The sequence below is a fragment of the Bidens hawaiensis genome, unplaced genomic scaffold (assembly GCF_021521415.1).
Source record: "Bidens hawaiensis isolate Kalapana, Puna unplaced genomic scaffold, B.hawaiensis_p1.1 tig00055297_1, whole genome shotgun sequence".
NCBI classification, from domain to species: Eukaryota; Viridiplantae; Streptophyta; class Magnoliopsida; order Asterales; family Asteraceae; genus Bidens; species Bidens hawaiensis.
Genome location: NW_027499996.1, coordinates 13 through 72,101, shown reverse-complemented (window position 1 = coordinate 72,101; position 72,089 = coordinate 13). Strand labels below are relative to the sequence as shown.

The following is a 72,089-nucleotide window of genomic DNA, read 5'->3' as shown; positions in this document are numbered from 1 at the left end:
AAATTTTATAGGTTTGCAACATATATAATCAATTAAATTCGTGCTCATTATTTATTTCTTTATATTACAGGTTTCTAGTAGACAATATACCAATAAGAGAAGTAATTCATAACCAAGCATCGTCGTCTGTTTATCCATCAAAGCCAATGTCATTATACACGACCATATGGGACGGTTCAAAGTGGGCCACACACGGTGGAAAATACCCCGTTAACTATAGATACGCACCATTTGTCGCATCACTAGGAGAACTTAAAGCGGAAGGTTGTTTGATGCCTAAAACAAACTCAACTTCTATAGGCTCATGCTCAAAGAGTCCAACTTTTTTGTCCTCGGACCCTGTTGAAGGAGACGAGTATATAAAGCTAACGAGCCAACAAATCGTTGGTCTAAAGTGGGCTCGATCTAAACATATGTTTTACTCTTATTGTAAAGATACTTCAAGATACAAAGTTCTTCCATCAGAATGCAAAGCTTAGTTAGAAGCTGGAACACAATTGTTTGGTCATGTATGTTTATTATTGTTTCATATATAGTTTGGTCATATATAAAGCATATATACAACTATTGTAACTACAAGTATACCATACATTGGATTGTTATATTGTTACATGTTATTTCTTTATTTTCAAATTATATGTCTAATAATTAACAAAAACAAGGGAATATATATATTTTGGAACGAGTCGAAATGAACCGTAATAACTCTAGTTTGAATAGGCATTGAGTTTTTTAAAAAACTTTAGGGTTATGCTAACGTACCTTACATATTTTACTTGATGCACCCATTTCAACTTATCATATCATTGACATTATCGCTTTTCACACTAACAAAGAATAACCCTTGTTTTCGGTTCAATTTGCAGTTTCACAAAGTCTGATTTTGATTCAAGCCGAGCAACCCAAATAAACCGAATAACAAACAATGTATGAGTTTTTCATGTATCCTATCCAATTAGAGTTTTAGCCAAACTCAATTCAATAACAAACATTAGTAAAAAAGTTGCAATTTCATATAATAGTAACCAACTTTAAAAAGTGTTACAATTAAGTCACTCAATTTTCATATTTTATTAAATTAAAACTTTTAACATGTTTTCATAACCTTTTTCTTTCTTTTTTTCACATAGGAAATCTTTTTCTTTTTTTGATGTTGACGTTGAGCGCCGACGTGGATTTTATTTTTTATCTTCAAATTTTAATATAATTAACGTTTTTAATTTTTTTTATCCTCCATTTCTTTGTTTATGCACACAAAAATCGGTGAGACTCAATTTGAAGATTTATTGACCCGATTTGGGGAAAATATGCATTTGTGACCTAACTAAAACACTTTTAAAACTTACTTATTATTCTATGAGATATTCGCTAAAAATATAAAGAAAGTTATAAAGATTAAAATATAAAAACTTATTCAAGTTCAACCGGAAGCCAAATTACTCAATTCTCAATGAAGTTTTAATTACAACCGACTAAAATCCCAAAGCAATTAACCCAACCGGAATAGGCCTATATACGTACCAAACAACACGAAATAGGACAAATATCTGTATACATGTTAGTTCGTTTGAAAAATTGAACATGTTCGTGTTCAGTCATTTAAAATCTATACGAACAGTTCACGTACATAAACAATCATAATTGAACAAGGATAAACACACATAAATGAACTTACGTAAACAAACACAAACGAACATTTATAAAACCTATAAAGGGTGATATAATTTATAAAACGCAAATAATATTTAATAAATTTATATTAATATATAACGAATGTTTACGAACATAAATGAATGCACGAAACATGTGTTCACGTCCGTTCTCTTATTAAATAAACAAACAAACTTTTAACCAAACGGTTCACGAGCAGTTCACTGAACGTTTTGTTCGTTTACACGCCTAGACCTAGAGGTGCACAAAAAAGCTGAACCCGGAACCAGACCCGAAATAAAAACCCGGAACCAGTTTTTTTAATACCCGGGTTTTTAATACCCGAATCCTACCCGTAGGGTACATATAAGGTATGCATTCCTGTACTAAAACCTGAACCGAACCCGATTTGTGCCCGGTAATACCCGAAAACCCGAACCGGTTCCATACCCGAATCGAGTTTTTCCAATATCTGAAACCGGGTACCCGATGTATACCCGAAAAATACCCTTAAAAAGTGCAACCTTTTAAAAAATCCAATCTATACCCGAAAAATACCCGGAAAAAAGCCTGAAAAAACCCATAAATAAGGTTTTTTCAATATCCGAAAATAGGGTATTCAAATATCCGGTTCTATACCCGACCCGAACCCGATGCATAGGGTATGGTTTTTAGAGGCAATATACGGACCCGAACCCGAACCGACCCGGTTTTTAACAAACTCGATTTTCCAATATCCGGTCATACCCGAACCCGGGTATTTAAGAAACCCAATTTATGCAATTCTACCTAGACCTGACTAATCCGAAAACCGATCCGAAATACACTTTTAACCAACCCAATCTAACCTAACTATCTATATAATTGCCTACCATAAAATCCTGTGTGTCGCTCTCACGTTACTCCCCCATTCTTTTAGAGCCACCAGATTGCTTGATTTCTAATTAGAGAGCTCTCATTGATTTAGCCCGGTTTACACCCGTTTAAGCCTTATATGGGTCATAACATCCCAAATGGATACCATACCTGCAAACCATAAAAAAAAACCTAACTCCTGCCTCCGTGCTCATCGCCTCCCCAATCTAATACCTGCAACCTTTACACTGTGTTCCCGAGTCTCATTTAACGAGAGGATGGGAAGGAAGGGGAATTATGACAGGAAAGAAAGGCAGGGGAAGGAAAATGTGTGATTTTATTTCGTGTTCCCGAGTTTAATGAAAAGGAAAGAAAAGGAAGGAAAATTAAACATTTTAGGTGTTCCCGAGTTAAGAGGAAAAGAAAATAAAGATTCATTTTCCTATTATACCCTTTAAGTAAATTATTACATGAGTTAAATATAAGGGTAGTTTAGGAATTGATAAATGTTATAATTAGACACAAATATTTTCTCTCATAATCTCTCCAATTTGGGAGGATGATAATATGCTTAAATTTTCTAGCATTTTCCCTCATTTCCCCTCCCCTTCCTTTCTTAAAAAATCTCTGGAACATCATTTTTTTATATTTTCCTCTTTTTTCCCTCCCCTCCCCTTGTTAAATGAGACTTGAGAACACAATGTTAATCTTTCAAAATAATCAAACATTCCAGCTAACCCTAATATTTCATAGCAGCCATTGTTCCTCTCTAGGCAATTCTTCATCAACATACAACCTCATCACAAACCAAGGTATGGCTCGTATAAATCTACCCTTATCAAACTTGATTTGTATGTTCTTATCAATTATTTGAAACCGATAATCATAACCATGGATAGTGACAAAGCTGATTTAACCTGATGTTGATTATTGATTAGTTTCCATATCATAAAGCAGCTAATTTTCCACTTCTTAAAAAGCCCAAGGATAATGACAAAGCTGTTAATGATATAAACTTTATAATTCCTTTTTATTTCATATAATTATGTTTCCAATCATGAAATTATGTTTTCAATTGAGCAAAGGAAGCATGCAAATCAACAAACACTAATACTACTACTACTACTTGCAAATGTGGGTACTAAGGTCCAAGAGTTTAGAAGACAGTGAGGAGATAATTTTTTAAAAACAAATTAAGTTTTTATCACAACTTAACTAATTTAATTGCACTTAATTTATTTAGGCAATGGTTATTCACACACCCTACATAAAATTCTATAAGAATGATACTTGCATCTAAACATTCAATAAAAACATGTGGTGAGTTACATCTTACTATATAATTATAACAAAAACAAACAGAACTAATATACCCCCATTTGTATTAGTAATCATATAATATGTGTTATAAATTACAATATAAAAGCTACAAAGTTTAAATAAAGTGGCTTGCTAATAAATACATGCCTAAAATGTGTTTGAAGTTAATGAATTCTTTCTTTCATTCTTCTTGTCAGAAGCAACATGTACTGTAAATGGGCATAACTGATGAATCTGAGCTCTACCTGTGAGTGAGCCCTTAAATGTTTGCAATATATTAACACGGGTAAACTATAATGAATATGGTGGTTTTAAATTGTTATTAAAACCAGTAAACTTCTCAAATTGGTTAGTGGTAGCTAAATGGACCGGCTTGGTAACGGGTTAAAGTGAGCAACTTTTTTACTTGAAAATGCGGGTGAATATGGAAACAATACTTTTGGAAGCTGGTTTCTAACATTTATCATTCATTCGGTTCTTATCTGGCACATGATAACGTTAAATATTATTATTTATTTATTTTATACTAGCTTTTGAACCCGTGTATTACACGAGATTTGTCAAATGAAAAAAATAAATATGATCCGTTATTTCAATTGCGATTCTCAAAATACTTATAAATTAATTTAATGGAAAAAACAAACGGGTTTAACGAAAAGTACTAAAATAGCATGATTTTTCTGGAAACGTCAAGTGTTGATTTGCAAGAAATTTAGAATAGGTACTAAATTTAGTTAGTTGGTCAAATTTCAGGTATGAAAATGATACTTAATTCAATAATGAATAAAATCCACACACTATGTTATAACCCACTTGACAAATTGGTTTTGATCCATGACCCATGGATAGATAAAATGAATGAGATGAAAGATTAGGAATTAGAAAAAATGTAGGTTTGACACCTAGGCTTCAACATTTTCTTTTATTAGTATAGTAAGATAAGATGGTTGATGGAGTACATGTTGTTCTTCCTGGGACGTGGATGACACTTTTTGTAATGTTTGTAGCAAGAAAGTTCACTAACCTATTAAGGTGAGTTATACATTAAATTTGTAACTAATTTGAAGCATACTTATAATTATATTTGTGGTGTGTCCAAGATGATATTAGAGATAAATCTATTTTTATATTCAATGTTTTACCTGAAAAAGAAATTATAGCTTTGATATAGAAACTAGAGCAACAAAAGCTATAGTGTGTAATGTATATATATTTTAGGCTTTAGCCATATAATGCTTCAAAAAATATTGCACATTGTGTTGCCATTTGAGCATGTTCTTTAGCATTATATCAACAACAAGTAAAATGGCTGCAATTTAAAGTCAAAAGTCAAAGGTGATAAAAAAAAACTCTTTAACTGATTTCCCTTGATAAAACTTTGATAACTCACTCCTACAATTAAATAAAAAAAAACAAAACAAAATCGTACTTGAAGAGGTAGGTCCCAGCAGAGCCCAGTTGGACCCGCAAGACTCACCTTGAAGAGGGACGTTTGAGCAAGGACCAACTGGTTCCGCAGGACCCACCATGCTCAGAGATGAAGACCTTACGCGCAGTACGCCAGCTGTTCACGCAGGGAAAGCCTCCCAATGGTGAAGTACCCCGCCTGTCCCCGCAGCTGCGGATACAAGCCATCAGGGAAGGCTACCCGCACTAATAGCAAGGCTACACGCACAAGGCACTAAATAATTCAGTGTCACCTGAAGGAATGAGCAAGGCGGGAATACTCCCGCCCAAATGAGCCAGTCCGTATGCTTCTGGAAGATCTTTTGTACTATACCTGCCAAGGTATGGACAAAATAGACAAGATCTGACCAAAGCAGCCCATGAACCAATCACAGGGTGACAGCTCACCGACAAACAGTACGAGGAGCATGCTCTAGTACTGTTTGTCACTATTAGCCACTGCCTACTCATCAACCCTTGTCGTGGCACGCACATAGCCTGCAGTTGTTGGAAAAGGAATAGTACACAGCTGGCCTGGTCACTATCAGCCGCTGCCTACCCACCAACCAGCATGGCGCGTGCGTAGCCCTTAGTTGGTAGAACAGGAATATTATACAGCTGGCTGTACCTGCTTGGAAACCTACATTCGGCTATAAATACTCCAACACCTTGGAACGGTAGGATCATCTGGTATTTTACCTTAACTAGCTATTTCTCTCAATATACACTTATATTCAGAGCAATCTAGTCTGATTCTCACGCCGGAGGGTGGTCACAAGGAGGAACCCCCCCTTCTCAGTGACGAGCTCACGATGTCTGTTTTGCAGGTCATCTGAAGAACATCCTTCTTTGCCGGACCTAACCCTCGTGGGAAACATTACTTAACCCCCAGATTATCCATAATCTACTCGGGGTCGATTAGTGTTTCTTCATTGGCGCCATCCGTGCATAAAAGCTAGAACTAATTCAGTTTTTTCAAAACTTCTGAAAAAATGGTTAACGTTACTCCGGTCCCAAGGCCAGTAAGTGACAAAGAAACCCCGGTAACCACAACCCCAGCTACTGGGGGGAACACCGGCGGTTACACAAATTTTACGAACACTACCCCGGTTACCCAACCCGGGGCAAGTGCAATAAACAATATTTCACTGGGTTCACTGATGCCCAGTTGGAGAAACAGACGAGGCTCATATTCAGTTCTTTCTGATCGAATATGTGTTGCAAACTTTTATGATCGGTGAAGATGGTGCACTTTGTACCGTAGAGATAATGTCTCCAGATTTTAAGTGCGAAGATAACTGCTCCCAGTTCTAAGTCATGAGTAGTGTAATTTTTCTCGTGTATTTTTAACTGTCGAGAAGCATAGGCTATAACCTTATTATTTTGCATCAACACGCATCCTAACCCTCTCCGGGATGCGTCACAATACACGACAAAACCATCGTCTCCGTCGGGGAGACTTAAGATCGGCGCTTGGCACAATCTTTGTTTTAGCGTTTGAAACGCCGTTTCCTGCTCTTCACCCCATTCATACTTTCGATCCTTTTGGGTCAGAAGGGTTAAAGGTTGGGCGATGCTGGAAAAGTTCTCTATAAATCGACGATAATATCCAGCTAAGCCTAAGAATTGGCGGATTTCCTTTGGCGATTTAGGCGCTTGCCAATTCTTAACTGCTTCAACCTTACTTGGATCAACGTGTATTCCTTGATGGTTTATAACGTGACCAAGGAATTGCACTTCTTGTAACCAGAAGTTACACTTGGAGAATTTTGCATACAACTTCTCCTGATTTAGAAGCTCTAAAATTAATCTTAAGTGTTGCTCGTGCTCTTCTTTACTCTTCGAGTATATCAAAATATCGTCAATAAACACGATGACGAATTTATCGAGGTAGGGTTTACAGACTCGATTCATGAGATCCATGAACACTGCTGGCGCATTTGTTAGCCCGAAAGGCATAACTAAGAACTCGTAATGGCCGTAGCGAGTCCGGAATGCGGTTTTTGGGATATCCTCCTCCTGAATTCTAACCTGATGGTATCCCGATCTAAGATCAATTTTTGAGAAATAGCTCGCACCTTGCAGTTGGTCGAACAGGTTATCAATTCGGGGGAGAGGATACCTATTTTTGATTGTCAACTTGTTCAGCTCCCTGTAATCAATGCACATTCTAAGACTTCCGTCCTTCTTTTTCACGAATAGTACCGGTGCACCCCACGGGGAATAACTGGGACGTATAAATCCTTTATCCAACAATTCCTGCAACTGGTTGGATAATTCTTGCATCTCGGATGGTGCAAGTCGGTAGGGCGCCTTAGCAACAGGGCCAGCTTGAGGTAATAATTCGATCCTGAATTCGACCTGTCGGGTTGGCGGTAATCCAGGAAGTTCCTCTGGGAAAACTTGTGGAAATTCGCGTACCACTGGGATATCGTCCACCCGTTTTTCCTCAGGATCCGTGGCCGTCAAGCTCGCTAGATACGCCACGCATCCCTGGCGTATATATTTTAACACCATGAGGTGGGATATAAACGGTATCATATTGCCCGACTTCTCACCCTGCACTAATACCTCTTCGTCATCCGACACCCGGATCTTGACGATTTTCTTTTCACAGTTTATTTCTACCTTGTTACGTGCTAACCAATCCATTCCCACTATCACGTCAAAACTACCCAATTCTACCGGTAACAAGTCAATCAGAAAGGATTGTTCGTTCAGGATAAAAGGGCAATTCCGAACTATCTGATTAACTATCATGGTTTTACCGTTAGCGACTTCTACGGTGTAGGGTTCTATGGTTTCACCAATTGGAAGGTTTGCTATCGACAGGAATTTAACGGAAACAAAACTTCTATCGGCGCCTGTATCAAATAATACAGAAGCGTAATGATCAGAGACGAGGAATGTACCTGTCACTACGCTGGGGTCCTGGCGTGCTTCGTTCGCCCCCATCACGAATGCTCAGCCTCGCGCCGGATTGGACGACGATGCCTGACCCGTGGGTTGCCTCCCGTTTCCTCCCTGGTTCAGTTTCGGACAGTGTCTTTTGAAGTGATCCGTGCTGCCGCATTCATAGCAAGCACGGCTGGTGGTCACCATTTGGTTTCCTTGCGGGTTTTGCTGTCGGACTGGTTGGGTCTTAAATGGCTGCGCACGGATAGGTTGCGGTTGTCGGTTCAGGTTGTTCAGATTTGTCTTACAATTCGGTGCGTAGTGTCCAATCCTGCCACACCGGTGGCACACCACCTCTTTGCACACGCCACCATGGTGGTAACCGCATTTCCCACACTTAGGAAACGCTCCCTTCTGCGGTTCTTGCCTTCCGCCTGAACTAGTCATGGCGTAGTTCTGGGCAGTGGGCCTAGCACGTTTATTTTGTTGTTTTTCCTGAGTCCTATGGTCATGTGTACCCCGCTTTCCCCCAGCGGATTCTCCCGCCACCTTCAGTGACCCGCTCCTTACGAAATCATACGTGACGATACCAGCTTGCGTCACCGCACCCTCATACGTCTGGTGTCCCCCAGAATTGACTATACTCCTTACAACTGGAGTTAGTCCCCAAATATAACGCTCAACCCTCTTCGACTCTGGGGTGACCAACCATGGTACCAATCGCGACAACTCATTAAACCGGTTCGTGTAACCCAAATGGTCTGCCCCCTGCATCTCCAGGTTCCACAATTCATTTTCTAATTTTTGCAATTCGTTTTTCGGGCAGAAATGTTCCAGTACAAGAGCCTTGAGCTCTGTCCAGGTCATGCGCTTTGTCGCCGCCTGACCCCGGGTCTGCACTATCGTGTTCCACCATGTCAAGGCATGGTCCGTGAATGTGCAGGTAGCATACTTAACAACACAATCCTCGGGGCAGTTGCTGATATTCACAACGGATTCTATTTTCTCGATCCACTTAACCAACCCATTTGGTCCTTCAGACCCGCTAAACTCTAGGGGCTTGCACAACATAAAGTCCTTGATCGAACATCCCCTGGATGCACGAATCGGTTCAGTACGGTTCGTCTCTACCGTAGGTATAGGGCCATTACTGTCTGTAACGACCACCCTAGGCGGTGCGTCATTACTCGGAATCGTGTTATCATTCTGTGGAGGATTAACATTTTGTTCCCCGTCATTATTGGTGGTCGTTTGATTGCTCGGAGGGGTTGGATTGGTCGAATTGTTAATACTGGCGGCGATGCGCGATACTATATCCGGTATCGCCGCCTCTAACTGTTGAGCAATCAAACGGCTCACGTCCACTTCCGACAATTGGGCTGAACGTTTTGGTGCCATTCTACACAACATCAAGAAAATATATTAATACAAGTTCCAATCATAAAACACAACAAACATTCCATTCATTAATAAACATTAGTACATATTACATCCATGTCAGTTCACATACTTTCCTGTCATCCTTACATAAGTTAAGTTTTCATACATAGGGCCTATGTCGGCATCATCTCGACATAACCCGCAATGGGTCAGTGCTTGAATGATACCCAAAAGTATCTATAATGATATACCCCAAAAGAGACCCCCCTAAGGGCCAGTGGTTGTATTATAACTACCCAAGGTTCACTCTATGTTAGCATCACCACTAACTGCTTACACAGAGTATCAAAAAGCGGTCCCTGTCTACTCCCATCCTAACACAACTAAACACGGTGGTATACCAAACCCACCAACACCGCCACCAACACCACCATCACAGCCAGCATAACCCGGATCCGCGTCTCTATCCGGCCGATCATCCACTGGGAGTATGAGCACTCCCTCTTCAGCTGTGCAATCGCATACTGGTGGTCCAGTATGCAGTCCCCCAAGTACATTCGCCTCTGCACACCCACTGTCAAGGCGGCGGAGTGCTCATTCACCTGCTCGGTGAGCACTCGCAGCCATGCCGCCGCATCCCTTTCCTGCCTAGGGAGGCCCCACACGGGTGGAGTCACAGGCTCGGGCTGAGAGCGGGAGGACTCGCCTCTGCGGGTAGCAGGTCTGGGTGGGGGCGAGGTAGGTGGGACATGTGGGACACTGATCCGCGCCGTGAGGCGGGGTCCGAATCCGGGCGGGACAGGGATGGCATGTGGTGCGGGCGGGGTAGGGGATCTGACAATCCTGGCTGGGGAGGACTGGCCAGAGCTCCTTCGACTAGCCTCGCTAGGCTCAGAGCTGGATGATACGCTTATGCTCCCAGAGTTCCCGGAGCTGACTTCCTCCGGGTCCTCCTCCACCGACAAACTAGGAGTCCTCGACATTCTTTCCTGCACACAAGTTAACAAACATATAGTTCTTTCCATAGTGTAAATCATAAACAACTTAATATGCACTTACTTATACAACTTGACCACATAATAATATTATCATATATTTGCACATATGTTGCCAATTTTACCTATTAAAGTCCCCCGTGACTTCCCCTGAATTCCCTCGTGCGGACAAGTCTGTTATTATGTTCCGGACCATAATAACTCACTTGTCCATCCAAGTTCATCCAGACCTTGTCACAATAAATTATTAGTTGATATTCAGATCCTATAACACTTGAGCTACTGGTTATATCTTAGGTATCTTTGAAATACATCCTAATTCTTTATAACCAATGGCTCTGATACCAAGTTCTGTAACACCCCGTAACCGTAGCGGAAACGTACACGGGATGCAACAGACACGTCTGATATCAACAACATTGCTTATAAAGAAAACACCACTACATTAATTTAAACGAATTACATTGTTCCGAGTTTCGTTACCATCTAGGCGTTATCACATAAGTTTTAACGATAGTACATTAACATATTTAATGCAAAATATAGATCCTTAATCTTCCACAAAATAGCACACATCATCAAGCACGTATCAGTCATTCCAATTTGGGTGTACCTAGAAAGCATGTAAAGAAAACGGGTCAACTACGAATAGTTGGTGAGTTTCACTAATTTAAATAAACCATAACAAATCATTATAATAATAAAAAATAAGCGATGTAATTATGCTGAGCCCACAAGTGAAAACTCTGTTAGCCCCGAAACATATCAAATAACCCCTGGGGACACTGTTAACCCAGAATACTTCCAATAACCTCTGGGGACTCTGTTAACCCAGAAACATATCAAATAACCCCTGGGGACACTGTTAAGCCAGAACACTTCCAATAACCTCTGGGGACTCCGTTAACCCAGAAACATATCAAATAACCCCTGGGGACACTGTTAACCCAGAACACTTCCAATAACCTCTGGGGACTCTGTTAACCCAGAAACACTGTTTCGGGCCTTACAATATTAGCAACTCAGACAATTACCATCTTAATACATTACCGTACGATTCCCGTACAACAAACATTATATAAAATACATTCATTTCCATGCGATCGGCATGTACTTAAACACTTTGATAAAAACATGCTTTCCGCCCCGGGAAAATATTTAAAACAGTTCAATAAAAAGGGGCTCGTGAAACTCACCTTTTGTGAGCAAAGATGTAATACTGTGCACGGCTACCTGTCCGGATCTGTAATACGATCCCTAAGTCGTTACTACACAATTTCTATTAATATAACTTAGATTCGTGTTAACCGGTACGTCTGGGGACACTGTTAACCCAGTACCGTACACGATCCGGGAACAATGTTAACCCCGAAACACTTCTCAGGACTTAGATTGTGATATCACTTAGAGTTCTTTAGTCAAAATTACCATTAGTTTGTTTTCTCGTTTTGCGTGCCTAGCACGGTTAACCGTCTTTATGTTTTCAAAAATGAGTTTGGCCACATACGACCCGAAAATAGTTGTTACTGCTATTTTAATTAAAGTGGTGAAATTAGAGCTCGGTTTAGACTCCCCGTTTGGCCGCGGGGCCCGTTACCGTCTTTAATATACCGGAAACGACTAAATCGGGTAAAATTACCCAAATCATCCGAATTATATCTGATGATTTATTTTTACTTGATTAACTTAGTTTCATGAATATAGTCCATTTTTAAGGTTTTTATACACCAGTCAGCTCGCTTAGGCGAACTTTGCCGGTTTACGCGTTTTAAGCTTTAAAAGTTTGTTTTTAAGTTCCTTTTAGCACAAATAAATATCCGTTTAGTCTCGGATCTTGAAATTTTGCACAATTCAGTTTTTAACAGTAAGGAATTTTATAAAAATATTTCCAGATTTAATTTCTATATTTAACATTTATTTAACTATTTTTAAACGTCATGTAAACACCAAATATGTCGAAAATACCAAACGACTTTAGAAAAATCACAAATTTTTCTGGGATGACTCCTGCCATCCACATAGTTCCCAGTAATTTTTCCAGAACCAAAAACTCATTTTTCATGCCATTTTCACCAAAACCGAGCTAGAAAACCCTAGAACTCGTTTTACCGAAAAGCCTACTTAGACTTCTCCAATGGACCTGAAATTTTGTGTGTGACTTTTATATGTTATAAAAAGCTTATCTGAATTTTTCCAGAATTTTTCATGATGTTTAGCTATTTTTCACCATTTTTAGCCAAAACCGAGCATTAAATTCACCAAATATTCATCCTTTATCCGAAAATTACCAAAATTTCACAGATCTCATATTTTCATGTGTAGATCATCTCTGTAAAATTTCATGACTCAAATCTAAGTCTACCACAATCTGTCCAAATCATACAAATCATACGAAAAACCGAACTACCTTGTGTTTCTAGCTTTAGATCGCAAAGATCTTGCTTTCTAGCCTTTGCTAGCAACTAGATACAACACCTACAAGTACAAAAACACCACACCAAGCAATTTATACCCACAATAAAGCCATTTCTTTCATGGTTTCGGTTAAGACATCAAAACAAAGATTTTAACCGTAAAAATTCGTTTTTGACTCTTTTAACTCCTTTCTTGGACCAAGATCCCTTGTATAACTTGTATACATCACTTGATCATGCAAGAATCGGTTTCATCTCGGGTTTTCACTCATTTTTCACTTGAAACCTCATTTTCTCAAGATTTTGGAATTAAAAAGCAAGATCAAACCATAATAACATGTTTATACCTTGTTGATCTTCTTAAAAATCAAAGGTTTTGGTTGAATGTGTAAAGGGTTGAGAGGATTTGGAGAGTTGAGATGTTAAAAAAAGAAAATGATATGGTTTGGTGTACCAAATGGACCGATCGGTCCATGTATGGTGTGGGGTGGGGCCCACATCTCAAACCTTGGCCACACATTCGGATTGTGAAATCCGGATAATATTGTGGATAATCTGGTTCAGTTCGTTTTTCGGTTAAACGTTTAATCCCGCTCAAAACGAGGCCAAAACGGTCGTTTTTTGGCTAAAAATAAAATTTGTATAAAACCGATTTAAAAACTTTAAAAACTCAAACCATGAGATTTATTGACTTAACATATCATATTGTCGGTAATTGTGCATCTTTTTCGGCTTGATCGATCGTCTCTTGCTTGGTTTGATATTAAAGGTTTCGTTTAACGTACCGACGTACCATTAAATTGAAAACTCTTTTCTGTGCTTTAATTCACTTATCCTGAAGCTTTAATACTTCGTCAACATCACTAAACATTATATATTTCGTCTATAATGAAATCCCCGATTCGTTCGGGTTTCAATAACCGTTCATCGATTAATCGTAATTCCAATACGACTAGCTGTACATTCGAGTATAATTCGTACTGGGAATCTTATATACTCGTATAAACACATTATAATTCATATATTCAGTATTAAATAACACATAAATGGTATATTCCGGCTAGGGTATACCTGAATTTGCCGAAATCGTTACATTCTCCCCCCGTTACAAAAATTTCGTCCTCGAAATTTTACGCGTCAACTACTTCCTTTTGCGGAAATAGGTGGGGGTATTTCTTCCGAAATTCGTCCTTTCGTTCCCATGTATATTCTGGGCCTCGTTGCGAGTTCCGTCTAACTTTGACCAACGAGATCTTATTGTGTCTAAGTTGCTTGATTTTCCCGTCTACTATTTCTATGGGCTCCTCTACAATGTTGAGTTTATTATTTATTTGGACACCCTCTAAAGGTAACACCGATGTCTCTTCCGACAGACACCTTTTCAAGTTCGACACGTGAAACACGTTGTGAACTGCACTCAGTTCATCAGGCAGTTCTAATCGGTATGCTACAGGACCGATTTTTGCAGTAATGTCGAATGGTCCAATGTATCTAGGGGCTAACTTCCCCGCCTTTCCAAATCTGACTACTCCTTTCCAAGGTGATACTTTCAAATACACTTTATCACCTTTCTCAAATGATAACGGTTTTCTACGGGTATCGGCATAACTCTTCTGCCGATCCCGTGCGGCCTTCAGATTGTTCTTAATTTCAAGGATTTTGCTGGTCGTTTCCTGGACCAGATCTGATCTAATAACCTGTGTGTCGCCCACTTCAGTCCAGCAGAGTGGTGATCGGCACTTCCGTCCATACAATGCTTCGTAAGGTGCTGCCTTTATACTGCTATGGTAACTGTTATTATAGGAAAATTCAACGAGTGGGAGATGTTGATCCCAATTTCCCTTAAAATGCAGTACGCATGCACGAAGCAAATCCTCCAGTGTTTGGATGGTCCTCTCAGACTGACCGTCGGTCTGAGGGTGGTAAGCTGTGCTTAGATCAATACGCGTTCCCAGCGCTTCTTGTACAGCTTGCCAAAGATTGGAGGTGAAATGGCTATCTCGATCGGAGATGATTGAGATGGGTATCCCATGACGAGACACAATTTCATTTATATAAATCTGCGCAAGTCTCTCGGTGTTATAATTATTTCTAATCGGAATAAAATGTGCCGACTTGGTTAATCGATCCACGATTACCCAAATTGCATCGTGTCCACGGGACGTCTTAGGGAGATGTGTCACAAAATCCATCGTGATTTGCTCCCATTTCCATTCGGGAATTTCCGGTTGTTGTAACATCCCCGAGGGTTTCTGGTGCTCCGCCTTAACCCTCGCACACGTCGTACACTTGCCAACGTATGTGGCTATATCCTTTTTCATACCCGGCCACCAGTAGAACTCCTTCACATCCTTGTACATCTTATCCGATCCCGGATGTATGGAATATTTCGATTTATGCGCTTCGTCCATGATTAATTCTCGGAGGTCATGGAGGGTCGGGATCCAAATCCGATTTTTGAAATAGAGAATTTCGTCCACGCGCTGTTCGAAATCCTTCTCGTTACCATAAAGTCCCTCTTTTACCAATTGTTCCTCTTTCAACGCCTCGCGTTGAGCGACTCGAACCAGGTCCGAAAGGTTCGACTGGACTGTCATTTCCAGTGCTTGCACTCGCAATGGCTTAACCCGATCCTTCCTACTCAGGGCATCGGCTACGACGTTAGCCTTGCCGGGGTGATAACGGATGTCACAGTCATAGTCGCTTAGCAACTCGACCCATCTTCGTTGCCTCATATTCAGTTCTTTCTGATCGAATATGTGTTGCAAACTTTTATGATCGGTGAAGATGGTGCACTTTGTACCGTAGAGATAATGTCTCCAGATTTTAAGTGCGAAGATAACTGCTCCCAGTTCTAAGTCATGAGTAGTGTAATTTTTCTCGTGTATTTTTAACTGTCGAGAAGCATAGGCTATAACCTTATTATTTTGCATCAACACGCATCCTAACCCTCTCCGGGATGCGTCACAATACACGACAAAACCATCGTCTCCGTCGGGGAGACTTAAGATCGGCGCTTGGCACAATCTTTGTTTTAGCGTTTGAAACGCCGTTTCCTGCTCTTCACCCCATTCATACTTTCGATCCTTTTGGGTCAGAAGGGTTAAAGGTTGGGCGATGCTGGAAAAGTTCTATATAAATCGACGATAATATCCAGCTAAGCCTAAGAATTGGAGGATTTCCTTTGGCGATTTAGGCGCTTGCCAATTCTTAACTGCTTCAACCTTACTTGGATTAACGTGTATTCCTTGATGGTTTATAACGTGACCAAGGAATTGCACTTCTTGTAACCAGAAGTTACACTTGGAGAATTTTGCATACAACTTCTCCTGATTTAGAAGCTCTAAAATTAATCTTAAGTGTTGCTCGTGCTCTTCTTTACTCTTCGAGTATATCAAAATATCGTCAATAAACACTATGACGAATTTATCGAGGTAGGGTTTACAGACTCGATTCATGAGATCCATGAACACTGCTGGCGCATTTGTTAGCCCGAAAGGCATAACTAAGAACTCGTAATGGCCGTAGCGAGTCCGGAATGCGGTTTTTGAGATATCCTCCTCCTGAATTCTAATCTGATGGTATCCCGATCTAAGATCAATTTTTGAGAAATAGCTCGCACCTTGCAGTTGGTCGAACAGGTCATCAATTCGGGGGAGAGGATACCTATTTTTGATTGTCAACTTGTTCAGCTCCCTGTAATCAATGCACATTCTAAGGCTTCCGTCCTTCTTTTTCACGAATAGTACCGGTGCACCCCACGGGGAATAACTGGGACGTATAAATCCTTTATCCAACAATTCCTGCAACTGGTTGGATAATTCTTGCATCTCGGATGGTGCAAGTCGGTAGGGCGCCTTAGCAACAGGGCCAGCTTGAGGTAATAATTTGATCCTGAATTCGACCTGTCGGGTTGGCGGTGATCCAGGAAGTTCCTCTGGGAAAACTTGTGGAAATTCGCGTACCACTGGGATATCGTCCACCCGTTTTTCCTCAGGATCCGTGGCCGTCAAGCTCGCTAGATACGCCACGCATCCCTGGCGTATATATTTTAACACCATGAGGTTGGATATAAACGGTATCATATTGCCCGACTTCTCACCCTGCACTAATACCTCTTCGTCATCCGACACCCGGATCTTGACGATTTTCTTTTCACAGTTTATTTCTACCTTGTTACGTGCTAACCAATCCATTCCCACTATCACGTCAAAACTACCCAATTCTACCGGTAACAAGTCAATCAGAAAGGATTGTTCGTTCAGGATAAAAGGGCAATTCCGAACTATCTGATTAACTATCATGGTTTTACCGTTAGCGACTTCTACGGTGTAGGGTTCTATGGTTTCACCAATTGGAAGGTTTGCTATCGACAGGAATTTAACGGAAACAAAACTTCTATCGGCGCCTGTATCAAATAATACAGAAGCGTAATGATCAGAGACGAGGAATGTACCTGTCACTACGCTGGGGTCCTGGCGTGCTTCGTTCGCCCCCATCACGAATGCTCAGCCTCGCGCCGGATTGGACGACGATGCCTGACCCGTGGGTTGCCTCCCGTTTCCTCCCTGGTTCAGTTTCGGACAGTGTCTTTTGAAGTGATCCGTGCTGCCGCATTCATAGCAAGCACGGCTGGTGGTCACCATTTGGTTTCCTTGCGGGTTTTGTTGTCGGGCTGGTTGGGTCTTAAATGGCTGCGCACGGATAGGTTGCGGTTGTCGGTTCAGGTTGTTCAGATTTGTCTTACAATTCGGTGCGTAGTGTCCAATCCTGCCACACCGGTGGCACACCACCTCTTTGCACACGCCACCATGGTGGTAACCGCATTTCCCACACTTAGGAAACGCTCCCTTCTGCGGTTCTTGCCTTCCGCCTGAACTAGTCATGGCGTAGTTCTGGGCAGTGGGCCTAGCACGTTTATTTTGTTGTTTTTCCTGAGTCCTATGGTCATGTGTACCCCGCTTTCCCCCAGCGGATTCTCCCGCCACCTTCAGTGACCCGCTCCTTACGAAATCATACGTGACGATACCAGCTTGCGTCACCGCACCCTCATACGTCTGGTGTCCCCCAGAATTGACTATACTCCTTACAACTGGAGTTAGTCCCCAAATATAACGCTCAACCCTCTTCGACTCTGGGGTGACCAACCATGGTACCAATCGCGACAACTCATTAAACCGGTTCGTGTAACCCAAATGGTCTGCCCCCTGCATCTCCAGGTTCCACAATTCATTTTCTAATTTTTGCAATTCGTTTTTCGGGCAGAAATGTTCCAGTACAAGAGCCTTGAGCTCTGTCCAGGTCATGCGCTTTGTCGCCGCCTGACCCCGGGTCTGCACTATCGTGTTCCACCATGTCAAGGCATGGTCCGTGAATGTGCAGGTAGCATACTTAACAACACAATCCTCGGGGCAGTTGCTGATATTCACAACGGATTCTATTTTCTCGATCCACTTAACCAACCCATTTGGTCCTTCAGACCCGCTAAACTCTAGGGGCTTGCACAACATAAAGTCCTTGATCGAACATCCCCTGGATGCACGAATCGGTTCAGTACGGTTCGTCTCTACCGTAGGTATAGGGCCATTACTGTCTGTAACGACCACCCTAGGCGGTGCGTCATTACTCGGAATCGTGTTATCATTCTGTGGAGGATTAACATTTTGTTCCCCGTCATTATTGGTGGTCGTTTGATTGCTCGGAGGGGTTGGATTGGTCGAATTGTTAATACTGGCGGCGATGCGCGATACTATATCCGGTATCGCCGCCTCTAACTGTTGAGCAATCAAACGGCTCACGTCCACTTCCGACAATTGGGCTGAACGTTTTGGTGCCATTCTACACAACATCAAGAAAATATATTAATACAAGTTCCAATCATAAAACACAACAAACATTCCATTCATTAATAAACATTAGTACATATTACATCCATGTCAGTTCACATACTTTCCTGTCATCCTTACATAAGTTAAGTTTTCATACATAGGGCCTATGTCGGCATCATCTCGACATAACCCGTAATGGGTCAGTGCTTGAATGATACCCAAAAGTATCTATAATGATATACCCCAAAAGAGACCCCCCTAAGGGCCAGTGGTTGTATTATAACTACCCAAGGTTCACTCTATGTTAGCATCACCACTAACTGCTTACACGGAGTATCAAAAAGCGGTCCCTGTCTACTCCCATCCTAACATAACTAAACACGGTGGTATACCAAACCCACCAACACCGCCACCAACACCACCATCACAGCCAGCATAACCCGGATCTGCGTCTCCATCCGGCCGATCATCCACTGGGAGTATGAGCACTCCCTCTTCAGCTGCGCAATCGCATACAGGTGGTCCAGTATGCAGTCCCCCAAGTACATTCGCCTCTGCACACCCACTGTCAAGGCGGCGGAGTGCTCATTCACCTGCTCGGTGAGCACTCGCAGCCATGCCGCCACATCCCTTTCCTGCCTAGGGAGGCCCCACACGTGTGGAGTCACAGGCTCGGGCTGAGAGCGGGAGGACTCGCCTCTGCGGGTAGCAGGTCTGGGTGGGGGCGAGGTAGGTGGGACATGTGGGACACTGATCCGCGCCGTGAGGCGGGGTCCGAATCCGGGCGGGACAGGGATGGCCTGTGGTGCGGGCGGGGTAGGGGATCTGACAATCCTGGCTGGGGAGGACTGGCCAGAGCTCCTACGACTAGCCTCGCTAGGCTCAGAGCTGGATGATACGCTTATGCTCCCAGAGTTCCCGGAGCTGACTTCCTCCGGGTCCTCCTCCACCGACAAACTAGGAGTCCTCGACATTCTTTCCTGCACTCAAGTTAACAAACATATAGTTCTTTCCATAGTGTAAATCATAAACAACTTAATATGCACTTACTTATACAACTTGACCACATAATAATATTATCATATATTTGCACATATGTTGCCAATTTTACCTATTAAAGTCCCCCGTGACTTCCCCTGAATTCCCTCGTGCGGACAAGTCTGTTATTATGTTCCGGACCATAATAACTCACTTGTCCATCCAAGTTCATCCAGACATTGTCATAATAAATTATTAGTTGATATTCAGATCCTATAACACTTGAGCTACTGGTTATATCTTAGGTATCTTTTAAAGACATCCTAATTCTTTATAACTAATGGCTCTGATACCAAGTTCTGTAACACCCCGTAACCGCAGCGGAAACGTACACGGGATGCAACAGACACGTCTGATATCAACAGCATTGCTTATAAAGAAAACACCACTACATTAATTTAAACGAATTACATTGTTCCGAGTTTCGTTACCATCTAGGCTTTATCACATAAGTTTTACCGATAGTACATTAACATATTTAATGCAAAATATAGATCCTTAATCTTCCACAAAATAGCACACATCATCAAGCACGTATCATTCATTCCAATTTGGGTGTACCTAGAAAGCATGTAAAGAAAACGGGTCAACTACGAATAGTTGGTGAGTTTCACTAATTTAAATAAACCATAACAAATCATTATAATAATCAAAAATAAGCGATGTAATTATGCTGAGCCACAAGTGAAAACTCTGTTAACCCCGAAACATATCAAATAACCCCTGGGGACACTGTTAACCCAGAACACTTCCAATAACCTCTGGGGACTCTGTTAACCCAGAAACACATTTAATAACCTCTGGGGACACTGTTAACCCAGAACACTTCCAATAACCTCTGGGAACTCTGTTAACCCAGAAACACATTTAATAACCTCTGGGGACACTGTTAACCCAGAAACACATTTAATAACCTCTGGGGACACTGTTAACCCAGAAATACATTTAATAACCTCTGGGGACACTGTTAACCCAGTAACACTGTTTCGGGCCTTACAATATTAGCAACTCAGACAATTACCATCGTAATACATTACCGTACGATTCCCGTACAATAAACATTATATAAATACATTCGTTTCCATGCGATCAGCATGTACTTAAACACTTTGATAGAAACATGCTTTCCGCCCCGGGAAAATATTTAAAACAGTTCAGTAAAAAGGGGCTCGTGAAACTCACCTTTTTGTGAGCAAAGATGTAATACTGTGCACGGCTACCTGTCCGGATCTGTAATACGATCCCTAAGTCGTTACTACACAATTTCTATTAATATAACTTAAATTCGTGTTAACCGGTACGTCTGGGGACACTGTTAACCCAGTACCGTACACGATCCGGGGACAATGTTAACCCCGAAACACTTCTCAGGACTTAGATTGTGATATCACTTAGAGTTCTTTAGTCAAAACTACCATTAGTTTGTTTTCTCATTTTGCGTGCCTAGCACGGTTATTCGTCTTTATGTTTTCAAAATTGAGTTTGGCCACATACGACCCGAAAATAGTTGTTATTGATATTTTAATTAAAGTGGTGAAATTAGAGCTCGGTTTAGACACCCCGTTTGGCCGCGGGGCCCGTTTCCGTCTTTAATATACCGGAAACGACTAAATCGGGTAAAATTACCCAAATCATCCGAATTATTTTCGGATGATTTATTTTTACTTGATTAACTTAGTTTCATGAAAATAGTCCATTTTTAAGGTTTTTGTACACCAGTCAGCTCGCTTAGGCGAACTTTGCCGGTTTACGCGTTTTAAGCTTCAAAAGTTTGTTTTTAAGTTCCATTTAGCACAAATAAATATCCGTTTAGTCTCGGATCTTGAAATTTTGCACAATTCAGTTTTTGACAGTAAGGAATTTTATATAAATATTTTCAGAATTAATTTTTATATTTAACATTTATTTATCTATTTTTAAACGTCATTTAAACACCAAATATGTCGAAAATACCAAACGACTTTAGAAAAATCCCAAATTTTTCTGGGATGACTCCTGCCATCCACATAGTTCCCAGTAATTTTTCCAGAACCAAAAGCTCATTTTTCATGCCATTTTCACCAAAACCAAGCTAGAAAATCCTAGAACTTGTTTTACCGAAAAGCCTACTTAGACTTCTCCAATGGACCTGAAATTTTGTGTGTGACTTTTATATGTTATAAAAAGCTTATCTGAAATTTTGCAGAATTTTTTATGATGTTTAGCTATTTTTCACCATTTTTAGCCAAAACCGAGCATTAAATTCACCAAATATTCATCCTTTATCCAAAAATTACCAAAATTTCACAGATCTCATATTTTCATGTGTAGATCATCTCTGTGAAATTTCATGACCCAACTCTAAGTCTACTACAATCTGTCCAAATCATACAAATCATACGAAAAACAGAACTACCTTGTGCTTCTAGCTTTAGATCGCAAAGATCTTGCTTTCTAGGCTTTTCTAGCAACTAGATACAACACCTACAAGCACAACAACACCACACCAAGCAAGTTATACCCACAATCAAGCCATTTCTTTCATGGTTTCGGTTAAGACATCAAAACAAAGATTTTAACCGTAAAAATTCGTTTTTGACTCTTTTAACTCCTTTCTTGGACCAAGATCCCTTGTATAACTTGTATACATCACTTGATCATGCAAAAATCGGTTTCATCTCGGGTTTTCACCCATTTTTCATTTGAAACCTCATTTTCTCAAGATTTTGGAATCAAAACTATGAATTAATCATTATAACCATGTTTTTACCTTGTGTTTCTTGCTTAAAAATCAAGGATTTAGGATGAATGTATGTAGGGTTGAGAGGATTTGGAGAGTTGGGATGTTAAAAAAAGAAAATGAAATGTTTTGGTGTGTGTATTGGACTGATCGGTCCATGTAGTGGTGTGGGGTGGGGCCCACATCTCAAACCTTGGCCACACATTCGGATTGTGTAATCCGGATAATGTTGTGGATAATCTGGTTCAGTTCGTTTTTCGATTAAACGTTTAATCCCGCTCAAAACGAGGCCAAAACGGTCGTTTTTCGGCTTTAAAATTTAAATTTATATAAAACCGATTTAAAAACTTTAAAAAATTAAACCATGACATTTATTGACTTAACACATCATATTGTCGGTAATTGTGCATCTTTTTCGGCTTGATCGATCGTCTCTTGCTTGGTTTGATGTTAAAGGTTTCGTTTATCGTACCGACGTACCAATAAATCGAAATCCTTTTTCTGTGCTATAATTCACTTATCCCGAAGCTTTAATACTTCGTACACCTTACTAAACATCATATATTTCGTCTATAATGAAATCCCCGATTCGTTCGGGTTTCAATAACCGTTCATCGATTAATCGTAATTTCAATACGACTAGCTGTACATTCGAGTATAATTCGTACTGTGAATCTTATATACTCGTATAAACACATTATAGTTCATATATTAAGTATTAAATAACATGTAAATAGTATATACCGGCTAGGGTATACCTGAATTTGCCGGAGTCGTTACACCCCGTAACCGCAGCGGAAACGTACACGGGATGCAACAGACACATCTGATATCAACAGCATTGCTTATAAAGAAAACACCACTACATTAATTTAAACGAATTACATTGTTCCGAGTTTCGTTACCATCTAGGCGTTATCACATAAGTTTTACCGATAGTACATTAACATATTTAATGCAAAATATAGATCCTTAATCTTCCACAAAATAGCACACATCATCAAGCACGTATCATTCATTCCAATTTGGGTGTACCTAGAAAGCATGTAAAGAAAACGGGTCAACTACGAATAGTTGGTGAGTTTCACTAATTTAAATAAACCATAACAAATCATTATAATAATAAAAAATAAGCGATGTAATTATGCTGAGCCCACAAGTGAAAACTCTGTTAACCCCGAAACATATCAAATAACCCCTGGGGACACTGTTAACCCAGAACACTTCCAATAACCTCTGGGGACTCTGTTAACCCAGAAACACATTTAATAACCTCTGGGGACACTGTTAACCCAGAACACTTCCAATAACCTCTGGGAACTCTGTTAACCCAGAAACACATTTAATAACCTCTGGGGACACTGTTAACCCAGAAACACATTTAATAACCTCTGGGGACACTGTTAACCCAGAAATACATTTAATAACCTCTGGGGACACTGTTAACCCAGTAACTCTGTTAACCCAGTAACATTTAATAACCCCCTTTTTTGTCAACCGGCCCATTTTTTTGAACTCTTTCCGTTTTCTCAGGCCCAACCCAACAATATAACAAAATTAACCCAAGTCTAGCCCACAAGCTCAAAATTAATAATGTAGCCCATCTAATTCTACTTTCCATCAACTGTTTTCCAACTAGTTTTTTACGCCGGCGCAACTGGTAAAACTCAGGCGTTGGTAAAACCCAAGCATTGTAAGTCTCAACTTTAAGACGATAAGTCGACATGAATTCGGTCAGTTTTGGTTATGTGCGTTATATCGGAACTAAACAAAAGGTACAAAAAATAATTTAAAAATTGAGGTGGACCAATGGGGTGGCGTCGGTCAGTAAAGCTCTGCCTTTTGGTAAAACCTGAGCGTGGTCGGTCTCCATCACGTTCGTTAAGATACCGGAACTAAAAAACAAAACAAAAATAAAAACAAAATTGGTATCCGGTCAGTTTTCATTATTGTACCGACGTACGCAAATTCGGTCGGTTTCACTTAACAACACAACTATCTGGTCCATACCAAAGTTACTGTTGAAAGACAAACCATTCTACCATACACAAAACATAAATAACATAATTAAAAAAAAACAATCATCATTTCGCGCCATGAGGGATTCAAACCCTAGTTGCTAACAAACAAAACCATGCCACCAACATCAATTTATATGCTAGCTATCAAAACCATTACTACATATACAAAAAAAAAGATATTGGTTTTTAATACTCTCAACTTTCACTCATTGGACAATAACACTCCCAACTAAGGATTTGTCTCCCACCACTCCCAACTTGTAACTTGTTTTCTTCTCACTCCCGAACTTAACGGACCCTAACTCAGTTAATTTTTTTTGCTGACGTTGCATATTTTTACAGATGTGGCATGTTACGTGGAAAATACCTTTTTAAAAACAAAAACTTAAATACAACAAATACTATACACATATATACATACACTATACACACACACGTATACATACATACATACATATATATATATATATATATATATATATATATATATATATGCAGACACAAACACCACAAATGTTTCTAACCACTGTGTACACCACCACCACCATAGACCTCACCACTCCATTCCTCTATCACCACCTTCACCACCACCGCCAGCCTCGCAATCTTCACCACCACCACCACCAATGGTTGCCATCGGAAAAACGTTGTGGCGGTGGATCTCGCCAACCTCCTTAATTTTATTATGAATCTCCATTACTTGTATTGTCCTTTGCTTCTGTGTTGTTCAAAACAAACACCGCCGACATGCTAATCTAATAAGTAATCTTCAAGTGTCACCGCCATCGCGTTTTTCGGCGAGTTCCGCCATTAACGATAGAGCATCGATTCAAGGTAATAAACATTGCATTATACTCGTTTCTTTATTCCTATCAAAAGGCCTATGATAATGTATTCAATTGTAAACAAGAGAATTGAATTTAGCAAAGTAATTTGGGTTAGTCTAGGGCTGGTGGTGATGATGAAGGCAGCGGAAGCTGACGGCGGTGGCAGAAACCGACGGTGTTGGAGACCGATGTGGTGGTGATGGAATGATGATGATATTTGTAGTATGTATGTATGTATGTAGTATTTGTTGTTTTAATTTTTTTAAATAAGGTATTTTCCACATAACATGCCACATCTGAAAAAATGTCACGTCAGCAAAAACGCGATGAACATAAATTTAAGCTTCTACTTTATATAATTTCATCACTCTAGCTCGTTGTCTCCTAAAACCTATAAATTTCAACATAAACTAAATAAGTATCGGTTCGTGTAAATTTCCTAATTAAATGCCTAAAATAGTAAAACGACCCTTCTAAATCATGTTTAAGGTTATTTTTTTTATGTTTTTAAATATGAAGATTACTAAAACCAGAAAATACCATCACGCGCTAGCTTGGGTGGCCATATAGGAGAAAACCACTTTAAGAGTATTCAAACTCAGGTAAAAAGTGGTTAATATAGAAGCGTTCATTCAGGATCTGCCAGTCAAACTAACACGATTCGAAAAAATAAAACCAGAAAATAACCAAATTGGCTGGTCCAATAATCCAATATGGTGTCCAGCTGCTTAGCCTTTTCCCTTTTTACCTAACTACCCCTACATATTAATTGTCACATAATAAATGAAAGCAAAAAATGGACCCATAATGCCATGTATGTCACAAAACTATGAATGCAACCTTTTTGTTTGACATTAAACAGCTGTGAACACCCAAATTGCAGTTAAGAGCCTAACAATTACCTTGCTTTATTCCAAACATGTCATGATCACCACCTATAATCTTATAATTTTTATTAAAAAAATATATTAAAATTGACCAAAATACAAAAAATATTATTAATAAAGTTAAATGATAGATATAAGTCACAATAGTAAGCTTGGGACATTGAGAGACACTGGTTATGTTCTCACACTTGCTTATGGTCCCACATGCATTGTAAAATTATTCTGAATGAAATACAATTTAATAGTATGTTAATTGTATAACCCCACAATGAACCACCTAAATGAATTAAGTAAAGAAAATAATAACTCCCGGTTCGTACTAAAGGGCATAGTCTAATGATATCAAAGTGTTAGATAAGACATTGACTTTCTAAGCGGTGAGAATTCAAATTTTACGAGTGACACAAATATATAAAAAGACGTTAAAATAAATTCAGTTCGTCAAAAGACCGAGAGAGGCTGAATGACCCGCAAATATTCATATATTTTGCTAGATTATGAATATTATTTCGATAGGGAAACGTTAGATACAAAAACCAACTTTAAGTATAAAGATGTTAGAGTCACGTAATAGGTACAAAAGTGATTTGCTTTTTTAATCGCGTGATGTAATATGTACGTTTAAAATTTACAAAGGTTTATATAATTCTTTTAGTTAGTTATTCTTGGTTATGTATTGAACATCCCTCTAACCACATGTTTACATAGTGTTTGGATCAAATATAAACGAAAATTGGCATGCGAATTATGTGAAGTGAAGAAGAAGAAGAAGAAGTCCACGGGGTGGTGAAACCGTAATTACGAAGAATAAACTAATTACATTAAAGCAAAATACATGTATTTGTAATCACGTTAATTTTCATGTGTAGCGTACTTGTTATTACTCATCTTGTATTTTGTTGTAGCATAATTACTCTATTCATATTAATAACGAAGTTGGCACCACGTGTTCTTTGCTCTTCACTTCGCAAGGCATTTACGTATGAATATTTAGCGATGGATTTTTTTCGTTGATGAAAATTTGTTGTAGATGTATAAAAGTTTAAGTTAAATATAATAAATTTATAAAACTTTAGTGAAATTACCATTTGTGAAATGAATTTATGGCATCATTAGTTATAACTACACATACTATGTAATATAGCTTAAAGTGGTTATTTTATTTTTTTTAATTATTTTTTTCACATGTATTTATTTTTTAAATAAGTACTAAAATAATTTAAATTCAAAAAAAGACATTAAATCTAGCCACCATTAAAACAGCCAAGCAACCTAGGAAAACATGTATATAAACCAAATCACCCTTTCCAACTATCAATGTAACATTCTAAACTCCAAGAAAATAACATTTTTGCATCAAAGGTTTCTTCTTTCATGTTTAATCATGCTTACATTTTCCCATTTGCTCCCCGTTTCGTCTCGAGGGCCGGTTTATAAACCCCCAAGCGTCGAGCGACTAACGGATCGTTTCCATTCCACACCGGTTGATGGGAAAATGACAACCTTTTTTGGAGCATCACACATTCATATGAAAAGCAACGGGTCATATGCGGATATTGTTTTAGATAAAACTTCAGGTAAAAACGATCATTATAATTGCATATTTATGGACGATATGATGTGTTCTTAACTTTGAATTGTTGATTTTCGGGTTTTGGATTTAGGTTCAGGTTTGGTTTCAAAATATAGGTACAATCATGGATTCTTTAGTGTTGCAATAAAGCTACCAACGGGGGACACGTCAGGAGTAGTGCTAGCTTTCTACGTGAGTTATTTTCTTTACGACAGGTCTATTTTAAGTGTGTGTGAATGAAAATGACTAAAATACTTTTACTGCTTTTATTTTTCAGATGTCTAATGCTGACGTTTTTCCACATAACCATGACGAGATTGACTTTGAATTGCTTGGGCATGAGAAGAGAAGACAATGGGTTCTTCAAACAAATATTTATGGGAATGGGAGTGTCAAAACAGGAAGAGAAGAAAAGTTTTACCTTTGGTTTGACCCTACACAAGAGTTTCATCAATATTGCATATTGTGGAACACCCATCATATAGTGTAAGTTTCATTAGCATCTAAGGTTTAACCATGGCTCTACACTGAGTATAGATGATATAAGTAGGGGTGTTTTTTCGGGTTTCAGGTTTTTAGATTGGGTTCTTCGAATTTCAAAGTTTTAAATCTAGACCTGAATACCAACCCAAATCTCTCACGGGTTTTTTCTGGTTCGGGTCGAGTTAATCAGGTTTTGAGTGTCTAAGAAACCAAAAAATAATAATTACTAAAAAAGCTACAATGCTAGAACTAAAGCGACATATTCTTCTTCACTCATAAAGTAAATTACTAAACAATAAACAAACATAACCCAATAAAATTACATATTCTTTGATAGAAAAGTTATTCGGTTCGTTTATTTTTTACATAAAAGTAGTTCGGTTAGTTTATTTTTGTTAAAAAAATGGTTCGGCTCGGTTAGTTTTTTTTGTTAAAAATGTAGTTCGGTTCGTTTATTACTGTTAACAAAAGTGGTTCGGTTCGTTTATTTCGATTAGGAAAAAATATTTTTAATTTAAAAATAAATTTTTACCGCATAAGCAATCAACACCACTGTTTTTACCACATCATCGTACACGTCATCATCCACATCATCAAAAACTAACAGATCATCAGTGAAAAATCCGTTGGCGGCCAATAGGTCGAAAGTTGGGATTTTTGTAGTAAATTTTTAAAGTTTGACTTAACGCTGGCCAATGAGACAAAGTTTGAATTATTAAAATCTAATATCCCTATAATAAATGAATTGTTGATTAGCCATAATAGGTGGAAGGAGAGCACGTGAAATGCGTAGAGTTTTCTGTATACAGTGTCTATACGGCTATACCTAATAATAATACAGTGCCTATACATTTATACGTAATAATAACATCAGGTTTAAAACAAAATTTTTAATTCGGGTTTTTTGTGTTAACCCGAGAACTTTAAACTAGACCCAATAACCAACCTGAATTACTTATATTCGGGTTTGGGTTAATTGGGTTTGGGTTTGGGTTTTCTCTACTCGAGTTTTAGTTAAAAGTGACAGTCGTAGTTACAAGGTTGTTTGCATTATCAAACAAACTTTGAACTCTAGAGTGATTTATTTTACCTCTAAAATTTTATAGGTTTGCAACATATATAATCAATTAAATTCGTGCTCATTATTTATTTCTTTATATTACAGGTTTCTAGTAGACAATATACCAATAAGAGAAGTAATTCATAACCAAGCATCGTCGTCTGTTTATCCATCAAAGCCAATGTCATTATACACGACCATATGGGACGGTTCAAAGTGGGCCACACACGGTGGAAAATACCCCGTTAACTATAGATACGCACCATTTGTCGCATCACTAGGAGAACTTAAAGCGGAAGGTTGTTTGATGCCTAAAACAAACTCAACTTCTATAGGCTCATGCTCAAAGAGTCCAACTTTTTTGTCCTCGGACCCTGTTGAAGGAGACGAGTATATAAAGCTAACGAGCCAACAAATCGTTGGTCTAAAGTGGGCTCGATCTAAACATATGTTTTACTCTTATTGTAAAGATACTTCAAGATACAAAGTTCTTCCATCAGAATGCAAAGCTTAGTTAGAAGTTGGAACATAATTGTTTGGTCATGTATGTTTATTATTGTTTCATATATAGTTTGGTCATATATAAAGCATATATACAACTATTGTAACTACAAGTATACCATACATTGGATTGTTATATTGTTACATGTTATTTCTTTATTTTCAAATTATATGTCTAATAATTAACAAAAACAAGGGAATATATATATTTTGGAACGAGTCGAAATGAACCGTAAAAACTCTAGTTTGAATAGGCATTGAGTTTTTTTAAAAACTTTAGGGTTATGCTAAACGTACCTTACATTTTTTACTTGATGCACCCATTTCAACTTATCATATCATTGACATTATCCCTTTTCACACTAACAAAGAATAACCCTTGTTTTCGGTTCAATTTGCAGTTTCACAAAGTCTGATTTTGATTCAAGCCAAGCAACCCAAATAAACCGAATAACAAACAATGTATGAGTTTTTCATGTATCCTATCCAATTAGAGTTTTAGCCAAACTCAATTCAATAACAAACATTAGTAAAAAAGTTGCAATTTCATATAATAGTAACCAACTTTAAAAAGTGTTACAATTAAGTCACTCAATTTTCATATTTTATTAAATTAAAACTTTTAACATGTTTTCATAACCTTTTTCTTTCTTTTTTTCACATAGGAAATCTTTTTCTTTTTTTGATGTTGACGTTGAGCGCCGACGTGGATTTTATTTTTTATCTTCAAATTTTAATATAATTAACGTTTTTAATTTTTTTTATCCTCCATTTCTTTGTTTACGCACACAAAAATCGGTGAGACTTAATTTGAAGATTTATTGACCCGATTTGGGGAAAATATGCATTTGTGACCTAATTAAAACACTTTTAAAACTTACTTATTATTCTATGAGATATTCGCTAAAAATATAAAGAAAGTTATAAAGATTAAAATATAAAAACTTATTCAAGTTCAACCGGAAGCCAAATTACTCAATTCTCAATGAAGTTTTAATTACAACCGACTAAAATCCCAAAGCAATTAACCCAACCGGAATAGGCCTATATACGTACCAAACAACACGAAATAGGACAAATATCTGTATACATGTTAGTTCGTTTGAAAAATTGAACATGTTCGTGTTCAGTCATTTAAAATCTATACGAACAGTTCACGTACATAAACAATCATAATTGAACAAGGATAAACACACATAAATGAACTTACGTAAACAAACACAAACGAACATTTATAAAACCTATAAAGGGTGATATAATTTATAAAACGCAAATAATATTTAATAATTTTATATTAATATATAACGAATGTTTACGAACATAAATGAATGCACGAAACATGTGTTCACGTCCGTTCTCTTATTAAATAAACAAACAAACTTTTAACCAAACGGTTCACGAGCAGTTCACTGAACGTTTTGTTCGTTTACACGCCTAGACCTAGAGGTGCACAAAAAAGCTGAACCCGGAACCAGACCCGAAATAAAAACCCGGAACCAGTTTTTTTAATACCCGGGTTTTTAATACCCGAATCCTACCCGTAGGGTACATATAAGGTATGCATTCCTGTACTAAAACCCGAACCGAACCCGATTTGTGCCCGGTAATACCCGAAAACCCGAACCGGTTCCATACCCGAATCGAGTTTTTCCAATATCTGAAACCGGGTACCCGATGTATACCCGAAAAATACCCTTAAAAAGTGCAACCTTTTAAAAAATCCAATCTATACCCGAAAAATACCCGGAAAAAAGCCTGAAAAAACCCATAAATAAGGTTTTTTCAATATCCGAAAATAGGGTATTCAAACCCACGGCATGATGGGATGGCCAACTGCTGAGGGTGTAGCGATGATCACCGGTATCCCTCAGGTATGCATCGCATCCGTCTCATCTAAACCCAAACCAAAGATGGCTAAACCAACCATTACCGAACCAGAAAAATGGGCCCTCAATGGCAAATACCCTGACCAGGCTGTTACAATTGGCCCAACAATCACTGATCCTACGCGCACCTTACTCAAACGCTTACTACAGAGAAACGCTGACATCTTCGCGTGGACACCAGCTGACATGACTGGTGTACCTCGAAGTAAAGCAGAGCATAAGCTCAAGTGTGACCCGGCTTTTACGCCAGTCATACAAAAGCGCAGAGTAATGGGGGCGGAACAGGCTAACGCGTGTAGAACCCAAGTCAAGGAACTCCTTGACGCGGGCATCGTACGCGTTAGTAGATATCAAACATGGGTTGCAAATCCCGTTATGGTACCGAAGGCTAACAAACAATGGCGCATGTGTATAGATTTCAAAGATTTAAACAAAGCATGCCCCAAAGATTGTTACCCGTTACCCGAAATTGACCTCAAAGTGGATTCATTAGCACCGTTTCGCTTTAAATGCTTCCTTGACGCATATAAGGGATACCATCAAATCCACATGGCTGTAGATGATCAGGACAAAACCGCATTTCGGACGCCCGATGGCATATTTTGTTATCAAATGATGCCATTCGGACTTAAGAATGCAGGGTCCACATACCAACGCCTGATGGACAAAGAGTTTCATGCCCAAATTGGGAGAAACTTGGAAGTCTACATGGATGATTTGGTCATCAAAAGCCCTGAGCCAGAAGCGATGTTGAAAGACATCGAAGAAACTTTCAACACGCTCAGAAAGATAAACATGAAGCTCAACCCGAGCAAGTGTTCATTTGGGATGGAGGAAGGGAAGTTCTTGGGAGTCATTGTTACTAAAGATGGCTTCAGAGCGAACCCTGAAAAGGTCGAAACCATTATCAAAATGGAATCACCTACTACCATCAAGCAAGCTCAGACACTGAATGGACGCCTAGTCGCACTTAACCGTTTTTTGTCAAACCATGAGGATAGGTCGTTCCCATTCGTGTCAACATTGAGAAACTGTTTAAAGAAAACGCACTTCCGCTGGACACCAGAAGCGAAAGCAACTTTTCAGGAAATTCGGTCACGCTTGATCGAACTCCCAACGCTCACAGCACCAGAAGCGGGGGAGGAATTAATCATATACCTTTCGGCCACAGATAGAGCGACCGGGGCAGTCCTGCTAGTAGAGCGGAAAGGTATCCAGCTGCCTATTTACTATGTTAGCCGTGTCCTAACAGACGTAGAAACCCGGTACTCCACCCTGGAAAAATTAGTCTTAGCACTTGTACAAGCTTCACGCAGACTAAGACGATATTTCCAAGGTCACCCAATCACCATTCTCACCAACTTCAAACTCGCAAACGTTCTAGGCAAACCCGAATTATCGGGACGTCTAGCCAAATGGGCAATTGAGTTGGGGGAATATGCGATAAAGTACAAGCCAAGACCAGCTATGAAAGGCCAGGTCCTGGCCGACTTTATTGCAGAAGTCCCCGCTTCGCGGGAGAAAGAGTGCCAGGAGGAGGCTCAACCCTCCCCAGCACAGGACATCAATGATGTCTGGCGACTCTACACTGATGGAGCAGCCAGCAACGAGGGTTCAGGCGCAGGGTTGAAATTAACCAACCCAGCAGGCCAAGAATACACTTACGCTATTCGACTGGATTTTCCAAGTACGAATAACGAAGCCGAGTATGAAGCATTCTTGGCAGGGCTGAGAATTGCGCGTAAAATGGGAGTGAAAAACTTGGAAGCCCACGTGGATTCCATGTTAGTAGCCAACCAGATAAACGGAACGTACACGGCCGTGAACGACACAATGGCCCTGTACCTTGCACAAGAAAAAACCTTTATGCGCGATTTTAATGATTGTAAAGTCATACACGTCAAGCGTAGCGAAAACAAATCTGCGGATGCGTTAAGCAAGCTTACATCATTAGCCTTCACCCATTTGGGAAAGGACATCCGCATTGAACTCCTTGAAGCACCATCAGTCCCGCACAAGGAAATTTGTGTCATCCAAACCGGTACAGAAACGTGGATGACACCAATAATAAATTACCTTGCAGCGGGTATACTACCAGAGTCAAAAACACAGGCAAGAAAAATACGTTGTAAAGCATTAAACTATCAACTCATCGATGACACCCTTTACAGACGTAACTTTCTTGGCCCACTCTTAAGATGCGTGGGCAACCAAGATGCTGACTACCTCCTAAGGGAAGTGCACGAAGGCATCTGTGGAGTACACGCAGGTCCACGCGCTGTTGTAGCTAAGCTAAACAACACGGGATACTTTTGGCAGGGGATGCATACGGATGCGCTGGCATACATCAGAAAGTGTAGGTTTTGCCAGCTCTACGCACCCAACACGCATCGCCCGAAGAATGAACTTGTTCCAGTCACCTCTTCATGGCCATTTCAGAAGTGGGCCATCGATGTGACAGGCCCATTTCCTACAGCAGTAGGAAACGTTCAGTTCCTAGTGGTAGTCATCGACTACTTCACCAAGTGGATAGAAGCAAAACCCTTAGCCCAAACAACCGCAAAACATATTAAAAAATTTATTTGGGAATTTATTATTTGTCGTTTTGGACTTCCACAGACTTTGGTGAGTGATAACGGCACCAACTTTGCTGACAAGAAGCTACAAAAGTGGCTAGAAGAACTTCAAATCACCCACACCTTTACCTCAGTGGCACACCCGTAAGGTAACGGTGAGGTGGAAAAAGCAAATAAAAGCATCGTCGAAGGCATAAAGAAAAGACTCCTGGAACACAGATCCGGCTGGGTAGACGAAGTTCCACACGTCCTTTGGGCAAACAGAACGCTGAAAAAGGCCAGTACTGGAGAAACCCCGTTTAGCCTCACTTACGGCACTGAAGCCATGGTCCCAGTCGAAATTGGTTTGCCCTCACCAAGGGTCTTGATTCAGCCAGAAGACAATGATGCCGAAAGACGGTTAGACCTTATGCTAACCGAGGAACGCAGAGACTTAGCCGCAGCGCGTGAAGAAAACTACAAGCGACAAATGCAAAAGTACTACAACACGCGGGTAAAACTCTGCAACTTCAATGTAGGAGACTACATATTGCGTAACAACGAGGCTTCAAACCAAGAGCGCCCAGGAAAACTGGCACCGGTCTGGGAAGGACCGTACATTATCAAAGAAGTTTTGGGAAAAGGCGCATACCGGCTCGAAAGGCTCGATGGCACTCCTATCCCAAGAACATGGAACGGAGCTCAATTACGCAAATGTTACATGTAGATCAATTCCAAACTTGTAAAGAAAAGGCCTAGAGCCACTTCTAATGGAAATGATTCTCCTTTCACATTGTGTTGATAGCCTTACCTTTATACTTATGAACTTCCCACGCTGATATGCCGGTATTCACCGCATAAATATGGGAAGAAGTAAGTCGTTGCGTGTGGAAGGCGGCAAAACCCGCATAAACACATAAAACGGTAAAAATTTCTAAGGAAAACCTTCACGCAGGTCAGCTATAGGTGAAGTTTGGTCATCCCAATAAATGAAAGTGACGGTCCTACCCGCACAATCATGATAAAGGAAACTGAACATTGACCTATTGGCAACCGCGCGTCGAAAGGTTAACTTATTCAAAACACTTAGAAAATTTCAAAGGAAAAGATGAGGAAAACTTCCACGCATGTCAGATATAGGTAAAGTTTAGCCATTCTACTAAGTGAAAGTGACGGTCTTATCTGCACAATCACGAAAGAGGAAACAAAACTTTAACTTATTATCTGTCACGTTGAAAAGTTAACTTATCTAAGTACTAAAGAAATTGCTAAGTTAAAACAAAATATGAGCGAAATAAACAAGGCAAGGCATTAACAAATAATTTTTATTCCATCAACATTCAAACATTACAAGAATTGCTGGGTACATACCCGCATACAAGATTAGAAGTCTACAAACATAAAAATCTACTATAATGGTGGAAAGGGATCTAAAGTATCAAGCTTCAGGACCACTCCCACTTGGACCCGCACCATCAGTAGAGTGTGGCGGTTCAAGGAAAGCTTTGAGGATAGCTAGCCCATCATCAGCAGCAGCAATCTCGTTTACCTTATCCACCACCGGATGCGGGAATGCGGCATACTGATTCACTGCTTGGTCATACGCAGCTTCAGTATCCACATTGTAAAGAGGGAAGTTGGAAGGCGGAATGCCTTGTTCAACAAACCCTAGACCAAGCAGGAAGCCAGCCTTTTCCCCATCCTCATGAGAAGCGTTGAGGGCTGCGCTCATCGCATCGTCATATGATGTGTTCGTGAACACCCGATGCACAACCTAAAAAACAGAAGTATATCAAAAACTCTTCTAAGGAAAAGCGTAAAGAAATTGTGAAACTACGCATACCTGCGACAACGCTTCTCGAAGAAGCCATTCCTTGGTAACCAGAGCCTCCTGGAGGGCAGCTTGAGCTTCATTACGGTCGCGTTCGGCTTCGTTCTTTGTAAGGTTGGCAAGCAACACATCTTTGGCTGCAGCCTCTTCGACGCCCTTTAGCTTACGCTCAGTGTGGTCAAGCACCCCCCTCTGGTCCAAGATCTCTTGGAGCTTCTTGGCATCTTCCATGGCCAAGGCATCATGAGCCTGCTGGAGCCTCTCTAATTTGGCTTTAAGTTCCTCATTCTCGATGCGTAGAGGCTCAGCAGCAGCTTCAGCCTTGGTGGCCCTCTCGGTTGCGTTCCGTGCAGTTTCCTTAGCCAACCGAAGCTGTTCATTAACAGCTTGGGCGGCCTTGGAACGGGCCTCGAGACGAGCCTGAACGTCAACCTCAAGGGCCTTGAAGGCCTTCTCCTTTTCCGCAGCAACGGCGGCAAGCTTCGCATTCTCCTCCCGGATAGCCCGCGCCTGAGCCACTTCAAGGCTACGCGCCGTCTTTAACTTGTCGTTTTCACGACAAAGTAGCTCGACACGCGGCTGCATCCGGGCGAGGAGGATTCGGAGCTCGTTGGACAGCCTACCTTCCTGGTAGCTGGCCATGGCCTCCCCCAGCGCACCGCTTGGGGCGGCGTGACGCGCCCATTCGTCGCAATCCTCAACAGTCCGGAGGGTCGTTCCCCGGTGGATCTTCCACCGAGGAGCGTACACCTCGTTGGAATCACGAACTGCAATAAAACAAAAAACAGTTAAGAGAGAGAAATGATGAAAGGGATATAGGCCAAAATAACCCTACGCACCTGTAGGGTCGACAACAGGCCGATAGCCACCAAACCCATCACCTGAACCTAAGGGATATCCATCCAAAAGGTCAAGGAGACGGGAAGGAGGCAAGGATTGGCTAGACGCCCCAACCCCAAACGTACCTGAAGGACTGGCCGTAGACGCAGGCGCCGGAGGAGGCATGGTGGAGGCCGCCGCGGTGGAAACCAACGGAGGTGAACTCACAACCGTGGCCGCGGCTGCGGAAGAGCCCGCAAGAGAAATCACCGCCGGCTCAGTGATGGATTCTGTGAAAATGGCACTGACGGCCGGCGGGGATAATGTTACAGCTGGAACAGTTGGCTCAACGGGATGAGCAACTGAACCAGTACTGCAAGCAGGCGCAGCCGCCTGGGTCATCGCCTCGGGTAGGTTGACCAAACCTACCTTCATGGGTCCAGAGCTGCTTCCTCCCGCTCCACTCTGGAATGCCGTAGCATTCACGCCTGCATGAAGACAAGATATATAAGTATAATAGCGGAAAGATATGAAGTTAAAGTTATGTACACTTCGGGTCTTTTTGAGCTTGAAGGTGCGAACAGGCGGGGACGAACCCGATGGAGCCGGCCTCTTCGTACCGGTCACCGTCGCCGTCCTGGACTGCTCGGAGGTGACAGCCGTTTCAACCTCCAGAGCAGTGGTCTCAACACCACCTGGGTTCCCCGCCGCCTCTTCACTCTCGGTCTCCGACTCAGACTGGTTCACCTGGTCGGCGGTGGAGGCTACCTTCGCCTTGCCCTTCCCGCCAGCAGCCTTCTTCTTCCGCGCAAGAAAAGGACCATCTGCGGATTCCTCATCAGAAGATGACAAGATTAGAGGAATTCCGGCAGAGGTTTTAGCATTCAGAGGGCGAGGGTTAAATAGTCTTTTACCTGGCCTCGTGGAGCTCAGTATTTCGTGGCCTGGCGGGTAGGCCTCCACAAACCGATCCGCAGTCTGCGCAAGGATGGTCAACTCGTTCTCGTCAAGAGCGCGAGTACCCAACCGAGCGGGACCGTCAGCTTCCCGCGGATGCAGGAGGGACTGCAAGTCATTCCCCTCTGAAATAAAAAGAAAAACAGTTAGAAAAAACCTTAAATCAACAAAGAAGACGGAGCATACCGTAAGGGATAAAGTTCAAACCTTATTCAAGTACGATGGGAATCTGTGGCGCATCCGCCCCATCATCCTTCCACACCCTGCTCATACCGAGCATCACCATCCCGGACTCCGGAAAGCGGTAAACCGGAGTCTGGATCCGGGAAATCTTGGAGAACCATTCCGCCTCCTGGTAGTTGGAGGCGTGAAGGCTGGGGAGAGCTCTCCCGTTCTTAAATGTCATCGCTATAGGGACGACACGGGCAGAGATGTAAAAGAACTCCCGCTTCCAAGACCGAAGACTGCGCTCGGTAGCGCAGATCTTCAAACCCTTGATCCGGGTGACCAGGGTGTACCAGCCTTGGATGCACCTCCAGGAGTAGAAGGTCATCAGGCGGTCGACGTGGGGATCCACGCCAAGAATGAGGCACACCCACTCAAAATGGCGGATCTTGGCGATCGCCATTGGGTGTACCTCCGTCAGGTGCACACCGTGTCTGTCCAGAACACGGTATACAAACTTCGTCAATGGGAACCTAAGATTCCCATAGACGAAGAAGGCGGCATATACCCCTATTTTGCCCTTGGGGGCATCGTACACCGTCTGCTGTGGCTCCGGAAACTCAGGCTCGAACGGCTCGAGCATGAACTTCCGGACGATGTACCGGTAAAGCTCGATGGGAAGAGCACACTGGCATTCGCCAGCAGTGCTCTTATCGTCCTTATCGGACGTAGACGTCGGCTTCTCGACATACAAGTCAGACTCCTCGACGATAGCTTCTGGATCATGAGTAGACGACATGTTTTGGAGGTAAAGAACGATTTTAGGAGAATGCTCGACAGAAAGAGTATTCGCCGGAAATCGCTTAGAAGGAGAAGAGAGAAGTGAAAGTGTGAATTACCAAGGACCCTCTCCCCCTTTATATACTCATCGCAATGAATGCGATGAATTTAATGCGGAGGAGAGAGAAAAGAGCTGGTGCAATGAAACTATGACACGTGGAAAAAGCAAGCTGGCAACAGCTGTTGACGGGACGCGCGCCGTAAAATCCGCACCCACGCGCCCAAAAAATTGCGCCCACGCGCCTGAAAAAGCGTCTGGAATGACCATGTACTGTCACGTCGCCATAACTTCCTGCACGTCCTGAAACTGTCAGAAGAAACCGTCGGACGACGTTTCAACAGTTTGGACTGTTCTTATCCTTTCACCAACTCTTCGAATTTCAAAAAGATTCAAAAAGATTCAAAAGTAAGCGGGACTATACCCCTTACCTTGGCAACCAAGTAACTATAAGACAGGTGCGAGTACAGTTTCAAGGCAAAACCCTTCACATACTTAGCACCTGCAGGGAATTGAAGCCAGGAATACCTTGGAAGTAAAGTAACTATAAGACGAGTTCGGGTACAGTGTCAAGGCGAAACCCTTCACATACCTAGCACTCCGCAGGGAATTGAAACCAAGAAGGATCTTCTGGGCCATGCTTGCGGAAACGAGAATAACATTCCCGCATAGCGGGAACGTCGAGAACTAGATTGTTTGAAGCTCCAAGATGGAATTGGTTGTTTTAACATAATTGATCACTATGTTCAAAACTACCAAAACCTCATGGAGAATCTACACAAGTGGAACTCAACGCTCCTGACTTGCGAGGAGGTTACACACCTACCCGCATCATACCCAAAGATCAAGCAGAAAAGTCGGGAATTTCTGCGTGACATTAGGGAAACCGCGGGAAGAATCCCCACGGACAACCTTAAAACTAAATCCTTTTCAAAACCCCTTGATTAAGTCCAAAGTTCACCTCACTTATTAACAATTCATGAGAAGAACATTGGACAGGGGGGACTTGAAGAGGTAGGTCCCAGCAGAGCCCAGTTGGACCCGCAAGACTCACCTTGAAGAGGGACGTTTGAGCAAGGACCAACTGGTTCCGCAGGACCCACCATGCTCAGAGATGAAGACCTTACGCGCAGTACGCCAGCTGTTCACGCAGGGAAAGCCTCCCAATGGTGAAGTACCCCGCCTGTCCCCGCAGCTGCGGATACAAGCCATCAGGGAAGGCTACCCGCACTAATAGTAAGGCTACACGCACAAGGCACTAAATAATTCAGTGTCACCTGAAGGAATGAGCAAGGCGGGAATACTCCCGCCCAAATGAGCCAGTCCGTATGCTTCTGGAAGATCTTTTGTACTATACCTGCCAAGGTATGGGCAAAATAGACAATATCTGACCAAAGCAGCCCATGAACCAATCACAGGGTGACAGCTCACCGACAAACAGTACGAGGAGCATGCTCTAGTACTGTTTGTCACTATTAGCCGCTGCCTACTCACCAACCCTTGTCGTGGCACGCACATAGCCTGCAGTTGGTGGAAAAAGAATAGTACACAGCTGGCCTGGTCACTATCAGCCGCTGTCTACCCACCAACCAGCATGGCGTGTGCGTAGCCCGTAGTTGGTAGAACAGGAATATTATACAGCTGGCTGTACCTGCTTGGAAACCTACCTTCGGCTATAAATACTCCAACACCTTGGAACGGTAGGATCATCTGGTATTTTACCTTAACTAGCTATTTCTCTCAATATACACTTATATTCAGAGCAATCTAGTCTGATTCTCACGCCGGAGGGTGGTCACAAGGAGGAACCCCCCCCCTTCTCAGTGACGAGCTCACGGTGTCTGTTTTGCAGGTCATCTGAAGAACATCCTTCTTTGCCGGACCTAACCCTCGTGGGAAACATTACTTAACCCCCAGATTATCCATAATCTACTCGGGGTCGATTAGTGTTTCTTCAATACTAATCGGCTGCCACTTATCAAATGAGTTTAGAGCAGGTTATGGCTCCAATAATGCAACAATTTAGGGAGATTGAAATTGGTATAGAGTCTTCTGCATATGCATCGTCATTTATTGAGCTTCATTATCATAGTATTGATATATTGAGCTGATTTAACAATTGCAGGCTTTATGAGCGTGGAAATCTTCATCCATTCCTTATAGTGTCATAACTATTATTCGTGATATTTAAATGTTTTTTTGTCTAATAAAACATATGAATTCAAATAACCAGAATATAATATAATTAGGGAATGAATACAAAGTAGTTTGATAGGTGCTAGATGCTTTAAAAGGTACATGAGTCATAACAACTTCTCTTAAGTCGCCTCTCATTCACTCCATTTTCGTTCAGATACAAATCTAATACAACGACTTACTTTTCTCCATCATACGACCTAATTGAGCTTTGTGTTCATCTCTTTGTTCATTTTCGGCGACAAAGAGAAGAAGACCCGCTGGCGATTAATTTTCTGATTATCGTTCATGATTATCTTAATAAAAGGTATGCTATAGATTTATGCCACTATAAACCGATAACATAAACGAACATAAACAAACATAAATGAATCAAACTAGGTGAACATCTCATTTATTAATGAAATACTTTCATCATCAAACGATAATTTTTGCAGGTCATGAGTCTCACCAAACATGGATCCTTTAAATGTGTTATAACATTTCATTTAAGTTAAAAAAAAATAAAATAAATAAGCAGGTTATGGGTTTCACCAAACCCGGATAACCCTTAAATTGGTTATAACGTCTCATTAATTTGTGAAACCCTTTCATCATCAAACCCTAATTTAATTTCTCTCTACATATTCTTCATCACCGGTTAACTTTTGATTACCACCCACCATTATCAACCTACCCTCTCATGCATCAACCACCATTGTCACCTACATCAACAACTCTTCTTTGTTGTATTGCTCCTGAATCGCCATTATGAACAGTTCATGAACATAAACAAATGTAAACAAACATAATTGAACAAAGGTAAACGACCATAAATGAACATATATGAACAAACATAAACAAACACAAACAAACATAAAAAAAATTTATATATATCTCCTTTTTTTGGGAGTGTCTTGAATACATCCCTAATTATGAGCTTCATGTTAATCCTACAGAAACATGTAAGGTAAGGACATCTCGATTGGATTAAATGGGATGGCAATTTCTCATTTCAAATCTGTAAAATCAAAATTTCGATCAAATCACACACCGCAATATACTAGGTCATCAGAAGTTATTCAATGTTTTATAAAACATTAAGCTGATGATTTATTTAATGTTTTGGATTGGTCCAAAATGAGCGTAAATGAACAAAACCAAACCCAATGCACAACCAAACCAAAATTAAAGTTTCATACACCAGAACATTGGCCCATATTAATTGATAGATCGATGAGAGCTCATTTTAGATGATCCATTAAATAACATATAGCCATATACGTTCCAAGGTTAGGCTTTTTATTTCCCTACGCAACATCCCTAAGCAACCCTAACAACTACATACAAAAGAAAATCTATAACAAACAAAATTTCAACTCCAACCATAACCATCACATAGATTTATGTAACTTTTATTTTTAAAAATAAAAACCTAAACACATCATATAAGAAAAATATATATATTCAAATTAATATTAAAAAAAAATTTAAAAATAACACGCGGGCTATAAGCTAGTATTTTATTATTTATTTATAATAAAAGCAAAAGATTTTACCATGATAACGCTACCAATTCCAAAACCCTAATCAAGTAGCATATCATTAGCTTCCACTTTTATATATTCCCATAAACCCCCCAAAACCAGTAAAAAAAGATATTATTATTATTACACACGCGTCTTTCGTAAGCAGAATCTCCACCACTCTGCTCATTTCACACACTCTATATTACGTTAGGGTTTACAATCACACACACATACACACATATACATAATGACTGAACAGAACGGTGCCGCCGCCACCGCCACCGCGGCCGTCAACGGTGGCGGAAGCATATCGTCTGTTATCCCTGGCTGGTTCTCAGAGATTAGCCCAATGTGGCCTGGTCAGTTTCCTATTATTATTATTATTATTAATTTATTTATTTAATTATAGACTGTACACAGAGTCCTCTGTTCTTCTAGTTTTTAATGTAGCTTGAGCTCGGCTCGGCTCGGCTCGGCTCGGCTTGTTCGAGCTCTTTTTCCAAAGCTCGAGCTCGTTTATTGTATAAACTATTTAATTATTTTTGTATATTTTGAGAAAACGCAAAGTATTAGCTCGGGTTCGATAACTAAACTAGCTTTATTTGTAGCTTAGCTCGAGCTAGGCTCGGCTTGTTTTTTATATTTTAATTTATTTATATACGTTTTTAATTACTTTTCTATATTTTGACGAAAACCTTAGCTCGGCTCGAGCTTGTGTGGTACATTAAATGAGCCAATGATCGGCTCAAGCTCGACTGTGCAGTGTGAAATTAATATAAGTCCAAAAGAGGTAAAAGTGAAAAAATACACTAGGCGTGTTATTGTGTTAATGCTTGACGAGCCTAAAAGAGCTTCTCATACAAGGCTCGAGCTCGGGCTTGATAACGAAACGAGCTTTATTTGAGGCTCGGGTTCGGCAGGCACGTTTCGAGCTTTTTATTGATCCGGTCTCGAGTAGCCCGTGAGCGGTTTGGCTCGTATGATATAATTGTATAATTGTATGTTGTGTAGAGTTTTTGACTTTTGATATTGAAGAGGTAGGTCCCAGCAGAGCCCAGTTGGACCCGCAAGACTCACCTTAAACAGGGACGTCTGCGCAGAGACCAACTGGATCCGCAGGACCAACCATGCTCAGAGAAGTGACGTCCTTACGCGCAGTATGCAAGCTGGTCCCGCAGGAAATGCCTCCCATGGTGAAGGACTCCGCCTGTTCCCGCAGCCTCGGATACAAGCCATGAGGGAAGGCCACCCGCGCAGCATGGCTACACGCACAAGGCACTTAGCTCTCGATCCTTCAGTGTCACCTGAAGGAATGAGCCAAGCCGGGAGCAATCCCGCACAGAGGCGGGAGGGGGAATACTCCCGCCAAGCCAGTCCGTATACTGAAGGATCTTTTACTGTACCTGACGAGGTATGGGCGAAAGATCTGATCAGAGATACGACAGCTCACTGATACAGTATGGCGAGCAGCATGCTCCTGTACTGTATCACTATTAGCCGCTGCCTACTCACCAACTACTGTCATACCACGTGCGTAGCCTGCAGTTGGTAGAAAGGGAATAGTGTGCAGCAGGCCTGGTCACTATCAGCCACTGCCTACCCACCAACTACCAGCAAGGCACGTGCGTAGGCTACTGTTGATGAACAGGAACACTGTTGCAGCCGGCCATACCTCCTTGGAAACCTACCTTCGGCTATAAATACCCCAAATGGTATGACCATCGGATCTTATCTGGTATGATCCAACAACATATCTTACTACATTATCATCATATTATACCTGATATCTGCTCTAGCAATCTCTTAATATACTTTTATATTTAAAGAGCAATCTAGTCTGATTCTCACGCCGGAGGGTGGTCACAAGGAGGAACCCCCCCTTCTCAGTGACGAGCTCACGGTGTCTGTTTTGCAGGTTATCAGAAGAACCATCTTCCAAGGGTCTAACCCCTCGTGGGAAACATCTCTCCAACCCCCAGGTTACCAGTAATCTGCCCGGGGTCTGGTTAGTGTTTCTTCATTGGCGCCATCCGTGCATAAAGCTAGAACTTTATTTTTCTCCAGTTTTTTCAAACTTCTACAAAGATGGTTAGAGAAAATCCGGTAACCATGACCCCTGTTACTAGGGGGAATACCGGCAACACAGTTTTTACGAACACTACCCCGGCTACCGAAGCCGGGGCAAGTGAAGTAAATTTTACGAACACTACCCCACTTACCAAAGCTGGGGCAAGTGCAGTAAATGATCGCCTACTGGGATCCACTGATACCCAGGTTGAGAAACGAAGACTCCCCCGCCAAACTCTCGATGAAGTTAAGGCATGGGCGGAGGCACGACAAAAGGAATTCCAGGCTGAGTTGGACGAACGCTTGCGTTCCGTGCAACAGGCCGACGAATTCGAATACTGGGAGGATGACTCGGAGGAATCCGACTCCGACGCGAACCCTCGCCATAGGGCAAAAGGGAAGCATAAGGAAACGGAATCCCAACCGAAAAGGCATTTTGGACAAGCCTTCAAACCAAAAAGCACAGGTGGAAGTCCACGAGACTTCTCTAAAACGTTCAGACCAAACGTTGCAAATGCAGGAACGTCCAAATTTGCAAGGGACATTGCTGAAGCAATCGCCCCAAAGAGTGCCAAACAAATGCCCAACATAGGTACATATGACGGTATATCCGATCCAGACGATCATTTGAACAGGTTCATAGCAGGGGCAACCGTCAGCAATTGGACGGAACCCACGTGGTGTTACATGTTCCAAATGACGCTGGTTGGGGCTGCTAGAGCATGGTTCGATCGTCTACCGGTCAACCACATCTACGACTGGGCAGACTTCCAACAAAAGTTTAGCCAACACTTCAGCCAGCAACGGAAGTATACCGAGGAGCAATGGACAATCCTCAAATGCATACGAGAGGAAGACGAATCTCTGCCAAACTTCATCACTCGCTTCAACTCAAAGAAGCTAAGTTTGGGCAATATCAGTGAAGATCTTGTTCGCGCTGCCTTCATCCAGGGCGCACATGACCCAGAGCTCATCCGCACCCTAACGGGTAAAGATGGCATGCCATCCACATGGGATGGCATCATGACAGCAGCAAAACGCTATGCGGAAACAGAGAAGCAACTGGGTAGAGATCTCCCACAGAGCACAAACCTCTACACCCAGAGGACGAGAGAAGACAACGTCCTCACCGCCCGACTAAATAAAAAACGAAAGCTAGGCATCTGGCAGTCAAGGGTAAACTTTGACACCTCATCCGGCTTGCAAAATCGGTTGGGCGGAAGGGATAATGTACAGTCGCACCGGAACTCCAGATGGACGCCACTCACCAAAAGCGTCACTGAGATATTCGCCACTGAAGGGCTCCCATGGCCAAAACCGCCAATAATCCGACATCGTCACGATGCAGATCGGAGTAAATACTGTGACTTTCACAAGACAAAGGGCCACAACACAGAAGAATGCATAGATGTAAAAGATATGGTCGAAGCATTTGTCAGAGATGGGACGCTCGCGCACCTCGTGGCGTAATAAAGGCTGAGCAGGCGGGTGCGTATAGAACCCCAGCTGGGGAAAACACGAATCAATTCCAGCTTCAAAATCGAGACTACATGCTGCGTAAAGAACGAGATCCCGAACCAGGTGCGTATCGGCTCGATGGCACTCCCATCCCAACAAGGAAGGGAGCTCATTTACACAGTTTGCATGTAAATCAATTCCAATTTGTAAAGGCCAAGAGCCACTTCTAATGGAAATGATTCTCTTAAAAATATCGAAGCTGATGATTTTACATATACTTTTCTGGAAACTAATATGCCGGTTTTCACCGCATAATTACGTGAAGTCATTGCATGGGAAGGCGGTCCTACCCGCACGAACCCAATAACGTGACAAACCTTCACGCAGGTCAGTTGAAGGGGAAAAAGTTCAGCACCCAAAAATGAAAGTGCCGGTCTATCCGCATGAATCATTAACGAAACTGAATAATAACCTATCAACAACCGCGCGTCGAACGGTTAAAACTATCCAACACTGGTGACGGCATTCACATTACGTGAAGTCGTTGCGTGGGAAGGCGGTCTTACCCGCACGAACCCAATAACGTGGCAAACTTACACGCAGGTCAGGTATGGGTAAAGTTTTGCCATCCTACTAAGTGCAAGTGACGGTTCTACCCGCACAATCACGAAAGAGGAAGCAAAACTTCACACCTATTATCAACCACGTTCAAATGTTAACTTATCCTCAAAAGGTAAGAAAAACCTACACGCAGGTCAGGTATGGGTAAAGTTTTGCCATCCTACTAAGTGCAAGTGACGGTTCTACCCGCACAATCACGAAAGAGGAAGCAAAACTTCACACCTATTATCAACCACGTTCAAAGGTTAACTTATCCTCAAAAGGTAAGAAAAACCTACACGCAGGTCAGGTATGGGTAAAGTTTTGCCATCCTACTAAGTGCAAGTGACGGTTCTACCCGCACAATCACAAAAGAGGAAGCAAAACTTCACACCTATTATCAACCACGTTCAAAGGTTAACTTATCCTCAAAAAGTAAGAAAAACCTACACGCAGGTTAGATAAAAGTTAAGTTTAGCCATCCTACCAAGTGCAAGTGACGGTTCTACCCGCACAATCACGAAGGAGGAAGCGAAACTTTAACCCACTATCAACCACGTTCAAAGGTTCTTATTCTAAACACTTGGAAAATTGCTAATTTAAACTAAGTATGCAAGTCATAAGTTTATAAAGCAAGGAACCCAAAGAAGGAAATAACAATCTTATACGCAAAAAGATTAATATTTCAAGAGTATATTACAAGAATGGCCGGGTAACTACCCGCCTAAAAGAAAAAAAAAACTATACAAGTCTAGCAATGGGAAAGGATCTTCAGGATCAAGCCTCAGGGCCGCTTCCACTTGGACCCGCTCCGTCAGAAGAACGGGGTGGTTCGAGGAACGCTTTGAGGACAGCTAACCCATCATCAGCAGCAGCTACTTCGTCCACCTTTTCCACCACTGGATGCGGGAAGGCGGCGTATTGGTTCAATGCTTGGTCATAAATGGCTTCAGTATCCACATTGAACAAAGGGAAGTTGGAAGGCGGGACGCCTTTTTCAACAAACCCTAGACCAAGCATGAAGCCGGCCTTTTCCCCATCATCATGAGAAGCGTTGAGGGCTGCGGTCATAGCATCATCATAAGAGGTCTCTGAAAAGACCCGACGCACAACCTACAAAGAAAACACAAGTATTAGAACCTTTTCTTACAAAAGAAATGCGTAAAGATAAATCTAAACATACCTGAGGCAACGCTTCTCGAAGAAGCCATCGGAGGGCAGCTTGAGCTTCGGTATGGGCGCGTTCGGCTTCGCTCTTGTTAAGGTTGGCAAGTAAAACTTCCTTAGCGGCAGCCTCTTCGACGCCCTTAAGCTTCCGCTGGGTCTGGTCAAGCACCCCCCTTTGGTCCAGGATTTCCTGGAGTTTCTTGGCATCTTCCATTGCCAAGGCATCATGAGCGCGTTGGAGAGCCTCTAATTTGGCCTTGAGCTCCTCATTCTCCACACGCAAAGGCTCAGCAACGGCTTCAGCCTTGGCAGCCCTCTCGGTTGCGTTTCGCGCAGTCTCCCTGGCCAACCGAAGCTGTTCATTCACAGCTTGGGCAGCCTTGGAGCGGGCCTCGAGTCGCGCCTGAACTTCAACCTCGAGGGCCTTGAAGGCCTTCTCCTTGTCGGCGGCAGCTGCCGCCAGCTGTTGGTTCTCCTCCCGAAGAGCACGCGCCTCAGATATGTCCTTGGCGTGAGCTGCTTTCAACTTGTCGTTTTCACGACAAAGCAGCTCGACGCGCGGCTGCATCCGGGCCTGGAGAACCCGAAGCTCATTAGTTAGCCTACCCTCCTGGTAGCTAACCATGGCTTCCCCCAACGCGCCCGGAGGAGCAGCGTGGCGAACCCAGTCCACGCACTCCACGGGTGTGCGAAGGGTTGTTCCTCGGCGTATGTTCCATCGAGGAACATACACTTCATTGGAATCCGACACTGCAAAAGAAACAAAAGCAGTAAGGAAAAGATGATGAAAAACATAAGGGAAAAAGAAAGGAACCCTACGCACCTGTAGGGTCAATGACAGGCCGATAGCCGCCAAACCCATCACCTGAACCTAAAGGAAATCCATCCAACAGGTCAGGCAGACGGGAAGGTGGCAAAGATCGGCGTGAAGCCCTGCGCGTACCTGATGGTCCGGCCATTGGTGCCGGTGGCGCGGGCATGGTGGCAGCCGCCGTGGTCGCCGTCGTTGTCTCCGCCGCGGTCGCCGCCTCCTTAAAAGCAGCAGTAACCGCCGGTTCCGTGAAGGATGCTGTAAAAATCGCACTCACGGCCGGCGGTGACGTCATCTCGGCCTGAACAGTTGGCTCGACGGAACGACCAACTGGACCAGCGGATGCAGGCGCAGGCGACTGGGTCGACGCCTCAGGAAGGCTGACCGAGCCTACCATCATTGGCGAGGAAGTACTCCCCTGCGTTTCACCCAGGATTGCGTCAACATCCACGCCTGCACAAACAAAGAAGAAAGTGTTTAAAAGAAAATTATGAAGTGACAAATCTACAAAGGCATTATGGTTATACTTACGGGTTTTCTTGACCCTGAACGTACGGACGGGCGGGGAGGAACCCGATGGAGCCGGCCTCTTGGTACCGGTCACCGTCGTCTTCGTTGGTTCTCCGGAGGTAACGGTCGTAGCCTCCGGAGCAGTGGTCTTCTCACCACCGGGCTTCCCCGCCACCTCTTCACTATCTGACTCCGTGTCAGATAGAACCACTGGATCAGCTGTGGCCTTCTCCTTCCCCTTCACGCCGGCAGCAGTCTTTTTCTTCCGCACCAACGGAGGACCTTCTGCGGATTCCTCAGAAGAAGAAATGTCAAGAACTCCAGCAGCAGGCACAGCATTGAGGGGTTCAGGGTAGAAGATAGGCTTACCAGGCCGTCGGTGGCTCAGGATCTCTTGGCCCGGCGGGTAAACCTCCACGAACCGACACGCAGTTTGCTCTAGGATGGGCAACTCGTTCTCGTCCAGAGCACGAGTACCCATCCGTGCGGGACCATCTTCCTCCCGCGGATTCAGGAGCGACTGTAGGTCGTTCCCCTCTGAAATAAACAGGAAAGTTAGAAAAAAGTCAAAATCAACAAAAAGAAACAAGACATACCATAAGGGACAGAGTTCGAACCATATTCAAGGACAATCGGAACCTTCTGCGCATTCGCCGCCTTCCACACTCGGCTCATCCCCAGCATTACCATCGCTGACTCCGAAAAACGGAAAACCGGGGATTGGACCCGGGATATCTTCGAGAACCATTCCGCCTCCTCGTAGTTGGGGGCGTGAAGGCTCTGAAGTGCCTGGCCGTTCTTGAACTTCATGGCAATGGGGATGGCGCGAGCGGATATGAAGAAGAACTCTCTTCTCCACGAGCGAAGACTCCGCTCGGTGGTACAAATCTTTAAACCCTTAATCCGGGTTGTAAGACTGTACCACCCCTGGATGCACCTCCAAGTGTAGAAGGTCATCAGGCGGTCCACATGGGGCTCGATGCCCAGAATCCGGCACACCCACTCAAAATGACGAATCTTGGCGATCGCCATGGGGTGCAGCTCGGTCAAATGAACGCCGTGCCTCTCAAGGACACGGTACACAAACTTTGTCAACGGGAACCTAAGGTTCCCGTAGACAAAGAATGCAACATAAACCCCGATCTTGCCACTAGGGGCATCGTACACAGTTTGGTGGGGTTCAGGAAACTCAGGCTCGAGAGACTCGAGCATGAACTTCCTGACGATATACTGGTACAGATCGACAGGAAGAGAACACTGGCACTCGCCAGCAGTCTTCTGATCGTCGGCATCATGAGAAGACATTTTTGCTGAAAGAGAAGTGATTTCGGGAAAATGCTTGCCTGAAAAAGGGGAGTATTTGCCGGAAATCACTAAGAAGAAGAAGAAGAAAGGTGAAAGTGTGAATTGCAAATAACCCTCTTCCCCTTTATATAGTAATCGCAATTAATGCGGTGAATTTAATGCGGAGGAGAGAGAAATCAAAGGTGCAATGAAACTATGACACGTGGCAAAAAGCAGGCTGGCAACAGCTGTTGAAAGGACGTGTGCCAGTAATTTCGCGGCCACGCGCCCGAAAAATCGTGCCCACGCGCCTGAAAAAGCGACTGGAATGACCATGTTCTGTCACGTCACCATAACTTCCTGCACGTCCTGACACAGTCAGAAGAAACCGTCGCACGACGTTTCAGAGGTTTGGACTGTTCTTATCTTTCCACCAACTCTTCGAATTTCAAAATTCAAAATTTAAAAATATTAAAAGTAAGCGGGAAAATACCCCTTACCCCTTGGCAAACAAGTAACCGTTAGACGGATGCGGGTACAGTGTAAAGGCAAAACCCTTCACATACCTAGCACCCGCAGGGAATTGAAGCCAAGTAAACCTTGGCGAACAAGTAACCGTTAGACGGATGCGGGTACAGTGTAAAGGCAAAACCCTTCACATACCTAGCACCCGCAGGGAATTGAAGCCAAATATTCCTCGGCAACCAAGTAACTATAAGACAGGCGCGGATACAGTGTAAAGGCAAAACCCTTCACGTACCTAGCACCTGCAGGGAATTGACGCTAGGAATACCTTGGAAGTAAAGTAACCGTAAGACGAGCGCTGGTACAGTGTTAAGGCAAAACCCTTCACATACCTAGCGCTCCGCTGGGAATTGAAACCAGGAAGGATCTTCTGGGCAATGCTTGCGGAAACGGAAATAACATCCCCGCATAGCGGGAACGTTGAGAACTACGTTGTTTGAAGCGCCAGGATGGAATTGGTGGTTTTAACATAATTGATCACTATGTTCAAAACTACCAAAACCTCATGGAGAATCCACACAACTGGGACTCAATGCTCCTGACTTGCGAGGAGGTTACAGACCTACCCGCATCATACCCAAAGACCAAGCAGGAAACTCGGGCATTTCTGCAAGTGACAAGGACTTCCCATGGAAAACCTTACAAAACCCTTTTCAAAACCCTTTGCTTAAGTCCAAAAGTTCACCTCACTTTATTAAACACGCATGAGAAGAACATTGGACTGGGGAGACTTGAAGAGGTAGGTCCCAGCAGAGCCCAGTTGGACCCGCAAGACTCACCTTAAACAGGGACGTCTGCGCAGAGACCAACTGGATCCGCAGGACCAACCATGCTCAGAGAAGTGACGTCCTTACGCGCAGTATGCAAGCTGGTCCCGCAGGAAATGCCTCCCATGGTGAAGGACTCCGCCTGTTCCCGCAGCCTCGGATACAAGCCATGAGGGAAGGCCACCCGCGCAGCATGGCTACACGCACAAGGCACTTAGCTCTCGATCCTTCAGTGTCACCTGAAGGAATGAGCCAAGCCGGGAGCAATCCCGCACAGAGGCGGGAGGGGGAATACTCCCGCCAAGCCAGTCCGTATACTGAAGGATCTTTTACTGTACCTGACGAGGTATGGGCGAAAGATCTGATCAGAGATACGACAGCTCACTGATACAGTATGGCGAGCAGCATGCTCCTGTACTGTATCACTATTAGCCGCTGCCTACTCACCAACTACTGTCATACCACGTGCGTAGCCGGCAGTTGGTAGAAAGGGAATAGTGTGCAGCAGGCCTGGTCACTATCAGCCACTGCCTACCCACCAACTACCAGCAAGGCACGTGCGTAGGCTACTGTTGATGAACAGGAACACTGTTGCAGCCGGCCATACCTCCTTGGAAACCTACCTTCGGCTATAAATACCCCAAATGGTATGACCATCGGATCTTATCTGGTATGATCCAACAACATATCTTACTACATTATCATCATATTATACCTGATATCTGCTCTAGCAATCTCTTAATATACTTTTATATTTAAAGAGCAATCTAGTCTGATTCTCACGCCGGAGGGTGGTCACAAGGAGGAACCCCCCCCCCCCCCTTCTCAGTGACGAGCTCACGGTGTCTGTTTTGCAGGTTATCAGAAGAACCATCTTCCAAGGGTCTAACCCCTCGTGGGAAACATCTCTCCAACCCCCAGGTTACCAGTAATCTGCCCGGGGTCTGGTTAGTGTTTCTTCAGATATAACATATAGATAAATTTGACAGGTTACATGTTATCATCATCATTCTCATTGATAGCTCTTTATAGAATTTTCTTCTTCTTCTTCTTCTTCTTCTTATTATTATTATTATTATTATTATTATGATTTTATATTTATGTTGGGTTGATTCTAGGGTAGTTAATAACTTGAATAAATATACTATTTCTGTGTTTTTATTTAATTAATCATTGGGGTATATGTTCTATTGTTATTAATACACAGGATTGATAAAGTGATAACTGGTAACTGCTTTTTCCCATAAGATGGTTGAATATAGGACACTACTAATAATGGATTACATTATTTTATTATATTTTTATCAAATTAGAATAAAGATTCCTCATAGAGGAAGTTTGTTGTGTAATGATTTTTTTTTGTTATTTATCTCATGTTTATGAAAATAATGATGTAAATGTAATTCACTAATTAGATTGATTTGGTTGCTTCTGTTCAGAGTTCTAAATCCTTTTGTCTTTATTAATTTGATTTTCATCATTGAAAATGAATGTAATGAATAATGATGTTATGTTTTGATGGTAGCATGGTGTGTAATTCTTATTTTTGAATAATGATTTTTATGAAAAATGAAAATTAAAAAACCTTGTATTGCTTAGATAATACATATATGCTAATTGACTATTATATGGTTTTATTTGTTTAAATTTTGTATTTTTTAATGATGTTCTGCTTTGTACTTTGTGTTGACTTGCAAGCATTTCTCTATTCAAAACTAAAATTGGATTCTGTGCACTTGGGGTGTTATGATTACTGGACATTATAACTTATAACTGATACATGTGAATAGAAAATCAAATTGTCAGTTTAGGTGAGCATGTGCTTAAAGTTGTGCAGCAATAATCATTCATGTTGTCTAGTACTCACTTTTTAAACTAAAGAAAAAAAAATATTTGACTTTTGTGAGCATAATAGATTGATAAATTGTTTAATGAAATTTGTATGACTTACCTCTGCCATATGAAATTTAATGCTTTTTAGTCTTTAAAATAATCATCTGTTGACTTTAAATAATCATCTATTGACTTTTTGTTGACCTTTTCTTGGTACATGCAGGAGAAGCACACTCTTTGAAGGTTGAAAAGATACTATTTCAGGGCAAATCTGATTACCAAGATGTTATGGTTTTTCAGGTAATTTTTTTTTGTGAAAACATATTTAATTATTTATTTCTATTTTTGTTTGATGGTTATTTGATCTCTACTTGTTTCAGTCTGCAACATATGGGAAAGTTCTTGTTTTGGATGGTGTTATTCAACTTACCGAAAGAGATGAATGTGCATATCAAGAAATGATTACTCATCTCCCACTTTGTTCAATTCCCAACCCTAAAAGGGTAATTTTTATTTTGTTAGGTTGCTAAACATACAAGTTTTTCATTTATTAAGATTAATTTCACATTTAATATATTTTTTATTTGCAGGTTTTGGTTATTGGAGGTGGAGACGGTGGTGTCTTGCGTGAAGTGGCTCGCCATTCTTCAGTCGAGCATATTGATATATGTGAGATTGATAAAATGGTAGTTGATGTGAGTCATCATGACCTTTTTAACTTTAATTTTTTTTGTTATTTTCTATGTGATTTTGCTTAAGATATCAATATACTTTTCATATATTACCTTTTAGTCATTCTTTGTAAACTAACGAACACGAACACAGCATGTTCGTGTACGTTTGTTTAACTTGAAGTGAAACAATGATCGAACACGAATAAATAAACAAACGAGGTTTTCTCGTTCGTGTTCGTTTATTAACAGTATAGACGAACGGTTCACGAATTTAACGAATGGACACGGCTGAACATAGATGAAAGACAATAAGTAACGATAAAAGCAATTAAAGGTAAATGCGAACAACACTGTGTCTGGGACTAAAAGTTTGTTAAATAAAACTAAATTGTAACGAGCCTATAAAAGTTGGAATGAATATATTAATAAACGTTAACGAACGAACATAAATACACGTAAACTAAAGGACATCAATGAACAAACATTCACGACCCTAGGTGAACAAACGAGACATGTGAACATGTTCTGATGTTTGTTCATTTAACTATATAAACAAATTATTGTGTTCCTGTTTTCGCTTGTTAATTAAATAAGCGGACTTTCTGCCTAACAGTTCACAAACGGTTCATGAATGTTCGGTTTGTTTACAGGCCTAGACTTTTGTGTACCATTGGCATTTTTATTCTGTAAATTTGATGTTTTTATAGAAAACATTAATCCATTATATATACATCTAACGTTCCTATACTTAATGTTAACATTTTATATAAAGTCAACCTTTTTGACCGCTGGATTGTTGCGTACAAAATGAAATGCATCTGATAACGTGATTTATTTTCTTTTTTTACAGGTTTCTAAAGAATATTTCCCTGATGTAGCTATTGGTTATGAAGATCCTCGTGTCACACTCCATGTTGGTGATGGTATACACACGCAACATAATCTTGTTTTCTAACATATAATCTTTATATATTAATAAAATAAAGACTTAATGTTATATAATTAAATATCAGGAGTTGCATTTCTAAAGGCTGCTCAAGAAGGAAGTTATGATGCATTGATGCTGTTATAGTTGATTCTTCAGATCCAATAGGTATAGCATTTTGACCCGTTTACCTAAAATGGGCCTGTTCGGGTTGTATTTGCGTATTATTTCCACAAGTGGGTCAAATACTCATATGTTGTTCATTTTTTAATTTCAGGGCCTGCACAAGAACTATTTGAGAAACCATTTTTTGAGTCGGTTGCAAAAGCGCTTCGGCCAGGTGGCGTTATGTGCACTCAAGCTGAAAGCATATGGCTTCACATGCATATTATTGAAGATATTGTCGCAAATTGCCGTCAGATATTTAAAGGTTCGGTTAACTACGCGTGGACTACCGTTCCTACATATCCAAGGTAATACTAACAGACTATTCAATATCTTTTATTTTTGTTTTGTGAAATTGTTTTAATCGTTTTAATATTTGATTCAAACTTGACTTCAGTGGGGTCATTGGATTTATGGTGTGTTCAACTGAGGGACCCGAAGTTGATTTCAAGAACCCGATCAACCCGATAGATGCAAAGGAAAACCAAAGCAAATCTACCGTACCCTTGAAGTTCTACAACCGCGAGGTATCTTTCAGTTATTTTCAAATTATATTAATACTTAGTTCGGTGTTTGGAAATGCTTATTAAACCTGCTTGTTTATTTATTTATTCTTTATATGTCTATTGGTTTTTAAATAGCAGTCCGAAATAAGCAACTTCAACTGCTTATTTCACTTAAATAAAAATGTACCTTTACACCCTTTTCTGATTTTAGCAACTATTTATTTTTAATTAGACGCGAAATTGAAACAAAATTACAATTTATTACCAATTTCAGCAACCTACTTCATTTTTAACTTGTTTTCTTTGTGCCACTGATCACCAATGCTATGCCAGCGCCACATATGCAGAATAATTTTTATGTGAAAAAAAAGTTGGAAACCAAAATTTTAAATTGTCATAAAAATGAAATTTTTATTAGTTGCTACAGTTGGTAAAAAGATACAATTTGGTTGTTAAAATTGATAAATATAGAGTAAACTGGTTTCTATTTTACGTCTAGTTTGAAGTTAGATTGCTAAAAGTGTAGAACAGGTTTCTTAATATGTTATTATCTGTTTTAAAACTATTGAATGGTTTCTGCGTACAGATTCACGCGGCTGCGTTTTGCCTGCCTTCGTTTGCCAAGAAGGTGATCGAGTCCAAAAATTGAAGTCAAAATCTATATAATAAAAATTTAGCAGCGAAAGGCAAAATAGTTCATGTAAAGTTTCCTGGCTTCCAATTGTTGGTTGAAGAATGCTCGGTTCGTTCGTCTTCAAGATCAATCAGAAGCAGAATAATATGAAGTTTTGTGTCGATAACCGGGTGATGGATCCGGCTTATAATTTTAGTAAGTTTTTTTTTTCTGTTAGTACTTCAAAATTTTAAGTTTTAGCCCATGTGATGCATATAAGCATCACTTATGTTGTGTACTATTTATTTTATTTCCATAGATTTATTGTGGGGACTTTTTAATTATAAAACCCAATTTTTTGGGCTTATGTTTTTCATTAATTTTTTTTGAGTAAACTGCGGTTTTCGTCCCTGTGGTTTGTTTAAATTTACGGTTTAGTTCAATAGTTTCAAATTTGCGATTTTCGTCCATGTAGTTTCATTTCACTTGCAATTAAACCCGATCCCACTAATCTTGTTAAGTCTAGTCGTTAAACCCATCAACGTGCTTCTCACGTGATGGACAATTTTGTCTTTTTTCTCCCCAAATAAACCCCAACCCTAACGTGAGGGGCACACTGATGGGTTTAACGATCAGACTTAACGGCGTTAGTGTGGTTGGGTTTTATTGCAAGTGAAATAAAACCACATGGATGAAAATCGCAAATTTGAAACTAATGAACTAAAATTGTAGATTTAGACAAACCACAGTGACGAAAACCGCAATTTACTCTTTTTTTTTTTTAATTTTTAACTTATTAAGGTGTAATTGGGTTGAGTTTCTATGTGGGCCTTTTTTATTTTTTAGACCAAGTGATGAAAAATGGCCTTTTGGGCTGAAGAACCTCCTAAACAAAAATGTTATAACTTCTTCATGTAATCTAATAATAAACGGCACAATGCCGTTTTAGCGTTTTTGCTTGCTATAGAAGGTCGATGGCGTATAACGAACCGAATGAAAATGCAAAACGATAAGCGAAATGCATTTTGATGGGATACGTATAATATCAATTTTTTATGTAGAGAACTACGAGAAGTGTGATAAATACTTGGATAATTTATCATTTATCATTTGATATAATTAAACAAAAATACATTGTGATGATCATTTCATATATAAAACTTATACTTAGAAACTAGATATAAATGGTTACAAAATAGTGACTTGGATAGAGTCATTAATGGTCTTTTATAAAATAGTCAATAAAAGGATGAAAAAATATATAATATTTTTTAACCTTTTAAACTTTTGATTGGTTATTTTATGGGTTGTCCTTGGTAGGCCCATTCTCTTCTCATAATACCATGATGATAAAAAAAATGGTTGAAAATTTGTTTAGCCAAAGTTTGACTATTAATCATGACTTATTGTACGACACACAAAAAGCTAGCATCAGAAGCTTCCTTACATTAATCATTTGTACCAATGTACAACACATGTAACCATCTTCACATGTATAACTTCTTTTGAGTACTTTTATATTCCCTTATTTTTATTTTTTATTTTATTTAAATTAAATATTGTATAGAATAAAATTTATATTATTATTATTATTATTAAAAAGAATCTAAAATTTGTGTATAGTTACAATTATATGGTTAAAAACGAGTCTTAGGATGAACTATCACAAGTATCTTAATCAACACATTGCAGCGTATAATAAAGTACGTTTTACATGTTTTCTTAATTTTCTCTCTTTTTGCTTCACTGGATATAAAATTAATACTTTATTTCAAAAAATATTGTATAGTGTAAAATTTAAACTCGACCTTAACTTATAAAGTCATCATGTCACGCGTATATTATTCTTTTGACATCAATTCTAACTTATATATATATATATATAGAGAGAGAGAGAGAGAGAGAAGATAGAATACAATAATTGCTTAACATACATTAGATACAAGAATACTTGTATTAATGAAATCGATCCACGAAATCACATCACAAGATCTCGAGATCGTCAATACATATCCAATTAATCATTGGTTCACAGAAATTAATAGTTTTGGATCGTTAATCGATCAATTTTTTACTTTTCTTCACGAAAACCGTTTTTAAGCGTTTTAGGTTTCTGGCTGAGCGTTTTAAGCGTTTTAGTATTTTTGTCTTTGAGCCCTTTTGTTTTTGCCTTTGAGCGCGTACCTATCATACGTTAAGCAATTATTGTACAATATCCTTGCCCTATATATATATATATATTATATTACTAAAAAGAACCAAAAACTTTTTATAGTTACAATTTTATGGTTAACATGAGTCTTAAGAGGGTGAACTATCAGAGAAGTCTCTAATCAACATACTCGCATTGTTATCTATGAACTTGTCAATTATATGTTTATTAGATCACACGCCTTTCATGTGTATAATCGGATAATTATTCTAAGTATCTTTTCAGACGCACAATCATTACCTCATTTTCTTAATTATCCGCTTCTTTTTTGTACTTACTGGATATAAAGTTAATATAAAGCTAAAATAAATAATTAATCTCCAAAAATTGAAGAATATGATGGGAAGGAAGCCTAACATGATAACGATAAGTGGGTCCAAAAGGGTATCAAAATATCCTAGTGGATTAAGGTAGTGTGTTTATCATCATGTACTAGATTCATGAATACTATATTGGTGCTATGAACTTTTGACCATATATATGCATTCTCCCACCACTATCATGTAGGTTGTTTTCGAGTTGTGAGAAGTTTAAATCGTGATTAAATCAGTAATAACACGACAATTGACTTGACTCGACAATACGGTAAGTTAATCTGTCACACCCCGACCAAAGGCGGCGGAACATGCCGGGGTGCAACGATTGCTCATAAGCGCATGACACTATTTAAAACGACAATATTTAACAAACTCATTTCATTTCACATCATCGAAAATGTCACATAACCAAATATTCATAACTCAAATACAACAAAATATAACAAAATATAGCAAATCAAATATTGTTCAGTTTTGCTAATATCCTAACGGTATTTGTGACGTTTTCGTCACCGAACTCCATAATCAACCTAGATGCAAACCTGTAACATTTCATAAAATAAAGTTTATCAACACAAAGGTTGGTGAGCAATTCGTAAGTTTGAACAATAGATATATAGTATGAAAAGCCACAAAACTAGTATACAAAACCATAAATAATAGCTATAAACTTGGATAAATAGTTATCGCTAACAAGTTAGCGACACCCAACTATAAGGGGTTGCCAAATAGTTTAGGATTTTATAGCTATCGTTAATTGCATTACGTTAACGACACCTTGCCATGAGGGGTTGCCAAATGGTCTAGGATTTATAGTTCCACCATCCAAAAGCGATAAACACATAGTCAAATAAGCATAGAACACTAAATTGAGCAATTATTCAAGTAAGGTATACAACAACGTTTGTGGTTTAAGACCCAAGTATAAAACATTTAGTTTAGATAAGTTGAAATGTCACCCACAAAATTAAAGATAGTAAACGGGGTATGAAGTTACTCACGTTCAAGTAATAAACTTGAAAGATTGATTATTTGGAGATTTGCCGGAACGACGAGTTTAACGTATGAAGCCTAAATAAAAGAAAGTCTTGGATTTAGAAAGGTTGTCTTGAAGATCTTTAAATAAAATAATTGTTGCAAAAACGAATCAATTAAAGTTCACGGTTTAAAATGTAACTATTTAAGAATTTATAATAATAACCCTTTTAAAAAATGTAAGTTTGCTTAAAACCGGGTTAAAGTATCTAACCTTAATATTAACTTAACCAATGTTAAGTAATAAGGTGGGGAAAAAGCTAAAATGCAAGTTCCATTAGGCTAAAGATACTAAAACGGGTTTTTAACGAGTGTTCGGGTTGTCGGTTCGGGTCTTGACAAATGGTTGAACCCAAAGTCAACTTTCCAAAATATTAATTGTTATGAGATAACTCATTAAAACATACTAACACTTAACCAAGTACGTAGATCTATTGTTTAGAACTAACAACGCACGTTAAGCGAGTGTTCGGTTTTGTCGGTCCAAACTATGTTATGAGATCAAGTTGGATCCAACTATTCCAAGTACTTAAGAAAAATAATTAAAATCAGTTTGTAAACTATTTTTTTTTAAGAAATATACAAGTCTTGATAACTAAAAACACACTTGTGTGTCTTAAGCGAGTAAAAATCGGTATAGTTCGGTCTCCATCTCACAAATAGTTCATAGATGGTTTCTACATGCCCAAATATCATAGAACTTGTATATTGGTTTATAAATGAAGAAAACTTAAATTTTACAACAAAAAAAGTTAACTACAAGTCTTTTAAGCAAAAGTTTCGGTTTAGTTCGGTTTCCATCTCCCAACGAGTTCATAGATGGATTCCATATGCTTAATATCAAAGAACTTGTAAAAATGATTTTTGAAACTCAAATCTAGCAATAAACATGTTTAAACAACTATTTTAACAAAACTAGTAAACAAAAGTTCGGTTTCCGGTTTGGACTAGTTTCGGTTAAACCGAGGTTAGTCTTATACAAACCCACACCATGGAACTTGTAAATAAGATGAACAAACTAAAGGGTTAGAAGTTAGTCATAAGTGATATGTATAATAAGTTGTGTGTGTGTAAATATATATCAAGAACACGAAGTCCTCCATGAAGCCTTGCCTTATGACATTCGAAACTTAACCAACCAAAGTCGGTGAAGTAACAAATAAAGGAAACAAGGGGTGTGTATTATATATATGTTGTACCACCATATTCAAGAGTTAGTAATGTTAGATGAACAAGTTATAATGAAAGACTATAGTTAGTTTGACATGAGAAGTCAAAACTTCAAAAATACATAAGAAATAACAACCTTGAATCTATGGAGTTTGAGAGAGTTTTTTGGAGATGTAGCAAGAGTAAAATGAAGAAGATGGGTGTGTATATATAGGGAAGGAGTGAAGGGTTGGGTATAAAGATTCTTTTATGGTTTGCATAAAAATGAGTATGTTTAAATGGTCAAACAATGCATAATATAAAAAAAACAATATTTTATATATTTTATATATTTTAAATGACAAGATCCAATATTTTATATATTTGAAATGTTCGGGTTACAAACGGGTCGGGTTTACATAACAAAAGTGACCCGAAATTGACGAATGTCACATAATCTGACACGATAATACGATAATTCCAACAGGGTCATAAACATGAGCTTGTACTCGACTTACATCCAACTCAAGCTAGTTTATGGCTCAAGTGCTTAACGAGTTGACTTTTGTTTCTAGGTTCTACTATTGTTTAACTATGTATTCTATAAAAACATTAAAACAATATGTTAATAAAAATTTCCAAAATATAAAGTCACATTACCAAACTATTAAAATACAATATTATGGCTAATTTATACGAGCTTAAGAGCAAGTTACTTAAGCCAAATCATGCATGCCACAGACAAAAATTAAACGGTTTTACCTATTATAAACGAAAATTACGTGTTATTATTGGAATGCATGATCATGTTAGGGCCCACGAGTTTATTGGGTTAGTTACGGTGTTTACTTATTTAATAGTAAACCCTAATTAACCCAATAGACCCGTGAGTCCTAATATGAGCATGTATTCCAATACTTATTACTTGTTAATGACATTTATCATATACACCACTAAAAAATAGTTAAAACCTTTAAACCTACCCCTCAAAACATAATAATAACTTATTTACTTAACAAAGTTACAAAATATACGCTTTTCCTTTATCCAAGTAATTAAATTATGAAAACTCAATTGTATATATTCATCTAATTAAATATGTATTTAATTAAACAAGTAAATATGAAATGAGATCTAACCTTTTTTTTATTTTGTAAAGTAAATGGGATATTATGCAAGTGTTTAGAAATTAGAAGTATATAATAATTGTCGCTAAATAAGTATATACATAATTAAAAAAAATTTAAAGATTACAATTATTATTATTATTATTATTATTATTATTATTATTATTATTATTATTATTATTATTATTATTATTAGCAACGTCCATCATTTTCCATTTTTGGAAAGGAGGAACACATCTATTAAATCATTCATGCCAATGCATGCATCTTTTGATGACTATAATATATAAATACATAATGCATTAACTCTATATTATATCAATATAGTCACACTCGAAGTAAAACGAAGCCATCTAAATAATTAAATGATGCCCATGTTTTCCTTTACATTAGGATAAGGTTTTTTTACTAATAAAAATATTTGTTACACATAGATTTATATGTAAAGAAATAATAACCCCCTCTCATACTTGTAGGCGTCATTAATACACAAATGAGTTTTTTACGACAGATTTGATGGTCGTACCAAGTATCATTTTTTGTAAATATAGAAAACAAAATTTCGACTTAATACTGACGACTGACTCATGCGACCGAAATTACTATCAAACTTTGTTGCCCATCAAAGTTGCGTGTGGAAAATTTTGAAGTGATACCGCTACTGAACTTTTTTGCGACTTATGATTGAAATTTTAAGTTACAACTAGCACAAGATTTTTTATACACAAGTTTGCAGAACATTTAAGCATAAAACATTTAGTCAAGTTCCATTATATTTATTGTGGAGATTGAACAACATTACATCAAAGTCAAATCAATTCTTAAAATATTTGGCCATATTCGTATCATTGAAGGTGTGTAACACTATGAACAATTGAACATGAATACAAATATATGTTGTCACATGTACAACCTAAAGTAAAAGTGTGTACACCTTATATCATTAGCTAAATTAGAATGGTATCGGTTCTGTTCTGATTTAGAATTTCTAGTTTAAGATATAGGTTCCGAGTCTATTGATTTTCACTGCTAAAAATGGACACTGATTAAATATTATCGACGATATATTGATAATTAATAGCGGATTCCATAAAGTTGAAGAAGAAAAAAGAACTTTGTATATTCTTTCGATAGGTTACAAACGGAATCCAAAAATCCCGAAATTATTTTTAAGAAAGAAATACATGTGAATATGTGATATGCTGCTTGGAGAGCTCGGAATGAGAAGTTTTCAACGACATAGCCCAATATCTTTACAAATTAAGTATTGAAGGAGATAAAGACCGATACATTCCTACTTATGATAAGAGAAAATAGTAAGAATTTTTTTTAAAGACGGTATTATATAAACTAGGGACTAGCAATTGGCTAGTCACGAAAATAAACAAGGAGCATAACTTATAGATTGCTCACAAAATAAATTTTTATACCAATTATCCCAACTAATATCTATTGTCTTTGTTCTTGAAACCACATATAGGAAGCTTAGAATTTAATTTCTTCTACAATCATTTAAAGAAGGTAATTAGGTCGGCCATTTGTAAATTTATGCTAGTAAGTTTTATTTTTTAATTTTTTTAGAACGACAACTTTTATTAAATAAACTAGTAAAATGTTAAAAGCTAAAACGTACAACAAACCAACTTACAACAAAAAATTACAACAATCTTTCGTCTTGTTAATAAAATATGTATCTGCTAAACAGTTAATGCGGAAAAATATCGGATATCGGTAAAGGACCGATATCTGAGATATCGGTTATCGTAGTGAGATATCGGTGGGGTATTGGTAATTTTAAGATCATGTAAAATTCATATATATAACAATTAACACTAATAATTCAGTATAGTATCCTGTTAATAACAAATTAACATTTTGCAAATTGCAAAACACTAACAATCATATCAAGTAAGAATTGATTAAGACTTAGAACACCAATATTGAACACTAAAATTTGATAATTAAGATTTAAAACACTGATATCAGGAATATCGGTGATCACCTGTCAAATATTAGTCAAATACCGGCCAGTATCGTCGATATTATCGGTACCAATATTCTGAACCGATAGTTTGATTTATATATCGCCAAGAGACCGATAACCGATATATCACTGATATATCGGCGATAACGATCGCATAGATATTATGTTATAAAAATATCTACTAAATATATATCAAGCTATCTATATACTATGTGTGTTTATTTATGTGTTCTTATGATTTTAGAAGGTGCCAAGAGTTGCAGGCATACCACTTATGTTGGACATTGAACAATATTTGGTATATTAGAAAATAATAAACAATTAGGAACAAACCAATCACTTATGTTTATAGGGGTTGTGATTTTAGCACTCCAAGAAGTCACTGAATTTTATATATTTGGATTTTAATTAGAAGAACCCACATATCTACATATCAATATTATATTAAGATTTAAATAAAGTTGAAGAAGGCAATAATTTAATACAATTTCAGACATTCCAAAATATTATTATATGACTAGAATTAATATAAAAGGAAAAAAAAAACATAATCTTAAGCATGAGAGGATTATGCTGGAATCTTTGGAGATGAAGTGTTAGATACTGAGATATTTGCCTCCTTTCTTGTCTCCTTATCACTTTACACATACATAAATTATAATATGTTTGAAAGCACACAAATTTATATAGTTTGAGTAGAGGTCAGCTAAAAATAATACATTTAAATTATAACAAAATTACAAGTTTTATGAAAGAACCATTTAATGTGAAGAAGCACAAAGCAAGGTTTAAAAGTGAGAGGATAATAGAAGAAAAAAATAAGTTGAAGTGTTACAAATGGAGAAGTGATTTTAAAGTGAAAATATTTTTATGTTTTTAAAGTAGATAAAACCACAATACCATTTTTATGCATGTTGAACCAAGAAGTAAAAACAATGTTGCCAATGCAAAATACAAGTGAAAAGATGAAATTTCTTGTTCTAGTACTCTTTTGTGTTATATTTATCCATGTTTTCTTTAACAGTTTTTGGAACTACTCCAAATACCTGAGTGAGTCTTTCTAAGACGGGATGCCGACCATTTGTCGCTCCAAAAAACATCATCAAGAAAGAAACCCACTATAAAAAACTCATTGAGTCAGGTTTCGAACCTGAGACTTTATCTCTAACGTTAATCATCACCCCATGATATTTTGGCGCGCGTTTTTAATACAATGACTTGTACACATGTAAAACAATTTAACAAAGAATTAACAAATTCTTTTTAATGTTATAACAACTTATGACCTTTATACTATTAAAATTAGTTAAAACTATTTCATATTTTTTTAAAAATAGTTTTAGGGAGTTTTAGTATGACAAAGTTAAGTTATACACTACAATTATGTAATACAATTCTATGATATAAGTTAGATAAAAATATATTCTAGCTTTTTACAGAATAAGTGTACCTGAGTGACATAAATGATGAATTGAATGGTCAAAACTCTAAAGTACTTGTTATAATTGTGAATCAAATATAACTTTATGGTCATTGTGATTGGTCCATTTCATCAAGCTCTCACATTCTACTATTTTTCATTCTTCATCTATAAAGAAAATCAAGAATATTACAAGTGACTGAAAACAGTCTTCAACTGCTAGATTTTGATTTGAAGACAACTTTTAATCACTTCTATTTTTTTTTGTGTACTCAAAATAGTGTAATTCACATCTATTTCCATAGATAAATATGAGTATATATTTTTAAAAATTTATTGTTGACGGTACGTAATCAATGTACTCGAATGACAATATGAAAATTGTAGTTCGTGGTGTTTGTCACTCTCATCTTCACGTGCTTTAAGGTGAAGTATTCCCGTTCTCTAATCCATGTGCCGATCTTTATGTGCTCAAAAGGTGATCGTTTGAATGGCAATATTGAAGCATGTAAATAAAACGATCATCGTTACTATTCTATGGTACATACAATTTTGTGGTGTTTTCTTTTGAATGTAATTAGTCACTTTCCATTTTGTTCAATATTATTATATTATTCACTGTATTTAGTATCTTATGGATTACCTAGGCTTTTATAGACTCTTTAACTCTAAGGTTCGTTTTAGACTTTCAAAAAAGCTAACCCGTCATCCTATTCTAACTGTAAAAATTCTTATATTTTTCTAACAAAAAAACATGCTACCTCCAAACTCACACGACTGCTTGTTGAATCCTTACGTGACTGGTTAATAGTGGGTGTGTATGATTTGATGCTCTAATTTTCAAACTTCTATGCGACAAATCATCTAACGACCCTTTAAAAGCATGGGACTATGATTTGATGCACTAACCTTCAAACGATCGTTTGACGAATCCTCAAATGACTATCTGAAATGGTGTAGAGTTGGATTATAACTAGCATCCCTTGAATACATATATAAATAATTAATAAATATAGAAAAGACAAATTATTTAAGTAGAGAATTAAGAGAGTGTTACTTCATTGATGTGACTTTGAAGTATCCATAACTACTTGTACTATATAACCACATTTAAAATATAATATTAAACATATATATATATATATATTTTTTCTATATATCCTTTTTATTTATCCTTTTCTCTTTACATATTTATACACACCTACTATATATATGTGTGTGCGTAATTACCTAATATTATCCATAATGTAAAAGGAAATTGTATTATCAATTATCAAGCTAACCATTATAAAGATAAATGAACTAAGATAGGCTAGAAAGATTATGTTTGTGTGAGAAAACACACACACATATATATATATATATAGAGAGAGAGAGATTTTAAAAGACATTATATAAAGGGAGAAAAGGGTGTTATATACTTATATATAGAGAGAGAGAGAGAGATTTTAAAAGACATTATATAAAGGGAGAAAAGGGTGTTAATTTGGTTTCATTTATCTTCTTCTAGAGTAAAAAAAAAAGTTAGATATGTATTGGTGTGTGTTTTAGAGAGAGAAAGAAGAATGGAGGAGCAACTAAGTCAATCAACTATAACTCATCTTCTTCAACACACATTAAGAAGCTTTTGCAACCATGAAAACTCACAATGGGTTTATGCTGTTTTTTGGAGAATCTTACCTAGAAACTACCCTCCTCCCAAGTAAATAATATATTTATTTATTTATTTTAGTTTTTATTTGTTATTTGTTCAAATAAATTAATCATTCATCTTTTCTTAATTAATTATAGATGGGATACTCAAGGTGGAGCATATGATAGGTCAAGAGGCAACAGAAGAAATTGGTACATTAACTAATCTAATCTTATATTACAATCATAAATTAATATTTCTATTTTGATATATATTTGTATGATTATCAGTTTGTTAACATTCTTAGTTAACTATTTAATTTTATTACAATCATAAATTAATATTTAACATTCTAAGAAAATTAATAGGATATTAGCATGGGAAGATGGTTTTTGTAACTTTGCAGCCTCAACAGCTGGAGAGACAAGTTCCGGCAACTGTCCAGCATATCCGAACCACGAATATCAACAAAACCAAGGCCTTCAACCGGAGCTTTTCTTCAAGATGTCTCATGAAATTTATAATTACGGCGAAGGGTATTTTTAGATTAATTTACTTTCTTTTCATGTATTTTATACTTAGTTTTCAATTTTATCAAGTAAGTAATTAAATGCATGCTATTGGTAACTAGTAAGGGTTATTTAAATGTTGTTAATTGATATTTAGGTTAATTGGAAAGGTAGCAGCAGATCACAGTCATAAATGGATTTTCAAAGAACCAACTGATCAAGAGATTAATTTTTTGACCACTTGGAATAACTCAGCAGACTCAGTAAGTTTATATTTATATTATTCCACCTAAATTTTTTTGAATAATAACCATTAAGTTGTTCCCACTAAACTATTTTAATACATCATATTATTAAGATTATGATAAAATAATCACTCTTCAGATGATTTGTAACTAAATAGTTTTGTACATAGGTTACCTTATATCAACCAATATTATCCGTTTTTGCCCACAAAAGCTCATATCTTCGTTGTTTTTTTTTCTCTAGATATTATCATCCATCTTCGAATTACCTCGCCCGACCAATTTAATTGTATACACAACCTGCCTAGGGTGTTACTAGTATTTTAACTATGTTGAATTTCAAGAGTTTGATTGCTTAACAAATTAGTCACAATAAATCATTGTGACATATTTTCTAATAATGCTTAAACATTCATAAACATATTTTTGCATTACAGGAAGTTATAAATTTATAAAAAAAAATTATGAACCCACCTCTAATTTTTGATTACACATTATCAAGGTGTTAATAAATAACTAAATTCATTAAAATAGAAAACTAATGACCAAATTTTTCTAGCTAGGGTTTTAAAATGATTACATTTAACATCATTAACATTTATGGGTACTTCTGAATTATTTGCTTGAATGTATAACAGCATCCTAGGACATGGGAGGCTCAGTTTCAAGCTGGTATAAAGGTAAAAGTATTCATAATGTACAACACACACACACATACAAGGGAAAGTTAACGTACAAACTAAAAAATTGTACTAAACATGCGAACCAAATAGTTTAATTATATATATACAAGTAATGTAATTTTGTAATTACATAGTAATTTAATTACACAATGTTATATATATAAGACTATGCGTAGTCATGTTAGTTACACTACTTGGTCTATTTACTTATATTAGTGTATTGACCACTACGGGTGTTCTAATTACACTAGTTGATTTGCACAGTTAGCACGTTAATTTAATTTATATGTATATAACTTTAATGTTTATTTTCAGACTATTGCTTTGGTTGCTGTTAGAGAAGGTGTAATTCAACTAGGATCCATTAATAAGGTTGCTTCTCTCTCTCTCTCTCTCTCTCTATATATATATATATATATATATATAAAGCATGTCCGATTACGCGTATTCCTAATTCTAAATGGAATGTAACGACGTAGCGATTCATATGTAAACATAGTACTATCTATTTAAATACGCTCAGAATGTATATAGCCCTATTCGGTCTGGTCCGATATGAAATGAACTTACAATCATAGAATCGACTTGATCAACAGATTATAGATTATATAAGTTCATAACCCAAACCCATTGTCATTTTAGGCGGAACAAATATACTAATTCTATATATATGTGCGTGTGTGACATCTACAAAATGAAAAGATATTAATCAAATCCAATTTTCACAAGTGTTCATAAAAACCCTAAAAGACTTTAAATAAATATATGAACCAAAAATATGAAAGGTTGTTTTTGAGTTGCAATATGTAAGACATGAATGTTTAAAAACATGATACATTTATGGACACTTGAAGATGATTGATGTATCCTACGTACGTCAATTCACAGTTATTGTTGAAACATCATCAACACATGTGTCGTCATAACATATAATAAATGTAGTTATATATAATATGATATTGATAAGCATGCATAATACTTTCATGAAATAGTAGTTACTAAAACAGGCAGTAATAACAACTTGTTAACTTTTTACAGAACAACAGTGCATTTATGCTATGTTAAATTTTACTTTCCAATTTATTACATGTATTATATTACTAGAAAACTTTGATGAATTTACAAAAATAACCTTGCAATATGCACAACAAAAAGTCATGAAAAATGTCAATATTTTCTATACCTTGCATCTTTGAAGTTACAATCCACACATTTGAGAAGTTTCATTAAGGGATAAATAATTTTGGTTATATCCATGGTGAAGGTGTAGGTTCTATCGGTGGTCCGTAGTGAAACTATGTGAATACAGTATTCATTGACGGATCACCAATAGTTAATTAATACGACATATCCAATGAAAGCTTCGTCACGCCAATGGATCTGTAAAAATTGTATAAAAATTACTCCAAATAACAAAATTTTGATTCCATACACTATTTGTAAAACCGAACATATTAGTTTCGAACTTTTAATTCTCGTTATTTATCACTCAAAGTTTTCTCTTTATATTCTACTAGATCACCCATGCATATATTACTAGTTGACCATTTCGTGTCAATATCACCAATAGATTAGCGGCATACGATATATTGTATAACGTCGGCGATAGTCATTATAGCAATGCATACCTTAATATATTCTTTTCTTGCATTTTTATTGCTGACGTGTATAAATGTTATTCATATTTCTTTTTGTCACTACTAAAAGGTGATTGAAGATTTGAACTATGTGGTGATGCTAAGAAAGAAATTGAGCTACATAGAGAGCATCCCGGGGGGTACTATTACCACACCCATCATCCTCATTGTATCCCTATAAACCCGAAGGGTGCAACATGCCCGAAGCATGGCCTTTCCACGCCGGCATAAGTGGCAACGATTACATTCAACCGACAAACATAACTCCATCAATGACTAGCCTTGAGGCTCTCCTATCTAAACTCCCATCAGTGGTGCCGATGTCTTCATCAGTACTGGCTCCACCATATTGTGAGGCTACACCGTCACATTTTGTGACGGTGTCACCAGAAAAGGAGGCGGGGGAGGAGGAAGACGAGGAGATTAAGGATGTGGGGAGAGTGTAGTAGCTCTATGTCATCTTATGGACATCACCATCAACATTATCAACATCATGATTTAAATGTAAGCAGTTGCATGACCAATAATAGGTACTAGATAGTTACTTAGTAATTAATAAAGTTGATAATTAGAATCTAATGGTATGTGTTAGTTTTATTCATATTCTATTAGTGTGTTTCTTTTTATAATCATAAATTTTGCTTGAGTGATTTTTTTTAGTTTTTCACTTTATCCAAATGACAAAAATCATGCATATATATGGGAATTGAGTTCAATTCCATTTGCTAGTTTATGTTATCATTAACTCTTTTAAAGTAGGGATGACAACGGGTCAGGTTCGGGCCGGGTATTGATAAAGTTACCCGTTTTTTTTTTAATTTCTTTTGTTCGAACGAAACAAAATAAACTGTACCGAAGTTTCTGTACGTGTAATGATATGATCGCTAATGAAAAGCGTCAACTTCTTCCTTTAAATGTTTAAGAAGAGTGTCATCATCGAATGTTCTTTCTTGTCCTAACTCGGGCACTTACCTGATATGAATACTCATTAAGTGTTCATATCAGTATTAATTACAATCCAAATTTATAATATGAAAACCATTTAATTTTTATAAGTTTGTTCATATTTTAGGATTTTGCACTTGTTACATACTCTTGCCATCGCTCTTATGAAAAAGCAAAGCCAAAAACATGCCTAATGACAACAATTGCCATCAATTTTTTGAAAAAGACAAATACCCTTTCATCGTTAAATGTGTCTGGAGTTAGAAAAAGAGTGGGGGGCAGCTACATAACCGCCGCTTATGTATCATGGTTAAAACAAAATATACAAACGCTTTATGCAATTCTTTACTTAAAACTAGCTATATATATGTGTGTGTGTGGAATGACAATTTTAAAATTTTATATATTTAAAAGTACAAATTGACTTGAAAAACTGGCAAGATTAAATAATAGGGGTAATTTGGGGCAAATAGAAAAATAAGTACATTAGACCACCCGTAGTGGATATCGTCAAACTGCCCCCACCTCCAATCTCCATTGCCCGGTTTCTCTCTTTGGCCCCGCCATTTTCTTCATCTAGCGTTGTGTACAAAACGTTAGGAGAGTTTTTAAAGACCAAAACGCCCCCAGATGCAGTGTTC

The 72,089-nt window shown here is 39.0% G+C and overlaps 2 protein-coding genes and 2 pseudogenes across 4 annotated transcripts in view; all 4 read left to right on the top strand.

The window, feature by feature from the left end:
* Positions 1-533, top strand: part of LOC143601058 (putative xyloglucan endotransglucosylase/hydrolase protein 33) — a 2,406-nt gene extending 1,873 nt beyond the window's left edge. Inside the window, exon 4 of the mRNA XM_077078566.1 lies at positions 71-533. Within this exon, the coding sequence (XP_076934681.1) occupies positions 71-479 (409 nt within the window). The 3' untranslated portion in view covers positions 480-533. The remainder of the gene's footprint in view (positions 1-70) is intronic.
* Positions 534-27,594: 27,061 nt separating this feature from the next.
* Positions 27,595-29,965, top strand: LOC143601057 (putative xyloglucan endotransglucosylase/hydrolase protein 33). Its single transcript, XM_077078565.1, has 4 exons — positions 27,595-27,852; positions 27,940-28,040; positions 28,126-28,334; positions 29,497-29,965. The coding sequence occupies exons 1-4, from the start codon at positions 27,660-27,662 to the stop codon at positions 29,903-29,905; spliced, it is 912 nt and encodes a 303-aa protein (XP_076934680.1). The 5' UTR covers positions 27,595-27,659; the 3' UTR covers positions 29,906-29,965.
* A 12,810-nt stretch (positions 29,966-42,775) lies between these two features.
* Positions 42,776-56,602, top strand: LOC143601059 (spermidine synthase 1-like; annotated as a pseudogene). Its single transcript, XR_013147589.1, has 9 exons — positions 42,776-43,006; positions 53,893-53,969; positions 54,050-54,172; positions 54,260-54,364; positions 55,194-55,266; positions 55,357-55,436; positions 55,546-55,741; positions 55,831-55,960; positions 56,526-56,602. The product of XR_013147589.1 is annotated as a spermidine synthase 1-like (transcript).
* Positions 56,603-67,231: 10,629 nt separating this feature from the next.
* Positions 67,232-71,147, top strand: LOC143601056 (protein RICE SALT SENSITIVE 3-like; annotated as a pseudogene). The gene is made up of 7 exons (XR_013147588.1): positions 67,232-67,498; positions 67,588-67,641; positions 67,798-67,965; positions 68,096-68,201; positions 68,822-68,863; positions 69,182-69,238; positions 70,574-71,147. The product of XR_013147588.1 is annotated as a protein RICE SALT SENSITIVE 3-like (transcript).
* The last annotated feature ends 942 nt before the right edge of the window (positions 71,148-72,089 follow it).

Excerpts from the sequence above, each read along its gene's own strand:
- LOC143601057 (XM_077078565.1), top strand. The coding sequence starts at position 27,660 with ATGCTTACATTTTCCCATTTGCTCCCCGTTTCGTCTCGAGGGCCGGTT. Across the intron at positions 27,853-27,939 it reads TGTTTTAGATAAAACTTCAG|GTTCAGGTTTGGTTTCAAAA; the intron begins GTAAAAACGATC and ends TTTTGGATTTAG. Across the intron at positions 28,335-29,496 it reads TGGAACACCCATCATATAGT|GTTTCTAGTAGACAATATAC; the intron begins GTAAGTTTCATT and ends TTTATATTACAG.